General features: G+C 44.6%; 1 protein-coding gene across 1 annotated transcript; it reads right to left on the bottom strand.

Moving 5' to 3' along the window:
* Positions 1 to 11,709: 11,709 nt before the first annotated feature.
* ANXA13 (annexin A13) lies at positions 11,710 to 65,174 on the bottom strand (the record flags this gene model as incomplete). The annotated part of the gene is made up of 12 exons (XM_084229754.1): positions 11,710 to 11,829; positions 15,028 to 15,140; positions 18,125 to 18,200; positions 22,473 to 22,574; positions 22,961 to 23,029; positions 24,667 to 24,746; positions 24,851 to 24,884; positions 28,659 to 28,829; positions 31,274 to 31,368; positions 40,983 to 41,058; positions 62,690 to 62,812; positions 65,160 to 65,174. 12 exons carry the CDS (start codon positions 65,172 to 65,174, stop codon positions 11,710 to 11,712), a joined length of 1,074 nt encoding a protein of 357 aa, XP_084085880.1.
* Positions 65,175 to 72,089: the final 6,915 nt, after the last annotated feature.

The raw sequence follows: 72,089 nt of genomic DNA, 5'->3' as shown, positions 1-72,089 counted from the left end.
TCGTTCATCTAGTTCACTTTCTGGCTTAGCTTGATCTCTGTGGATTTATGCCTACTTTACAGAAGGGATGATGTTGAAGTTTTTGGGAAAAAATGTCTTCTGGACATCCTCTTGAGTCTTCAGAATGCTGTTCTCTTTCCCAGGGTGGCCAGCCAGCAGACTATATCACTTGCCCTTGGAACCGCTAACTGTCCCCTTGGGCGTTAGTTGAATTTCCTTCTCACATCTGCAGGTGGAGGAATGGCTGATTGTTCTCCCACTTTCTAGCTCTGTTCCCAGGGATTTAGTGACACCCATGTAGTTTGCACCTGCTGGATTGAAGTGATTTTCTTCTACCTCCAACACATGCGAAATTATTACCCCCAACTATTCAACAAATACCCCTAATAGGCTCTTCCCAACTCCCCACAACTTTGAAATTTTTATTTATGCCCCATTCCACCTTCAGGATGCAAAGAGTCCCTTGCAGGTACCCACCCCATAATCTTCCACGTCTTGTTCCATTGCTTGCTTCTAGTCATGGTCTCTGAAAGGAAATGGAGAGATTTTGTGTGTGTGTGTGTGTGTGTGTGTGTGTGTGTGTGTATCAAACTGTACTCTTGCTGCCTCTAAGTATCTCACAGTGTAGTAGAGGCTAGCTGGCCAGCTTGAAAATTGGCCTATTCTCTGGGTCTCTCAATCAAGGAGCAAGTGTGTGGAAAAATAAACTCTCTTCTTACTCCCTTTCAGAGAATTGGATCTCTCCTCTTCCAGGAGACAAAATATGAATAGTTTACTCACTATTTCTCTCAAGCCAACTGCATCTGGTTCTGATAACAGATTGATTCTGATATTGGATGGTAATTAATTCTACTTTTCTGAGGTGTGGTGAGAGTTCACCATTCCTCATCAACCATCTTTTGGTAGGACAAAGATACTGTTAGAGAGACACTATTTGGTACATGCTTTCCACATTATTTTTGAGATTCAGTCTTCAGAACCTGCCAGGGATTCAGGAGTCCCTTGGATAAAGGCTTCCCTTGTCACCTCTTTACTTTCTCCTACACCTGAATAAGCAAAGGTAGAAAAAAGAGTGGGCAAAGACAAACAGGGTAGATTTGGTAACCCTCATTGCTAAGAAAGCTTGCCCAGGTCCCCAGGGCTTTGGGTAAGGAAGTAGGAAGTATCTTCTTATGTTTTCCATTCCAATGGACAGGCCAGGGCAAGCCATCCAGTTTCAGACTGAACTGAGGTCGGGGAGTCTGCTATTTAAACTCCTTATCACACAGGGCATTGTCAGTTGCCTGAAGGCATTGCTCAATTTTGGTAGGAATAATAGCAACCAGAAATCTGTCATTCCATCTGGGAGATACACACATTATTCCTATTGTCTGCTCCAGATTTTTTTTTAACACAGTGCCTGAGGGGCACCTGTCCTGTTTGTGACACCCTCCAAAGCAGAACATTATATCAATACAATGGAGGTGCTGGGGGGAGGGGTAAGTGGCAGTGCGTCTGAGCTTCCCTGTGGGTTTTGCTCTCTGGAGAAATCCATTTCAGATGTCAGTGGGTGTTTCTTCTAAACAATTGTGTAGCAGCAGTAATAAGGATGACCTTGTCTGAAATAGGAACAGCACAGCAGAATGATGATTATTTCACTCTGACACAAATGCCAGAATATCGACTACACACTTGCTATAGTCCCTGCTCACAGAATGGATGTGGAGAGACACACAAAATCTCCTCTTTACTCTTCCCTCTCTTGCACCTGAAAAGCACCCTTCCCCAGTGAGAACAGCCAACCCAGTGAGGAAGAAAGTTCAGGGGAGAAGGGAAAAAAGTTTGTTTCAGAAGGTGTTAAGCTCATGTTAATTATCCTTAAAAAGAATGTTCCAGTCCTATGATGAGTTTGTCTGAGGGAAGGCACACTGGACAGGTAAGCAGAGTAGCACCATCCTGGCAGGTGCTGAGGTCTTTGGTTTTTTGTTTTTTGTTTTTTTTTTAGAACAATGTCTTTGAGACGTTGGGGGATTGCTAGGTGGGCAGCACCATGTGGAGTTACCCCTGCAGGCACAGAGGAAAAGGTGTCAAAGAAAAACATGTGTTTGCTTCCCAGCGGTGCCTGAGGTCATCCATGAACCTTTGGAAAACATCTCTCCCCCCAACCCCCTCCCCTTACCCATGGCTGAGTCAGGTGCCCAGATGCCCTGACTTGGGTGGACAGATCTTTCCACTGGATGTTTTCCTACAGCATTCTTCCTGGGATCTCTCTGTAGGCCCCATTCCCTCCTACATTCCCCACCCCCACCGCTATCTCCCCATCTTATTTTCTCCTCTCGCTCAGCCAAATTGTTTCTGTTTTCCCAACCACTATCCTGTGATCTCTTATTCCTCATGAGGAACTTTCCTGACTTGACTGTGTTGGTCACTAGACTCCATCCTTTCTCCCTTCTCTCCTTGGGGGCCAAGAGAGCCTCACAGACTGAGGGGAGCCTTGTTTTCTCCAGGCAAATGTTTTCATTAAACCATGAATCTATAACCACAATGGCCAGTTTTTTGGTTTTTTTTTTAAGATCTACACAAGCAGACTTTTCCATTGGTTCCACTGGTTCCATGGTTGCCCATTCCCAGCCATTTATATAATGAAAGAAAAGCAGTCTTTGAGTAGACCCAGCGCTGCCACTGACCAATCAGGTACTTGTGGCCACTTTACATTCCTGTGCTGCCTATTGCACATGATAATCCTGTGCTTGGATTTTCTGTGTAAGCATGTCCCAAGTATTGCACAGGACAGACTCATGCTAAAATATTGTCACATCATCTGAAATTCAAATGTCAGCATGCACTCTATATTCTCAGGTGCTCCATCTGGCAACTCTCCATGAAACGCATACTACAGATGGGTACTGTGGCTTGCTCAGAGTGGTTAAGATGAGTTAGCTCCCCTCCTGTCCTCTCCCATCTCCACCAGTCTCATGGTGGAGAAAGATGAAGGGGGGCAGTGGGAGGAGAGAGAGAGAGAGAGAGAGAGAGAGAGAGAGAGAGAGAGAGAGAGAGGGAGGAGAGAGAGAGATGCAGGAGGAGGAAGAGTAGAAGGTGGAAAAAAAAGAGAGAGAAGGAAAAATCAAAGGAAGGAGACGTTATTGTACGCTCTGGCCTTCTGCCCATTTGCCATTTCTTTAGACATTTTAATCTACTGTCTGGAGCTCCCTGGCAACACTTAAATTCAGTAGAGGGCACAGGGATGATTTGATACTTTAACTGAATCCCAACTAGAATTTCGACCTTTCTGGAAGGGACATGGCAAAGCAGAGAGGCCAGAGGGCTTGGCATCTATAGCCACAAATACCCACTCCCGCTTTGGCACCGACTCAATCTCTGAACTAGGTCTCCTCTATTAATTCTCTGAGATCTTTAGTTTCTTTATCGGAAAATTTAGAATGGGGTTAGTGATGCTCATCCTTCCCCGGACCGTGGCCTGCGCTGTGGCACAGCTTCTCGTACCACACAGACCTTGGTTCAAATCCCCATTCTGTCACTGACCAGTTGTGTGACCTGGGGCAAGTTACATAATCTCTCAGCATCTTGGTTTCCTCATCTGTAAAATGGAGAAGATGTTAGTGCAGAATAGAATGAAGGCAGTGTGTTTGGAGGCAAGAGTTACTAGTGAACTCTTTTATTCAAACAAGCACTTGGCTGATAGCCTCATCCGTTCCCCCTATAAACAGCTCTGGTCAGGGATGTGAATGAATGTCGCCTCTGTTCTAGAAGCAGCTGGTGATACCAAAGAAGAAGAAAACCTCACCTGTGCCCTGAAGGACCAGTGATTCATAGGTGGAGATGGGTTGTACACAGGTGACACACAAGGCAACAGAAGCAAGAGTGTGACCATTTTTTAAAAAGATTTATTTATTTATGCATACAAGAACTGGGGTACAGGCCAGAGGTGTGGAGGAAGGGTGAGAGGATTCACCAGAGACAGAGTGGGGAACAGAACAGCCAGACTAACGAAATATACTGCTGAGGGGAGCAGCAGGCGAGACAGGAGAGGTCTGCTGGCCATGTGGGTTGCTCCCTGGCCAGGGATCAAACTCGTGCTGCAGTGGCTGGGGAGAGCTTCATAGTGCGGTGCTTAACCCCTTGTGCCACCAGGGAGGCCTGGGTGTGACAATTTAATGCAAGTTCAGTCACAGTGCTGGGGAGGTTTGAAGAGTCACAATCAACCCTTATGCTTCTACCCCCTTTGCAGCTTACCAAGGCTATTCACAGACACTTGAGATGAACAGGGATCAGAATCAGGAGGGGCTGGCCATGGGCAGTTCCAACTAGTCAGTTCCAACTAGGAGGTTCTTGGAGAAGCAATAGATTTGGATGAAAAGATGGTGCTTGTGTTGGGACAAATCCAAAGTGCAAAGGCAGGGGAGATCTGGGTCCCACTGGGACAGCAGAGGGCAGAAGTGGGGCTCCAAGGGCACTGAACCTTCAACATTTGCACTTGCTGTTCCCTCGGCTGCAAAGCTTTTCCTTCAGATGTCCATACGCTGGCTCCTCAGTGTCAGGACTCAGCTCAAATATTACTTCACCCATCCTGCGTTTCTTCACCACCTAAGGTAGATCACGCACCCCGCCCCCCCGCCCCGTCCCTCAGGCTACATCACGCTCTTTTAGTTTTTATTACACTTTTATTTTATGGATTATTCTTTTATGGATTATTCTATTTGTAATGTTTCGTTGTTCATTCTGTCTTTTTGAATAGAATGAGAGCCTCACAACGACACTGGATCCTCTGCAGGGGCTCCACATGCGTCTGTTGGAGGGAGACAGAGGCGCCGAGGGCTACCTAGAGACTGGGGATTTTATGGAAAATGATGAGCGCTTTAGGAAAACCCATACAGGGGTCAACTGCATGTTCCCGGAAGGACTTTTTGTGACCAGGGTCCAAGTGCTCCTTCTCTCTGCTCTTTGCTCACAATGTGTCACAGTTGGTGGGAGTTCCTGGGCATGCCCTTGGGTGACAGCTGGACCCTCCTCCCCACCAGACACTGTTTGGGCAGCTGATCTCACCCTACTGCACCAGTCCCCCGGCTGTACCTGGCCTCAGTCACATAAAATCCCCATCTCCAGGGCCGGCACCCAGGTGTCAGCATTCTGTGAGTCAAGGTGTGGGAACCTCCTTGCTGGGTACCCTGTTGTGTCTTGCGGACATGCTTAGCTGCCTGTCCTCTGGTCCTCCTCGCCGACAACCTGCCGGTGTGAAGGGCAGCCAGCTGAGTTCCTGGGCACACGCCTATATTTGACGACCTGTTTGGAAGGAGACACACACATGCTCCATGGGGTGGGCCAGTTCAGCCAAGCCTGGCATGTCATTCTGACCAAGCGTTATTTAGGGGCTGGCTGCTGGCACCCTGAGCTGGCTTCTGTTCCGCTGGCCCTACCAGTTGGCTCGTCCCAGCCTCCACTTTCACTGCCCTTGTGGTTGCCACAGCGCTCAACTTCTATTTATCACGTCTTCAGCAATGTTGTGGACCGGAGTGACTGGCTGTGGTTGATATCATTTACGTGCCACTCAGGAGATGCCAAGCCATTGTCGCCAGCACTTCTCACGTCCCCGCTCCCTGCGGGCCGAGGTTGAGAGGCCAGGAGGAGGCAGGTGACCTGTGGTCTCCCTTTTGGAAACGGCTGCTGAGACGCCTTTCCTCTTCTTGGAGCTTGCACTTGAAATTTGCTTTTCTGCACGTCACCCTTCTTCCCCATCTTCTGTGTGGCAGTTTCTGCATTAATCTAGGGTGGCATATGCAATGTGAACTTTGATGAAACGGAACCTCTGGGTAATTATCTATAGACCTGTTGCTAATTGGAGTAATTGGAATAGAATCAGCACAACTGCAGAGACCGCTGCTCCCTTCTGGTTCCTAGCGCCAAACAAAAAGTAGCCAATCGGTAACGCAGAGGGAGAAACCCTGGAGCAGTTCAAGACCCTGGTTGCTCATCAGCCAAATTCCACTCGCCCTATGCCCTTCTGCCCCTACCCCCAACATTTGCTTCAGAATGCGATGCTCATGAATCAGTCTGTGTGCCTTGTTTTGGAAACTCTGAGTAAACTGCTGTTATCATAGCACAGAATCTCTCTGCTCGCTGGGTGCCCTGAGCTTGCTCGCGCTCATGGGGGCCCCTCAATTAATCATTCCTTCACTTAGCAAGTACATTGAATGAGTCACTTGTAAACACATCTTTATTGGCATCTACTAGGTGCCACTGTTCCAGGCCCGAGGGGGCCTTGGAGGGAGGCAGACCATGTGAATGGAGACATAAGATGAGACCGTGTGAGATGATGCTCAGGGCTATGGAGGGGGCACTGTGATAGAGCAGGGGGAGGGGGAGACCATTTCGGAGCTGGTGGTCAGGGAAGGCAAGACATCAGAGATGTAGAAAGTTGCTCTGAGCACCAGGACTGGAAGGCTGAGTGAGATGTGCTCCTTGGGCACACAAAGCGTCTGCTCCAGTTGGGAATATGGATAAAGAGAAAGCCGAGGAATGCACTGTTACATGCTCAGATGGAATTGTGTAAGAGGGACAGCAGAGAGAGGGTGGTTGAGTGCATGAGGCAAGGTCAGGCAAGGTAGGAGAGGGATGTCTGCACTACAACTGAACATAAAAGAGGCCAGGAAGGGATAAAGTTGACCAGAGAAGGGGAGGAAGAAACTGTGGTAGGTGTTCTTCTATTCAACCACATTTTATTGAGCATCTGCTATGTGCCAGGCATTGTTCTAGTTGCAAGGGTTAGGGTGGTGAACTATAGACACCTCCTAGAATTTCTCAAGTGGGCTTGACAACGAACAAGGAAACAAGATCATTTTGGTGGATGCAATACGAGATCATGTTAGAGGAAGAGTTTGGGTGTGTCATGAGGCAGTGTTGGGGTGGGATTTGATAGGAGAGGACTTGGTAACCACTGGAGGAGGTGCCATGTGTGCAAGATTGCTCTTGGGGTGGTCTGGGAGAAGGGGAGGTCTGGACAGAGGAAACCAGGAGTGCAGAAGACCTGAGGCATGACAAGTGTGGGGAACAGAAAAAAACCGGTATAGCCAGCGTCTGGTGAGCAAGGGGGGCGAGTGGGCATTTCAGACGGAGTCAGAACTGACACAAGTGGGGAAGCCGGACATGTGATCAGGAAGTCATCGCAGGTGCCCAAGAGGATGGGGCAGAGGCTTAACCTGGAGAGGTGGCTATGGGGGTGGTGGTGGATGGAATCTCTCTGTTCCTGGGTGCTTCGCCCAGGAGAGGAATATATTTCGAGGAACAGGACTAGGCACCTATGTCTATGAGAAGTGAGGGATGGGAGGACTCAAAGGTGACTGTGGCTTGAGTAACTGGGTAGTTGGAGGTGGTGGCTGTTCTAGGCAAGCTAGAGAAAGGAATTTGTTTTTTTGGGGAAAAAAATCTACATTTTTCTTTGCATGCATTTAGTATGGACTGCTAATTGGACATCCCAGTAGAAACAGGCCTTGTAAAGACTTGAGGTGTGAGTGGCATATACTTTCCTGGGGCCAGAAGCCTGGGGCGGGTGTGGGAGAGTGTAGTTAGGGGTGGGCCTGCTTGCTGGGGTTGGGAAATTGCCTGGAGGAAGGACATGACTAGGTGGGGCGAACACCTGTCTGTGGGTTACCCAGGTGAGAAAGGGTGGAGGGCATCAGCTCTCTCCACCTGGCACCTGCACCTTAGATTTCCTCCTTGTGTCATCAACTGTCTCATGATTCCATTTCTGGGGTGGCCACCCCAGCACAGACAGGGTGACTTGGTTAGATAGCAATACAGCCAACATGTTGAGGGCCCTTAGCTCGGCTCATCTCCATGCTAAAGACTTCAATACATATCTCATTTAAGCCACATCGATGCTTTATCCCATCTAATAATTCTCCATTTAATAGGTATGGCTCCCCTACTTATACACAAATGTAATTGTGCTGCTGTCATTTGGGGAAGCTCAAAATGATACCGAATCGGTGACCTCCAGAGATACCTCCGGTTAGCAGGCAGGGCTGCCTTGTTCATTCTGAAAGTAGCAGGGGTCTCATTTATGAAGCCTCTTTTGCTTTGGATTCCTAAGAAGGAGGTCTTCTGAACTGTTGTGAGCCTGTTTTACATATAAGGATGCAGAGTCTCAGGAGGGCAAAGTGGCTTTCCACAGTGACATACCCCAAGTGGAGCAGCCAGGGCTCCCCTGGTCTTTCTCTGACCTCAGATCCTGCTCTTCATCACTGACTCCACAGAGGGTTTTGTATTAGGAGGTCTCTGACCAGAAGATGAGCCTGTGCAATCGTTGTAGACACGTCAGTGTTTCAGAAGAAAGAAAAGTTGTGTGTACACGGAAACCCTCCTATCTGACACAGTTGAGAGCAATCGGCCATTTGTAGCTAAGCCAAAGCAGACGTCATTGCAATAAAACATACATAACTTAATTTTATGTTTCATATAAAGCCTTCAAAAGGACGTGGATTTACTGAGAATTGTTTCTTTGAGAATAAACCTCTGATGGGCATTTGATGTTGTTTATTCTTTAAAAAAAATTTTTTTTAAATGCAGTACACCTTTCTCTAGTTTTTCCAGAGCATTTTGTTTAGCTTTCCTGGAAACATGAAGTCTTTGTGTGCTCATGGTTGATCGGTTTATTTAATATTTACTTAAATGATGTAATTGCAGTAATGAATATGATAGGTATAAGCAGATTTGGGAGCAAATACAACCCACTCATGCCAAGCATGTGATCCATCAGAAGAGTGAGGACATCATACCCACTCACCTACCAGTCTCCCACACCAGAAGATCAAGGAAAAGCCCCAGTGGATTCTGCAGAGAGAGTGGGGCAGGCTGGCTAACCTGGCAAGAGCCCGAAGTGGGAGGCAGTTCAAAGAGCTCCTACTGATCAAAATACACGTACAGGGCATATATGTATATAGCAGACCCCAGACGTGAATGAAAACACTTGTGCAAAAATGATTTTGCTTCTTTGATTTTTTTCCTTCTGGCTTAACCTTTTCTAAAGACTGGTTCTAATTTGAACGGGTTCAGTAGGATTTTAAAAACAACAATTTTGATTTTGTTTTCAGTGCAGTAAAAACAAGATGAATAACTGGGTTGGGTTCAGAGTTCAGCCAATTAGTGTGTCCATTTTGGTTTATGACTCATATTCTGCTGGTCCACGTTATGCACAGTGAGGAAGAATTCAAAACCAGTGCTGTTTTGTTATTGCTGTGTGTGTGTGTTTTTTTTTTTTTTTTTTTTTTTTTTTTTACTCTAGCTAAGAATCTTAAAAAAGCTTCCAGCCTCTTTTGACCCAAGCTATCCTTGTTCAGCATGATCCTGAAGTGACACCAACTAGGGACTAACAGGGACCAAAAATCACCAACAGCAAGAAAGTGAGATAAAACCCCTACTGGCTCTTGAGTCTGATGCTGAAGATTCCACCTTCCTGCCCCCCTTGAATGGTACTGATGTTGGAACACATGTTAAGCTCACTGGGAGTTGGTTACCTTGGCAACAGAAGCCATCAGTATTTCTGGTTGAGTTGCAAAGAAGCCTTGGAGCAGTCTCTCAAAGCCTGAGAGGATTCCTGGGGTAGCTGGCCGTGGGCGTACCTGGCCCTTTCTCTCCAGTCCTTGGACACAAACTCCACCATGTGGAAAGGACAATGAGGGCACAGAAGGACACCATACAATTCTTGTGGCTCTTTACTTCAGAAATTGCCCCCTCTCCCCTCCCTCACCCCCCACATTTTCTTGTCTTCTTGTGCTGTTTTCAAGATGCCAAGGCCCCCCTTTTGGCCTAAACCATGTAGTACTGGGTGAAAGTTGAAGACAGTATAAGAAGTCATGTTTAATATAGATGCAGATGGATCTATATCCATGTCTACATAATTTATAACTACTTTTACATCTGCCTATATCCACGATCTACATGCATGCGTACATGAGGTTAATATTCCCTAACTCTGGGTGGGTTAGAAGCAATGACACCCCAGTAAGAAGACACAGAATGATATGTGTTCTTATGCAGAGGGTTTGGGCCATTTGCTCTATGTTTATTAGGCACATAAAGATCCCATCCTAGTTCTCAGTTACTCAACTATCTCCTGAGGCCACCATTGCCCAAAGGAGCAGGTCCATGCTTGACAGGCAAGGCCACTGCTAAGGTGATTCAAACTTCAGCAGCCTTATCACCTTCCAAACCCTCTCCTTCCTTTCACCATATCTATTCCCAGGACAATGGAGTACATCCGTGCTTCCAAACCCCTGCTGTGCCCTTCTTTTTTTTTTTTAAGATTTATTTATTTATGCATACAAGAGCTGGGGGCACAGGCCAGAGGTGTGGGGGGTGAGAGGATTCACCAGAGACAGAGTGGGGAACAGAACAGGCAGATGGACTGAGGTACACTGCTGAGGGGAGCAGCGGGCATGCCAGGAGAGGTCTGCTGTGCTATGTGGGTGGGTTGCTCCCTGGCTGGCTGGGAATTGAACTCGTGCTACAGTGCCTGCAGATAGCTTCATATGTTGCATCTTAACCCTTGCTTTCTTTGTTTCTCTGAAGAACTTCCATGCATTCTGTGAAACACACCAGAATGTCTCTCTGTGAAGTGTTCCCCAGTTCCCCCAGGACAGATCTGTCCTTCCAACTCACAGATAGTGCACGCATGCCCTACTTAATGCACAGCCTGCCTCCTGTTGCCTATTGGAAGCACCTGTCGACATTACTGACCTGGAAAAGAACTCTTACTCTCAGCATCTTCCACTGATAACAGGGAATGGTATTAATTCATAAGGCCTTGGGAGGATTAAATATGAATATATGTTACTTTGTAATGCCAGGAGCAAATAATCACCCAATGAATGATGACTATATTTATTGGACCAAGTTGTTCTATCCTATTCACAGACCCTGCTACCTCCAGGTGCACATGGTGATAAAACAAACATCCTGGAACAGAGAACCTATTGGAACCAATTCTCTTGACCTTGATCCTATTGGCACTGTGCTCAGCCTAATTGTATTTGAAGAAGACTCCAGTGGGTCAAATGCAAGAATAACCATTACACCAGGTAGCAGATTCATGAATTTTACCTTTAGTGACATTTTACACAGGCAAATCCATTGTTTCCATCTGTCCACTTCCATTACGACCCTTGGTGATTACTAGTAAATGTAACTGTTTGCATTTCCAGTATATGTCTGAATGTGATCAGTTATCTATTTCCAGGACAAGAGCCAAGACGAATCAAACCAGTCTTTGGAAAAGCAGCTGAGGGAGCCATAATCCACAACTTTAATTAATGAGGCTTTGAAATTGAACACACTGAAGGAAAATTCATTAATTGGTTAATTTTGTCTTCCCTGTTCCTTAACCATTCACTCTTTACCCAGAACATACACAATCGTGCGCAAAACATATTCTTCTAAATGTCTTATAAACGCATAGTTTCTTCATCAGCTGCTGATTTCACGTGTGCTTAGAAAGCAACCCGTTACCACATTAAGGAAAGTTTAAGCTGCCCAGACACTTGCTAAGCTGGTGCCCAAGCATCTAGAGGCTGATGCTCTTAACTTAAAGAGCTTAGCCTTGCTGCATTATTCAGGCTGCCAAGAAAATGAACTAGGACTCTTGGGGATTTTTGTGCTGGAGTTGCCTTTGCCAATCTGGTTTGGAAGGAGCTCTGTGTTCCACGGCTCTGGCCTCATTCAGCGCAAGAGGGCCACCAGTAGTTTCTGGAAGTCCCCAGACGTGTCCGAGCGAACCGTGTCAGCGAGAGACTTCTGATACTTCTCTTGGAACTTTTCTTTTATCCTCTGAAGGTCCACCTGTAGGAGAGATGACCACAGCAATGGGACAAGGATGTTTACAGCATATTTACCATAAACGCAGTGGGTACTGTTCTAAGCACATAATTCTCGCTTGCTCATTTACACCTCCAACAACCCTTAGAGGTAGGGGCTATTTCTATTGTATGCAAGAGAAAAAGAAAGCAGCATTCTGCTCCCCAAAGACTGCGGTGTTGTCTGTGTAGGTGTGTATATAGACATTCCAGGATACGTTTATTTATGGACACTAACACTCGAATTTCATATGATTTTTATGTGTTAGAAAATATTTTCTTTTGAGTGTTTAAATTGTTTTAAAATAAGTCATTCCTAGGGAGTAGGGGGTACAAAAACAGGTGGTGGGCCCAGGATGGCCTATAGACCATGGCTGGCTGACATAGGTATTGGATTAAGAAAACTGTCTCTTTGCGCCTCCCCTGGTGGCGCAGCAGTTGAGTGCTGGCCTGCAAAGCGGCCTGCAGACTCTGCAGCACGGGTTCGATTCCCGGCCGCCGGCAAGGGTCCCACATGGCACGCAGACCTCTCCTGCTGCCGCTGCTCCCCTCAGCAGTGTACTTCATCAGCCTGCCTCTTCTGCTCCCTGCTCTGGCTCTGGTGAATTCTCTCACCCTCCCGCGCTTCTGGCTGTGCCCAGTGCTTGTATAAATAAATAAATAAATCTTAAAAAACAAAAACAAAAACTTGTCTCTTTAACCAGAGATATGAAATGAAGCCTTTTTCTCCTTTTGTACTCCAGACAGCAAAGACATGAGGGCCAGCCAACAAAATTCACATCATTATTGTTCTGAAGATTTGGTTTGAAAATAACTTGTTGAAAACTTGAAAAACCTAGGAGTGGCATGTGGGGTGAGGACTCAGATGATAAACAGATAACAGGCCTTTGTGCCAGAAGAGATAAATCTCCAGGCAGAACGTAATGAGTATCATAAAGGAAGCACAGAGTTCTCTTTAACCAGGAAGGTATTTTTGGTATTGTCGTCGTTTTATTTCTTGTTTTTTGACTTACACTCTATTTTGCATTCTAGACCCACAAACTATCACCCAAGTTTCTGGTTCTTTTTATCTTCATCCAGTTAGAGAGCTGAGTAGGAGAAAGATAAGAGCAAGAGAAGGTGGGAGAGGGAGGAAGTTTTCCAAGTGGATGCTGAGCAGGAGAGACCCGAGGGCAGGCGCAGGGGGTGTGTGTCCTGGCCCCCTGGATTGTAGGCTGCTTGGCTGTGGGGGGTGGGGGGACAGGAGGATGGTGGGGAAGTCAATGCAGGGATGGGGTGGAGTACACCAGGGCGCTGATCCATAACCACGTGACTTTGGGGGTTAAGGGGGCCAATCAACTAATCTGACTAGGCCTGGAGCATCCTGAGAAAGTGGACCTCGAGTGGAGATGTCCCGGGAAAGGTGGGCAATGCTTAGATGGGCTGGAGCATCTGGGAATGAGCACTCCATGGCATATGTTGGCATGAACACGGAAGCCTCTGGGGGCATTTTAGAATCAAAGCCTCTGGGGGCATTTTAGAATCGAAGCCTCTGGGGGCATTTTAGAATTGTTGCCCTGTTGTGTTACCAACTTGCTCCTTTGGGTCCCTCCAGATCTGCCCAAGACTTGGGCTGGAAGTTGAGTTGCTACGTGACAAAGAAGGCAGAGACCTGGAGACTTAAGGAAAGAGTGATTTGTAGCAATGGAGAAGAGGGTGGAGAGAACTGTCGGACAGGAACAGGGACACTAGGAAGAGAAAGAGGGAGAGAACTGGACATTAAAAGAGAAAGCAAAATGTGAATCATGGAGGAGGAGAAAAAGGAGGGAGCGAGGGAGGAGAAATTCCAGGAATAAAAATAAAAATGAAAGAATGGTCTCGTTGCTAAGTTATATTTAAAAACAGAGTCAGATGTTAAGTGTTATTTGTCAAAAGGTTGTGGTCCAGCATTTGGGTTGGTATCTTTCCCCCTTCATTAAACAATTTTTTGAGGGGCGAGGTCTGTGGTTTTCAAGTGCTCGGTTCCACTTCAGTCCCCAAAGACTGCTCCTGCTTTTCCTGCTGCCGATGAAATGCCATTTCTCCGTTCTTTTGTAATTCCTTCTATCTATGGGCCTATATTCAGAAGTATTTGCTGCGAATCTTGACAGCGGCGCCCAAGATTTTGGCTACTCATCTCCCTGTCCCTTTCTTAGACTCCTGCCTTCTCAAAGAGGGGGTGGTACGGTTCCCGAGAGGGCAAAAATTGGCTCTTAGAGGGTGGAAAGAATTTAATCTTGGCATGTGAAAGTATCTGTACAAATACAGACCATAAGCAGATATACTGTTTATATATTATATCATAGATATTGTATAATGTAATATGTTATATGAACTATCATGGAGTATAGAGTATACACTGTAATTATATATAATATATAATATATTATATTATATATATTATATTATATATATTATATTATATATATTATATTATATTATATATAATTATATATATTATATATATAATATATATTATATTATATATATTATATAGAATATATACTTATTCTTATATATACTTATATATACTTATATATATAATTATATAGAATATATAATTATACTTATATATATATAATTATATAGAATATATACTGTGGTATATATACTATCTACTCTATGAAAGTTCTTGCAAGTGGACTAGAAAAAAAGTGGAATCTGAAAAGAATTCTCACGGAGGTGATGGATCATTTAAAAAGGTTAAGAAACATTGTCTTACACTGATGTGTTTCTTGCGCACAAGCGTGCACCTGAGAGGGCCGGTTAAATGCTTCGCCCCGGAAGCAGGAAATCGTCTGCGCACCATCTCTGGTGCTGGGTGACCTCATCTGTTGCTAACCTTTCACGGTCTCTGTTTTGTGCTCCTGCATATGGAGCCGGAGCATGGCTGTGCCGTGCAGAGTGGCTCCACGGGGCCCCCTCTGAGCTCTCCGGAGCCGCCAGTGACAAAAATAGAAGCAACGCTCACGCTCACGACTGTATTTTTATAAAAAGAAACAGATTGAAGCACAGCACACACAACGTCTTCCACAGAGTCTGAAAGGCCAAGGCTGTCCCCGCTGTGCTTTCCGTAAACAGGCCCTGGACGGAAGCTCTGTGTTGATGACATCAGTGGGGGCAGAAGGAGAAGAGGCAGCCCCCCATGGAGTCGAGGGCGTCTTACCTCCATGCGGGTCACAATGATGTGGATTAGTGTCTCCTCATCGGTCCCCACACCTTTCATGGACTTGTACAGACGGTCAGCAAAATAGCCCTCGCGGTCCTGGGCACACCTCACTGGGAGGGAGGAGGGAAGAGAGACGGGAGGTAGTCACACTGTGCCCAGTGGCACGGAGACCACCAAAGGGACGCACAGGCCAGAGTGTGACCTGCCTGCTCTGGGAGCCAACTCAGCTGGCAGGCAGCTTGAGGACTTCCTCTTGTTACCTAATGGGATCTGGAAGACCCCTCTGAGGCAGGCATCTGGGCTCCTCAACCTTTTCTATTCCCTGAAGGCCCCCTGGTAGGTGCAGGAAGGCTGCGGCCTTGCCCTGTGCAGGCTTCCCAGCAAATTCACATTCTCACCTGCAGGAACAGCCCAGCGAATCTGGGACGCCCCACTGGGCTTGGGCCCGAAGCAGATGGGCTGGAGACCTGGCTGTGACAAAGTTTTGTCATCGCGGGGGTTGGCTCAGTCACACGGGGCCTGCTTTCCCTGCTAGACCGCCTCCTTCCCTTGGTCTAGCCTTGCTGGCTTTGGAGGAGAGTTTCATCTCTGCCTCTTTCCCGGCTTCCCCCGGGTCTTCATGGTTGGCTGGGTGGTGGGCTTGCTGACATGCTCCTGCCTCCAGATCCCCTTCCCATTAGCTGCTAGCTGCTCCTAGCTTTAGTCTAAACCACCAAATAATGAAGCGTGACTTTGGCTTACCAACCAAGCAATGGGGTGTATCTCTACCACTGGGGGTAAGTCACCCTTCCCCCTCCAGGCTCCTAGGGGTCATTGTGACTAACTCTTTGGGGAATAAAACAACAACTCTTTAGGTTGTTGACATTTCTCTGGGACACTGATGCTCAGGAAGAGGGGAGAGGAACAGGATTAGGGGAGCAGAGTCTAGATTGGGGAGGGGGTCTGTCCCCTTCCTTTGCAGGGTACCTGTCACCACCAGAGTTTCAGTGGCGAAGAAATGTCCAGACCCAGACCTCTTTAGTCCAAGAATATCTCAAAAGCTGCTGGATGGGTGGCAGTGGGAGGGGGACCTGTTCATCGAAGGGGCGGCCTGTGGAGACTCACTGTAACCCCCAGACGTGCTGTGAGTGGCATTGCAAGGCCTCAGGAAGGTCCTTTCCTGGGCGGTTCTAACAGACGCTGAGGCGGCTGTGGCGCACCCACGGAGGGGCTTCTTCCCTGACATTCATTTTGCCTGAGGTTTTGAGGAGCAAATAGTTGACTTTTCTACTGTGCACAGTCTGTGTGTGATGTGCTGCGTCTCTGCTCAGCAGCCGCGGGACCCTGACCAGTGGGCCGGGGACGCTGGGAGCGCGTAGGGTAAGAACCCCGCTCTGGGGAGGACAGGCAGCAGCCCCTGCGCTCTGTCTCTCGCTCCTGGGGGTCCGCGGAGCCCACTTTGAGAAGTGCTGCTCCAGGAGCTAGCAGAGGGGGAATCCGTGGGCCCCACAGCCCCTTGTCCACGTTCTCTGCAAGCTGGCTTCCTGTGAGTGAGGGGCAGCTGGCTGGACTGTCCTGGACGTAGTCATGACAGTGTTTTCCGCTCTGCGTGGTTTCTTCTCACGGCCATTTATCCCACTCCCTCTGGGGTGCACCCAACTCCTGCATTTCATGGTCTCCGTCTCCTGGGATTGGGCTTTTCCTCCCTCTGAACTCCCCTGCTCTGGCTGTTTCTGTCTCGGTCATCCCTGTGGCCCAATCTGCTGATTTGTGTCACCTGCCAAGGACTCGAAGCTTCGGAGCAGGCCCTGCACTTACTGACTTCCTGTCCGCATACCTGGCCCCGCCCGCCGAGTCAGGTGCTGAGCTAGTGCCAGATAGTTGAGTGGTTTTATTACCATTAATACTCAAATCATGTTTTATTGCCATTATTACCATTAATAAAGGTTAATATTAATTTTCTAGATTCTCTGCACCGCAGACAGAGAGCACTGAGGGCCCCTGAGGCTGACCCGTAAGTAGATCTCGTCTTATATTGAAGAGTCTCTCCCTTTAAGCCCTGAGGACAGTTGTCCTTGTGCGTCCAGCACAGGTCAGGAGAGACACTAAGGGTGGTTCGACCTCAGTGTGTCACCAGAGAAATCCTGCTAACTTGAATGCAAAATGAGGATAGATCGAAAAAACATCAATTGCTGTCACTGGTCCAAACAAGAGAAAAAAAACATACAAACAAAACAAAACAGTCTGGCAGCCAGAGCACATTCTTGAACTTCCAGGACTGCTTTTCAGTTCTTTCTCTTCTTCAGGGGATCCGTCTCTCCATTTCTTCTGCCATTTGGGACGGTGCCCTGGCCTGCTCCGCACAGGAGTGTGGACAATGGACAATGCCTTCATTCCAGGCTTGGCGGAAAGGAAAAGGGAACCTGCCAGACACAGCCCATGCCCATCTCCTGCTATTTCCTGCCTCTGGGCAACACCTGGCAGGAAGGTCCTGATGCTTGCTTGGCGCAGTCCAGAGCTGGTCTGTCTCCTCCTTCTTAAGAGACTTCATTCAGTCCAAACGTTGAAGGGAACCAAGGATAAGGAAACTCTAAGCCACCAGGCGTGTGCAATAACTTATAGATCTGAAACCAGGGACCCTTAGTGTGCGACGTGCGAACCCCATGTCTGCCCTCTGATCCTGGACTATGGTCCAGGCTGTTGACAGATGCTCATGGGGACGGATGATCCTAGTGGAACTGTCATGGATACATTCCCCCAAAGCCCCCTTCAGGACCAAGTGTCTGCTAGTTGCTCACAGCTGAGCCCCACAGGAATGGCCCTCCAAGAAGGGAGTTGCCTTGCCCAAGACTGCAGATGCTCCGCTGGCTGCTGGATGTGGGGTGCCATGACCTGGCCTCTTACCTCTGCCCTGGACATCTGGGCTTCAGGGCTCCCTGGGAGATGGACATAGCCTTGTTGCAACTATGTCACGTTCACCCTCTCCCTTGCCCCCTCCTGCCAGGATGTGTTGCTCTAGTCCCTAAAACCTTCCTGCACACACACCTCCCTCTCTGAGTCTGGCACCAAGCAGCCCCAGCCCACCTAAGAGAGGGGTCCCCTTAGTCTGCCTTACCGAGAGTCAGATAGGTTTTCTGCAGATCTCCCGAGGTTTCATCTTCAATGACCTTTTCAATGTCTTTGCCCGTGAGCTGGAGAGACAAAATGCAGCCATCATCCCAGGTCTTGCTTTTGGCCTGGGTGTACTTGGGGTCATGCCTCAGCAAAAGCCCTAAACTATTTCAGCTTTGTTTGGTGTGACTTGGAGGAAATCCCTATACTTGTCTTGGAACTTGCAGGGCTGAAGGAGGCGGGGTTGCCTCCCCCATTCAAGTGTGGGCTCTGGGAAGTTAGTCTAGAAAGATTCTAATGGATTCCACCTGGTATGGGCTAGGACATTTCCCTCAGCCTCAGTTTCCCCATCTGTAAAATCAGGGAGTGGAAGAACAAAGGATGAGAATAATTCTTGGTGTAACTATAACAATAATTCTTCGTGTTTATATAGCACTTTAGTTTCTACTGTATGTGTGTGTGTATTTAAATTCCTTCCATCTCCAATTGTCTAGGAGGCTGTGGTTATAATCACCTCACCCACACCTCCCTCCCCCACCTTGTCCTGGGACTGAAGACTTAGTTGCCAAAATTTGGGGAGAAATAAGTAGAAGCTGTGAAGTTCACGGTAAGGACTTGGCCTAAATTCCCAGGTGGAGTGAGGCTTCCTGGACTGGGATTGGGGGGCCACCATGTCCAAATGCCACTTTTATCTGGGGTGATTCCACATAATGCTATATTCCCCGGCAGCTCTGCACAGCATTACACATTAGGTTTCTTTCCAAATATTTACAGAAGCTGAAGTTGAGAGTAAATTGTGACTATGTTTAACACAAGTACTGCCCTGGCCAGCCTCAGGGCAGGCAAATAACAAGAAAGAAGAGCTCTGTGTTGGATTTGGGAAATGCAGTCATGTATTAGAAATACCGAAACTTCTCTCTTAGAAATGATCTTTTCAGGCTATCACACCATTGTGAGTCTATAAAGAATCTGGGGGTGGGGGTATTTGTAGACACACCACCGACGTTAATGCAGTTTATTTTAAAAACATTCTTTGGGATGGATGCACAAGGATGTGTATTTCGGGGGTTGGGGGGGCAGATTTAGTGAAGCCCCTTGCGAGATCTCTGTCATGGTTTGTACATCCAGTGGCCTGGTATGGGGAATGGACCTCACTTTGAAGGGGGTTGGGTTGGGGGCTGTCAGTCCTGCCCACCCCTAGGTGCCCCCAGTTTTTAATGAGTTTGTGGGCGCTGGTGTTTTGGAGGGGACTGATATCTCCTGTTTGCCTGAACAGGGTTCTTTTTCTATAGACCGAGATTGCATGTCAGGAGGATGTTGTGCTCACACAGGTCTGCATTCACTTAGAAAAATTCCTCACAATCACTTTCTGTTTCTATTCTTTGTGCTGAGCCACACCAGGGTTTGTCGATTTTCTGTAGAAGCTCAGAATCCGTAACAGAGAAAAGCAGTTGTTGGGGAGGTGGGAGGTGGGCCCCTCACCCTAGCCTTGGGCAGGAACAGTTTCCACCCTCTGGGGTCTCTTGCGTTCGCCTCTCTGGGGCACTATTCACACAATTCGAGATGGCACTGCCCCTTCTCCCTCCCCCTCCTGGTAGTTCTAGGCACCTCCAGGGGCGCCCTGGAACACAAATGGAAAACAACAGACTGGCCAGGCTACTGCCTCTCCTTTGGGAATGGCCGGCTTTTCACTTCAAATATGGGGATGCTGCATTCTTAGGGAGCTCTGTGCAAACCAGGTTTTCTGATCTCAGTACAAAAGCACATTGTGAAGGGAGATTCCAGACAAGCTGCAAGGCCCTGGTAGTGTTGCCTCTAGGGAGACTGTTAGAGGAACAGGGCAGAAATTTCTTTCTTTTAAAATCAATTCCCCCCACCTGACAGCATGCCCACTTTATGCACTTGGCTTGGGCTATGGTAGTAAAGAGTTGAAGACTCGAGTGGGCTTAAAAGGGTGGTGGGGGGATGGCACAGAAATAGTGAGGGGTGTGAGGGGCTGGGGGTGTGTGTATGATTTATATTGAGCCCTGTTTGGGGAACTCATTTGGATGTTTTAACTACCTAAACCTCCCTGTTCCCCTTCCCTGGGACTAGAATCATCTTGCAGCAAGGCTGGGGAAGGGCTGTTGCTTGGACTTGCATTTCTGAGAGTGTCAGTCATTAAGACGCAGGCTTAGAAGACAAATAAAGGGCAAAAACTGGAGATTTTGTAACAAAAATTAAAATTCAACTCTGTGCCAGGAAATCCATGCCACACAATACACCCCAGTGACCTCAAGCTAGTTACTTAGTGCTTTAGTCATAGACCAAGAGAAACCTCATGGAAGCTGGGTCCAAAGTGAGGATAAGCTCTACAGATCAATGCTAGAGGTTCAGATGAATGATGTTCCAACAAGGCCATTGGAGTAGATGAACAGGTAGCATTTTAGAGTTTGGGTTTCCTGTAAAGAATACTAAAATCTATAGAATATCTTATTGTCCATTTTTGCTTTAGCTCTGAGTGTTGACTTTCTTGGTTCACACAGGGAGACACCTAACAATTGCTAGCGTTTATTGAGCATCTATTGCATGCCAGGTTCTAAGTGCTTTATTCTGTTAATTCATGGAAACCTTACTACCTCTAAGAAGTAGGTGTAACAATTATTCCTATTTTACAGCTGGGGAAACAGAGGCACAGAACTCAGTAGCCAGCCTAAGGTCAGACAGCTGGTAGCCTAGGGTAGGACTCTTAAACTTTAACATGCATCATTGTCATCTGGAAGTTTTTGGCAGAATTCCATGTGCCACAACCCAGACTTTAGGTCTGCAGCCCCAGAGATGTAGTCAGTTTAGGGTGGGGACTCATTTTTTAACATGTTCTCAAGTGATACTGATGCTGCTATTGGAGGATTAATTTTGAAAACTATTGGTCTGGAGAGTATCCTTCCAAGTTGTTGGTAGTAAACACACACACACACACACACACACACACGTTTCTATAGTGACCACCAATGAGAGCCAAACCCAGAAACTCCATGCATGGCCCTGGCCACGTGGGAAGAGGGTCTAGGTCATGGAAAAAGTCCTTCAACTCAGGGTCGACACAGCTCGAGGCACAGAGGCCAGGGGAGTGTGGGGGAAGCTGCCTTTGATCATGAATCTGGGCACGATTTGAAAGCACAGGACCCTAAAGGCTTATGTACAGTAATGATAAAATTCCAACGTTTTATTGTCTTTTCATCTGCTGGAAACACATAGAAAACAATATTTTGAGTGAGGAGTGGCCAGCTCTAGCCAAGGTAGGAGCTCAGGCTGGGGAATGTTGGAGTTCTCATCCACTCTCTGCTACTGACTTGCTGTGTGGTCCTGATAAGTTACAGATGGTTCCTTACTCGTAACAGACTTTCCTCGTCCAACAGTGGGTAACAATGGCTGTTCAGCCCACATTATAGTTACGGTATTATTGTGAAGTTGAAATGAGATACAGAGCACAGAATTGCTTTGAGCAGTTAAAAACCCTCTGCAAATATAAAATAAGGGGAAAAAATCTGATATTCCACAAAAGGTTTCTTGCAATTAAAGCCTGACTTTCAGGGAAGGACTTTTCAGGGAAGGACTTTCAGGGAAGTGCCTGAAAATAGTGAACTCACCATGTTGGCCTAAAATTGTCAATAGATTGAAAAACAACAATTACTTAAAGGTAATCAAAATGCATTTTTCCAGAACTGTATCTCTGAGGCATTTCACCTCTAACTTGGAAGTGGTGGACCCTTTAGTCCACCTGTAACCTGGGCTAATAATAGTGAACATTTGTATGTTTACCACATGCCAGATACTTCCCTGAGCCTCCTACACTAGCTGTATTTAACTTGTAAAATAACCCCAGGAGTGTGTGATGATGACAGTCAGGGCCCCTGTTTTGCAGATGAGGATGGCAACGTCAGGTCACTTAACAGGGGTAGAACCAGAATTTGACACTGGGCCCCTCTGGCCATAGGACTTAGCCCCTAGACTGGCCACTTCTGTTTTCCCAGCCTACGTTACAAAGCAGGTCTCCCCAAACTTGGCACTGCTTGGGACTGGGGAGCTCTTGCTGGTGGCAGGCTGCCTTGTGCCTTTAGACAGCAGCATCCCTGCCTCTGACCCACAAGATGCCAATAGCACTGTGCCCTCCAAACATACCCCGAAAGACAACCCCTAATGTTACCAGACATTATCAAATATTCCTGGGGGGCAAAATCACCCCTGACTGAGAACCACTATTGTAAAAGATCCTCTTAGTTCCACCTGCCAGATCTTGGCTTCTTTTGGAAATAACTTAAGACTCAATTGTTTCCGTGTGAACTTGGTTGCTCTAGTACTTGGTTACTTACAGTCTTATAGGCTTGGAAGGTGGCTTGTAACTGCTTGTAGCTCCTCTTGGCCAGGACTTCAGTGAAGGCAAGCTCATCAGTGCCCCAGCGGCCTTCCCCTGCCTTGAGGGTCAAAAGCAAACATTTTGAAAAGGACTGAACATGAGTGCCATGCCCAGGCCTCACTTACGGGAAATTAGAAAATGTGCCCTGGATAGAAGCCAAATTGATTGACTAAATACTTTAAGCTCTTAAACCACAAGTATACTTTACATATTTATTTATATCTTTCCTTGTTTCAAAATGGATCTGAAATGATTAACCCCAGAGTATAAGAATAGAAACAATTCTTTTAGATTCATGAAGATTGCATATACTGCACATTCTAGAGATCATACTCGTTTTCCAAGTAACTCCCATTCACATGATATAAAGAAACATTTGTCAAAAATAAGGCTAATAGATGAAAAAGAAAATGTTCGGAGACTGGCGCGTCTCTGCACACTTACGTCATACAGATCTTTGGCATCCTGGCCAGCTAGATCTTTGTCCACGACATCGCTTTCATCACGATTAGCCTAGAACATTTGACACATTGTTATTAGCTTGAGGTCCTGCTTGACCACAGAAAACGAAAAAGTCTTGGAAAATGGGGTGGGGGTGGGGGGGTGATGTGCTCCAGAGGGGTGGCCAGCAGTGAGATCCAGGCTGCAGAGCATTGGCAACGCTGCTCTTTGCTGCCATCTTTTGGCAAAACCGAGAAACTTCTAAGATGACACTTGCTTTTCCCTTTTTTTTTTTCCTTCCCTGTAGAAGCCAGGGTGACACACAAACCTCAGGAACCTCTAAGCAGGTTGAAAGCAAACTTATGCTGTCCCCAATGGCGAGTCCTTCGGAAAGTGAATCACTTTACTTCCAAAAGATTAAATTTCCCTTCTGAGAGTCCCAGTGCTGACAACCCTGATAGTTGGTGAAGGAAGTTCCTGGTTGCCTATTCATTGTTTTAGGCAGAATTCTAAGCTGACCCCCAGTAACCAACACTCATGGATACCCCTTCCCTGTAAATTTGATGAGATGTCATCCTGTGATTATGTTCTGTTCATACGACAAAGGTAATTAAGGTGCAGAATCAGCTGAATACATGAAAAGGGATATTATCCAGGGTTGGTCTGATCCAGTCAGGTGAGCTTTTGAAAGCGCAGAGATGGAAGAAGTCAGAGAGAAATAAACTCTTGCTGGTCTGGCTCCTGCTTTGTGCTGTGGAGCACGTATCAGGGAACTAAGAGCTGATACTGGTCTCCACTTGACAGAGAACAAGAAACAGGACATCAGTCCCTACAGCCACAAGAAACTGAAATCTGCCAATAACCAGCAAGCCCGAAGAGCACCCCAGGCCTCAGATGAAATCTTAGCCCCTGTCAGCCCCTTGATTTCAGCCTGGTGAGAGCCTAGCAAAAGATTCAGCTAACCTGTACCCAGACTCTTGACTTTTAGAAACTGTGGGATCATAGATCTTTGTTGCTTTGAGCTACTAAGTTTCTGACAATTTGTTATGACAGCAAGAGAAAACTATATGTCCTTCTTGCTATACTTGTTACTACTCTGTGTGTCCTCTGCTGATAGTCCTTCCTCACTGAGAGAAACAAAATGGAGGAAACGCTCAAAGCTCAGAAGGAGGGGCATGTCAGTGAGAGCATAGATGTGTTCAGGCTGGAGGCCCAGGGGCATGTCCTAGCAGGGGCGGTGCTGAAAGTGCCATGTCCTGGCCAGCTCCCTGCAGTGGCTCTTACAGACCTAAACTCAGAGGGAATCCTGGAAGGGAGTGAATTGTGAAAAGTTTCCTTCTGGGTTAAGACGATCAGGTTCTCTCGCTCCACGCTCCTGGGCTGTATGTATCTTACTGGCTGGGTAAATCTGGGCAGGTTACTCACCCTCCCTGGGCTCAAGCTTCCTCGCTAAGCAAAGGGGGGTGGTGCTTAATGAGATAATCCATTATCCCATTGTAATTGCAAATGACTAAGCAGGTTGCTATTATGGGAAAAATGCTGATTTAATAATTTCCTCATAGCTGGACTAATGAAGCACGTGTTGCCAATTCCTCATAAGATTCTTAATGATAAAAAAATGAAGGTTTATCTGCGTTGCCTTTTGCACGATTGGCATCATGTTGCTGAGGGTATTTCCTAAGATCATGGAGAGAACTTTAACCTCTTACCTGTAGCAGGAACACCAGAATTTTTTCCAGGCTCCCGCTTGTATCATCTTTGACATCTGATTCAAGGCTCTTGTCAAATACTTTTAAGGAAGAAAAAGGGAGAGGAGAAAGCAGACAATTTAGTTCCCTGAGGTATTCTGAAAGGAACATTCTTTACCCAAAGTCAGAACAAAAGGTCACTTACGCCTTTGGTAGGCCTCTTTAATGGCGATGATTTCCTAGGAAAGGTAATAAAAAAAAATCAGTAACTCCAGTTCAGGGTTAATTAATAAGAGATGCATGGAGGGAAGAGGCAGCAGCCTGTCTCTGGACACAGGGTGAGCCCCTGACCTCTGCAGAAAGCTACCCTGCAGGTTAGTCCTTCGGCTGTTCCCTAAGGCTGTGGAGCCCCTTGCTGTGCACACATCTCAAACCACACAAATAACACATGCACACTCTTCCGAGTTAAAAATGAAAATGTAACCGAAGTTAAATGGTTAAATTGCCTTCAGACCTTAAGACACAAAAGAAAACTTTTCTCTGACAATTGCTTTTGCAGACACAGCAGAGCTTGGAGGTTTATCAGCTAACCTTGACCTGAGTTCCAAGACCAGTTGGATGAGGGAGACACAAATGCATGGCTGGAGGTGGGGGGAGAGGTGGGGGGTCTCCCCAGAGGTACGGAGCCCACCAACAGAAATTCAAACCCCCCCACTTACGTGAAGAAAAGCCTCTTCATGTACAAACTAACCAACAAACCTCAACCAGGCCCACATTTCTTTGCCCAGTGTGCTTTTTAGCCAATAAACAGGACTGTGTTCTCAATCCTGGTCCTCCAAAACCTGTGTAATCTCATTCCCTTTCTTAACCAGGAGACAGATTTGAGTTTATCTCTTATTTCCTTAGCAACAAATTATGGGTGTGGGGGGGAATTTTTTTCCTTTTCTCAAAACGCTGGTGTCATCTTAATCCTGCTTCTATGCATGGAGGGAGCCCACTGATTGGGATCAAAAAGATTACAGCTAAGCCAACATCCTTACCCCATCTCCCCACTCCCAGCCCAGCCAGGTAGCCAGTATGAGAAGTTCAGAGCATGCCTTCCTGAGATACGTCTTTGCATTTGTGTACACATAAGCATGCTACTGAAAGTGTACAGAATTATTTTCTTTTGTGTTTAAGAAGTCGACTATGGGGCCTCCCCTGGTGGCGCGGGCAGTTGAGCGCCGCACTGTGAAGCTGTCCTCAGCCTCTGCAGCGCTGCCTAGCGAGGGTCCCACATGGCGAGGCAGACCTCTCCTGTCGCGCCCGCAGCTCCCCTCAGCAGTGTATTTCAGTCAGTCTGCCTGTTCTGTTCCCCGCTCTGTCTCTGGTGAATCCTCTCACCCTCTGCACATGTGGTTTGTACCCTGGTTCTTGTATAAATAAATAAGTAAATCTTAAAAAAATAATAAAAATAAAAAGTCAACTATGGTACATATCATTCTTTGACTTATTTTTTCAATTACTGGGTCCTGGAGATCCAGCAAGGCTTATTTATACAGTCACCTAATTTTTTCTCAATGGATCCAAAAGGTTTCATTCTACAATAAGCCACGGTTTATTGCCCTGTCTGCTAGTGATAGACTTTTAGGTTGGCTTCCAGTTTTTGTTTTTTTTTTCTATTTCAAATAAGGCTTCATACAGTAAACAATTTGCTGTTTGCAGGAGTGCAAATGTCTCTCTAGAGTATGTTCAGGGGAGAATTGCCTGATATTTCAGTGGTATCTGCTGAGTGCCCACTCAGGAGCTCCTCAATTTACACCTGAATCAGCTGGTTTAAAAGCAGGCATCTCCCACCGCTTCACCTGCCTGCTGTTGGAGTCAGTGGCTGTGAGGTGGAGAACTCACACAGGTGAGGAGCTGGCCTCTGTGCTTTGGTAGTTGGCAGGGAGGTAGAAGGTTAGGGAGAGCTGATATCCTGGGTTTGAGCAGCTTGGCCCCTGGCCCTGGTCTAGCCAAGTACCAGGATCTCCGTGAACCCTGGGCTTGCTTTGCTCTGGCTTTCTCTTTACTGTCAAATCCATTTTCTTTTATTACTGAAGTAGCATTGCATCGTGACATTATATAAGCCTCAGGTGTTCGTCATCGAGAATCAGCATGTGGACACGCGGCACTAAGTTCTCTGTAGAAGCCCAGTTCTTGCCTTCCGCAGCCATTGTCCCTTTGTCCTGATTTACCCACCTCCTTCCGCTCTAGTGACCACTAATTAATCTTAGAGTCTACAAGTTTATTTTTGTTTAGTCCATCTGTTTGTTTATTTTCTCTATATACTACATGTGAGTGAATTCATATGTGCTTGTCTTTCTCCGTCTGACTTATTTCATTAAGCATAATTTCCTCGAGGTCTCATGTTGTTACAAATGGCAGGTTTTCATCCTTTTTAAAGAAAATAGTTGAGTCATATTTCTAGTGTGTATATCTGTTCCTTACCTTCTTTATCTGTTCCTCAATCAATGGGCACTTAGGTTGTTTCCAGCTCTTGGCTATTGTAAATAATGCTGCAATAAACCTTTTCAGATTAGTGTTTTTACATTTTTTTACTGCTCTTTATAATGTCTGCACCAACTTACATTCCTGACCATAGTGTGAAGAGTTCCTTTCTCTCCAGCTCATCCTCCCACCACTTGTTTGTAAGATAGATCGATGTAATTGGGGGCAAAAATAGGTCTCACTTGTTGTTTGAGACTAGGGCTGGAAAGAAACTAGGCTGGGGGAGAATAGCATATGGTCAAAAAAGACTAGAAAAATCATGATCAAGTTAACCTTCTTGCCAAGGCAGCTGGAATCCCCATGGCTGGGACGCTGCTGTGTCTGGAGAGGGTGGGAATTCAGGTCAGGAGAATTGTGTGCCTGTTGAACTTGACAGATGTCTCCTCCCTGCTAGACCTTTACTAAGGCACAATCTTAATCTGCAAAGACCTTGAGTGGAGAGTTTTATTATCTTGTGGAGAGAAAAGAAGTTCATGGATGCTCAGGAAGGGGTTTTCAGCTGTGACGGGGAACAGGGGGGTGCTTGAGGAAGCACAGCGGCAGGCACAGGCCAAGCAGGAAGGACCAGTGCTAGGAGTCAGCACTCAAAGCCCAGGATGCATTTTAGTGTCTGAACGCTGCTGTCACTTGTCCTTGCTGTGGGCTCCAAACCCTGCTCCTACCCAGAGGTCTCAGGAATGTTGGGGTTTTCTGGCACCTCCTGGCCTCGTTCCATAGGCACACCTCAGAGACAGTGTGGCTTTGGCTCCAGACCACAGTAAAACAATTATGGAAATAAATGGAGCCACACGAATGTTTGGGTTTCCAGTGCATGTATGAGTTGTGTTTCTACTAAACTGCCGTCGAGTCAGTGTGCAATGGCGTTATATTGAGAAAACCCAAAGGTGCACTTTATTAAGAGCACCTCATTGCTAAACAATGCTACCTTCATCTGGACTGTGGGAACACGTGGCTGATAGACTTGCTGGATGCGGGGGTGCCCCATGCCTTCATTTTGCAAAGAGTCTGTTGTCTGCAGAATGCAATAAAGCAAAGCACAATAAAGGGAGGTGTGCCTGCAGACTCGCTTGCACTTTACACTCGAAGGCAGCCCAGAGGAGGTAGTTACATAAGTGTGCTTGGGAGACATCGGCTGCTTGGCTGCTTACTGCAGCGTTCAAACCAGCAGATCTGCACAGTCAGACTGGCAGGGGTAAAGCAGAATCTAGTCTCCCACACACACAACTGTACATCTGTTTAGATAAACAAAGACTGGATGACCCAATTATGCTGAAAAGTTCTAGTTTTCAAGCCAGGGACAGCAACACCAAGACTGATTGCTGGAAGACTGGAAGAGGTGTCTCTCCTGCCTGCACCAAATAGACATGATTCTGTCCAGACGCTGGCTGACACCGGGGTGGGAGTAGCTTCTCTTTGGACTGCTGCTACTGTCCCCAGCGGGGTGTGGATGTGCTCCTGGGTCTGAGCGCTCCACTGGGACCAACCTTGTTGGTTCTCGTGCATAGGACCTCGATGAGCACCGCCTCATCCGTGCCGATACCCTTCATGGCCTTCTGCAGCCGCCGTGCGTCATATTCGCTGGGTCTCTCCAGAAGGGCCAAGGCTGTCTTCTCGAAGTTTCCACTCAGCTCACTCTTGAGCACCTCCTCTAGATCCTGTATGGAGACAGCGAGAGCCCTGATGAGGGTTGGCCCGAGAGGAGAGAAGCAGGTGTCTGCTCCCCTAGCTCATGGCCTGAGAGTTGATAGGGGATGCATGGGGGAGGATGACAGGAAATTCTCACAGCGCCCTGTTGCTGGCAAGCATCTGTCTTCATAGATGCTTTTAGGAAGCACTGTCTTGTTATAAGTGAGCTTCCTGCTCCTACCCATCCTCCTGGACTACATGGTTTCACAAAGAAAGGTTCAAGAATGGTCATTCAGTCTAACCTGACTCAATGACGGGCTTCCAGGCGGGACTTGGATGCCAGGATAGCCCAGCATGGAGGCTCCTAGACTAGTCAGTGTTTCAGGAAACCCAACCCCAGCACAAGTGGGTCTGGCTTAGTTTCACTGACATTAATTTCCCTCTCTAGAAAATGGAAGAATGATAACAATTATCTCTTAGGGTTGTTGGGAATATTAAGTGAGACAATTCATACAAAGACTGAGCATGGTGCCTGGCATGTTTTAAATTTCAACAAAGGATTCTAATGAATACAATTTTATATATCATATGTATGATATAATATGCTTATGTTATATAATAATATTATTATTATTATTTTATGCTGAAAGAAGGCAAACCAACTATTTCTCTGAGCTGTGGGTCTGGGGGAAAAATCCCAGATTTTTGTCCTAAGCCCTGAGGTCTGCAGTCTTACAAGGTGGTGGTGATCCCAGCAACCCATGCCTTGGCAGCTGCTCCATCTAACATAATGCCTCACAAAGGCTGGCCTCTGGTGTGGATCCAGCCCCCAAAGTGGAAATACTTTTTCAGGTCAGATGGGCATGACATAGGACTGCAGAGAAGAGAACCCAGCTGCCTCCTCTTGTAAGCCACAAGCATGAAAACAAATCCTGCGTGTTTATGTTGTTCGGACACAGGAGCTGCATCAGGGATCTTTCAGTTCTAACTCAAGTTTTCCTTCTAACTAATTGTGGCCCTTGGGGTGGTTCATTCTCTCTAGGGCTCAGTTGACATGGGCTTTAGGTATGATGATCTCTAACACCTTCAAGCTTCATGCTTTGTGATTAGACTTCCTTGGCGGTGTCAGCTCTGTGAAACACGGCTGAGAACGGGAAAGAAAGCACATGATTGGCCAAGGCAGGTATTGTGAATTTTGGTGCTGGAGTACTGCAAACCCCCTTGCTCCTATTTTGCATTGAGGTTTAAGAAGCCTGGGTCTTTCTGTATCAGTGGGGTGGAAGTGGGCACAGGACTCCAGAAGCTGCGAAGGGCAGGCCCTGACAAAGATGAACCATTCAATGAAATACGTCTGAACAGAATACTCACTTATTTCATCAGTGTCTGCAATGAGTGACACTGACAAACGTGATCACGAGGAATAAGCAGGCAAACTCTAAGTACACAGGCACCTGGGCCAGTTAGTGTATAAACAAATAAGGAGGTTCTCCGGAGCAGTGGGTTTCCCACGAGCAGAGGCTGCCCTGGACTCAGAAGACTGGGATTTGGGTGCTGGTTCTTTCTTATTCAGTGTGTGATTTTGCTTAAGTCATTTAACCAAATGAGCTTTTCTTCTCTGGAAAGTGGAAACATCATCCTTATCCCTTCTCTTTAGTGGGATGTGCTGGCAGTTTCCTGCTTGAGTCTTTCCATAATCTGAGAAGGGGGCTATCATTTTCAACTTATTTGTGAGGAGACCAAGGCTTAAAGAAGTGTTGCCTGGGTAATGTCAAATAAGTGAGTAAATCCATCTCTATTTCTATTTATACATAGAGGGATTGGAATGGTGAAGGTTTTATAAATATGGACTAGACTACAGCATAATGATTTGATATTCCATTTGTGTAACAATAATATTTATGACACTGAGGAAAGGTTCAGTTGTGTTTGTTATATATCAATAAAGAAAAAATAGAAAGCCTAATGCAAACTTAAAGATTTCTACATATAACTGCATTATCAAAACCAAAAAGAATGAAAGAAAAAAATGTAGAGAAAGGAAAATATGTTAAATGAAATTTTGTTTTAGTTTTATATAAAAGTCACTTATAAAGAATATATCATCCTTGAAGACAACTGAACAAATGAAGAATTGTTCCAGAAAGACCTACCTCTGAAAATGGATTTGCAAATCACTGGCCTATCTATAAGTTTATTAGTGGAATGGATTCAAATGAATGCAAAAAATGAACTAAGGGATTAATAGAAAATTGAATTCAATTTTAAAAATAATGAGTTAAAGAATATAGACTTTATAGGCTAATTAAATTAACCAAGCAATTTCCATTTTTCTGAAGTCAATTAAAGTTTTAAATAGATGTTTCACTTTTTTTTTCTCTCGAGCTAACACAATGAAGCTCAAAAGTCATTCCTCTCTGTCTTGGGAATGGAGAAGAAGCAGAGACATCCCACTGTCCAAGACCTTTGGAATCACCTTGCCATATGCTGCCTTGTACTTCTGCTTTATTTGTTGCCTCTCATCTGATGTCCTGCTTGATAGGATTTCAATGATGGCTGCTTCATCTGTTCCTAAAGAGCAGAAGAAAGAAAAGAGTCAGCAGAGTACTATACAGCTGTGGAATGAAAAAGTGACATTTGGGACAAAATGGATGAGCCTCAAGGTGATTATGTTGAGTAAAATGAGTGAAAAAGTGGAACATAGATATCAGATGGTTGCACTCATCTGAGGATATAAATGAAAAAAAAAATAAACCACAGAAATAATAGAAGGAATAAATGTAGAATTCAGCAAAAAGAAGATAATGTTACCTGGAGAAGCAGGGAAAAGGTGGACAGGATGGAAGAGGGAGGCAGATAGGTTATGGGCACAGGTGATTGAAGGAGAGTAAAAACAAACAAACAAAAAAACAAAACAAAACAAAAAACAGAGTAGAAAAAACAAACCAAAAAGAGCAGGAGAAGGAAATAAAGTCACATTGAGCAAAGTGAAGTCCTTATCAGGAGCATGAAGGGTAGTTGCCCCTGGAAACTCTTCTCTTACATCTTTGAATTACACATTTTCTAATAAATTATTTCCTTTGATGCTTAAAATAATACATGCAAATTCTAGGCAATTTGAAAAGCGCCAAAAACTATCATGGGCTGCGTTTGTCCATCAGATCTGGTTTTTTCATAAGTACCATTACAAGGAGTAACACAGGGAGTAGTTCCTAGAGGGCAACCCCTCCCTAGCAGCCCCCACCCCCAGGTGTCAGAAGCAGCTGGTGTGGTTTGAGAAACAGCTTTGGGCATCAGCTGGCAGAGCTGGATGGATCTGGACTCACTCTCAGGCTGTGTTGTCTGACACTGGAGCAGATGTGGTCAGTAAGCCCTCGAAACAGGGCCAGTCTGAGTTGAAATGTGCTATTGGTATAAAATGCAAACAGATTTCAAAGACAGTTTTTTAAAAAGTGTAAAATATCTCAATAATTTTTATATTAATTACTATATTGGGTTAATAAAATATATTATTAAAATTACGTTCATATCTTGCTGCAGGAGGCCTTGTTGCTCCAGCCAGATAGGATACTGACAAGCAGCTAAGAGAAAAGGCCTCACACCATGGGGCTGAAGATCTGGCATCCCTTTGCTTTTTGTTCTTGGTCATAGAGAGAGAAAAATTTATCAAAAAGTATATTAGGCAATAAATTATATGTATCAGCATATTGTAAGTAAATAGGATGAAAAATTGTCTGTTTAGAAATTAGTTGTTGGGCAGTTTGGCCCACTTGACAATGGAAAATGGTTTGTGGTGCATGCCTGACAAGCAATTCAGCACAACAATTGTAGTAGGTCCTTCTATTTTGTTTTCTCTTGAAGTTTCTTGGGAAAGTTTTTAATATGAAGCTATTTGAGTTAAGGAGTTTCTAGGTAGAAAAAGTTCTGATAGCTGAACAGCAGCTGGTCTCCGGCTGAAGGTCATGTGAATAGAATAGTCCTTTGATGCTTAGGCTTTAGCTGATAGGGATGCCCTGGCGGTTATTCACTGTTTTAAATAATTGTCTAAATGAAAAAATAAGTAGCTTTAATGTTAGGTCTGGTTTATTATCTATTAACCTTGAAAGCTGCCGTCTAGCTGAGACCTGTAGGGGCCAGTAGTTTATGGGAAACATAATATACTAATTGTTTTTGCTTTACACATGATAATGTATTTCCTTATTATTATTACTAATAATGAATAAAAAAAGACCTGCTGAGTCTCTCGGCAGAAGATACTAGCACCTCACCAAGTGTCAGTGTCTCCTCATTCTACCTCATCCCCTTCCCCTCAGCCCCTAAGTTTCAGATCTTTCGTTTTCGCCGACACCGTCTCATCCTTTCAGTAACCCCTGACACGACGTTTTGCCGGAGGCTGGTCCCCGGCAATATCTTTCCTTTTTCTAAGTGTGGCTTCTAGAAAATTTGAGTTCATTTGGTGGCTTATGTTGTATTTTTATTGGATGGCACTGCCCAGAGTCTCATTTTTACCTCCTGTCGATGGAGGTGATGACAATCCTGACCTTACCAGACTGTGAGGAGTGAGCTATGAGATCCAAATTCAGATGCTAGGAAAGCTCTATTCTAATTTAGCACCGTGTCCACCTGACTCACAGCAGTGAGTATGCAGCCACAGAAGGGACACTGGCAGAACCTCCCATCACACTGTCCTCTGGCGTCCTGGCTCAGGGGACACCTCCTGTTTGGGTGGAATTGTGTTCCTCTGAAATGGCATGTTGAAATCCCAACCTCCAGTCCCTGTGACCTTATTTGGAATTGTCTTTATAGAAGTAATCAAGTTAAAATGAAGTCAGTAGGATGGGAACTAACCCAAAATGACTGATGTCCTTATGAAAAGGGGAAATTTGAACCCTGAGCCAGACTTGCACAGAGAGAGACAAAGTGAAAAGTCCCAGCAAGAGTGCCCTGTAAGGATGGGGGTTGGAGTGAGGTGTGCACAAGCCAAGGCTTGCCTGAGACTTCCAGAAGCTAGGAGAAAGGCCTGGAAAAGGGACTTTGCTAGCATCTTTGAGGCAGCATGGCCTACTGCCTCCTTGACTTCAGACTTCTGGCCTTCAGAGCTGCGAGACAGCAAAGTTCTGTAGTTTGTCAACTGGTTTGTGGTACTTTGTCATGGCAGTCCTGGGAAACGAATACACACCCTGCCACTCTGACACCTCCACTACCACTAACATATACCACTTCAAGAAAAGCCCTAGAGGTCTCTGGAGACCCCCGCTTTATTTAGTCTGTCCCTTGTCCTCTGTGCAGTATCTGCTGCCCTGAAGAGAAGGTGCTTGGTGATTTTTGTGGGCCCTAAAATTACCTGTACTTTGCACAATAGCTCTGACCCAGTTAAGAGATCAAGAGCCTGAAAGGACAGAAATGGGGCAGATGCATTTTGGTGCATTTTGATAGAAGGGTTGAGAGCAGGGGAAATCTGGGTGTTGAGTATGGGAGAAGCTGGAGGAGGACCTCGCTGGAGATGGGGAAGGAAAGAAACGGGGGGGGGGGCCTCCCTGGTGGCCAAGGCAGTTGAGTGCAGTGCTGTGAAGCTGTCTGTAGCCTCTGCAGCACCGGTTTGATCCCCGCCAGCCTTGGAGCAACCCATATGGCCAGCAGACCTCTCCTGTCTCTCCCGCTGCTCCCCTCAGCAGTGTATTTCGTTAGTCTGCCTGTTCTGTTCCCCACTCTGTCTCTGGTGAATCCTCTTACCCTCCCGCGCCTCTGGCCTATACCCTGGCTCTTGTATAAATAAATAAATCTTTAAAAAAAAAAAGAAAAAAAAAGAAAGAAACGGGGGTGCTGGCACCAACCCTCATGGCCAGGCTTGGAAAGACAGTGGAAGGACTCAGGAATGCAGCTCTGAGCTGGGTGAGAGGGCCAGGCCCTGGCTCAAGCTCAGCGCCAGCCATGTTGGACTGCTCACTTAGTCTCGAGGATTAGTTCCACCTTTACAGTTCTGGGAAGCTCTAGCTGTCCGATTCCAATTGGAGAAATGGAAAATGCTAAGATGAGCTCACTTGCAAAAATAGAAGTTAAGTGCTTGCCTCATTCTGGTTCCGTGCCAATACGGTCATTTACGTGGTTCTTCTGCATTTCCTCCTGCAGCTTCACCTACGTAATGTGTATCCAGTTACTTCCTTTGTGACATTATGTTTTAAAACCTGCGAATGCCAGAAATCTCACCTCAAAGGGATTTCCTTTTCTGGTAAATATCTCTTGAATCCACCTCTTTCCCATTGGGCTGCTCAAGCCCAGGTCTAGAACTTTCACATCTCAGGCCTGGAGCCTTAAGGTTGTCCTTCCACGTGCCTCCCAAGCAGCCCTTGCTCTGTATTGTGCCAGCCAGGAATCTGGAGTACATCTCTGCTCCCTCTTTTTTCCTCTCACCCCATGTCCAGTTAGTCGCCAAGCCCTCACTAATCCACCTCCTTAGTAGCTCTCCGAGCTCACCCCTCCATCCTCACCCCTGCCACGTTGCTCACAGCCCTGCCTCAATGGGGTCGTGTCTTACTCTCCCTGCGCCACTGTTTCGCTGTTCCCGGGATGGATTTTCTGGGCAGCATATCAGCCTGTCATACCTCTCACCCAAACCTTTCAATAAAAGTCTCTTCAAGACCAGAATAAAATCTCAACTCTTTAATGGAGCATATGAGGCCTTTTAGAGTAGCTCCTACCTGTCCTTCAAAGTTTTGACCCTCCCTAGCCACCCTTCTACAACTGTCCATGACTCCAAGAATCACTTGCAGCTCAGAAAATAAGCAAGACCTTCGTTTTCACCTCTGGGCCTTTGCATAGGCTATTCCCTCTGCCTGGAACACTTTTATCTTGGATCCCTACCTTTGCTCTCATTCCTGCATTAGGACTCAACACCCCCGATTTTCTGGGGAGAAACAGGTGGGACACTCCTCCCTCGGTGTCCCCCACATTGCCTGCTCCCCTCTGTGCCGACATTCTGTAAGTTCCATGGGAACAGGATGTCACTCACTCTTCTATGTACCCAAAAGGTTCTCAATATTTGTCAGCCTTGCTTAACAAATGAATGTTTAAATATGTGCATGTACATTATGATGGAACCTGGCCTTTGCACATTGGTACGGTCTGCAGGTGTCACACAGGTGGGCTATATGTAGCAGAAACCAATAGAAACCCCTCCACTCTGATGCCATCACCAACCCATACCTGGCTAATTCAGCAAAATCGGGTTAAAATTTTAAAAACATTATTTTTTTGACATTACAATTGGAAGCATTTTTGGAATGCTTCAAAATAAGAAATCCTCGAGCACAGGGGCCCGGGGGTAGCTTGGCAACACCTGGAGATGGGGGCAGAGTGTGGAAATGACTGGATTTCCCTCAAGCCCTTTGAGTCCAGGGCTCAGGTTTATACTGGGAGCTGTTCCCACTCCCCACCAAGAAGCAATTTCCCGAAGAGTGATCTCATTTCACATTTCACAATGCGCGTGTCATATAAGCAGTCTGTGCTGCCGACCAATTTCCCATAAACATTTACAATGGTCTGAGACAGCAGGGCCAGTCTCCAATCCCCAGCGATTGTGGGAAAGACTTTTTAAAAATGAGCAAAGGCAGCACCCTGGCCCTGTCTGTGCAAGGGACACTGCGAGTCACAGAGCAGGGCTCAGAGGCACCCCATGAGAGGCAGCCCCGGAGGGCCTCCTGCTGGCGTTTGTGTTCCCAGCAAATTCCTGGGAAGATACGGAGCCAATTTCAGCAGGATGCAGGCCTCTTAGTTTCATAGGATCTCCTCTTTATGAGAGCCCCCGTGCGGTGGGCTGTGTGGTGATAGTGGGGACTCAGCTTCCCCATTGGCTCCCGAATGCCAGTGACAGCTCATCTCACTGAGCCCAGGGGCTCCAGCCCCTTCTGAGTCCTCTGCTAAGCCAGCTGGACTTCCCACTCCCTCAGTTTCTCCTTTGGAGATGGGGATGCAGTAACAAATTGGAGAGAATTTTATTTGTCTGAAGGATCATAGGACTTTTGTTTTTTTTTCATTGCCCACTGTTCTGGAGGCTGGACCTCTAGCGTCATGGTGTTGGCAGGTCCACACTGCCCAAGAGGCCCTGGAGCCAGATCTCCTCCTTGGCTTTTCCAACTCTGGTGATGCTGGCAACCCTTAGCATTCCTTGGCTTGTGGCTGCACCCCTCCTCTCTCTGCATCTGTCTGCACGTGGCCTTCTCCCTGTGTGTCTTCCCTATTGTCCCTTTTCAGTGGCATTTGTCAATGGATGAAGGGCCCACAGATCATCCAACATGGTCTTTTCTCAAGATCCTTAACTAAATCATATCTGCAAAGACTTGTTTTCCAGATAAGGTCACATTCAGAGGTTCCGGGTGGACATATCTTTGGAGAGGTCACTATTCTACTTGCTGGGCCCTCAGTGGTGGAGAGGAAAAGCCACTCCCAGCTAGGCCTGCTCACTGCTCATGATGCTCTAATTGGGTCTGAGCCTACTGACCAGGAGATTAGCATAAAATGAGGGCAGTGAGGTGCTGAGCCTGAGCTTCCTCCTTTATCTTCATTACCTCTCTGGGAAGAGACATTACTGACCACCCATTTGGTGGATGAGAAAACTAAGGTCATGGCATTTGTAAGTGGCGGACCTGGGCCTAAACCCAGCTCCAAAGTTCATTCCCAGGCTCTTAGAGATTTGATGTTTGGGGCTCAAGTAGAAATGTTCAGTAAATGTCAGGAGGAAAATTGTGTAAAATGTTTCACGAGTAATTTTTATGTTGGGTGTTGAAATATTTTTGATATAATATTGAGTTAACTAAAACATTAGCAAATTTTTTTTTCCTTTCAAAATTTGATTTCTCAAAAGTTTTTATTACCTATATGGGTCACTTTTGTGGTTATTGAACAGCATGACCCTGGATATTTATATATATATATTGTTAAAGAAGGAATACTTTTTTCTTAAAGATTTATTTTTATTTATACAAGAACTGGGGTACAGGCCAGAGGCGTGGGAGGGTGAGAGGATTCACCAGAGACAGAGTGGGGAACAGAACAGGCAGATGGACTGGAGACACTGTTGAGGGGAGCAGCAGGCGAGGCAGGAGGTCTGCCATGCCATGTGGGTATCTCCCTGGCCAACTGGGAATTGAACCCATGCTGCAGAGGCTGCAGACAACTTCACTGCGCTGCACTCAACCCGCTGTGCCACTGGGGAGGCCCAGACCCTGGATATTTAAATCTACTGCTTGGACCGCTACGTAAATGGGATTGGCATATGGTCTTGCAGACAAATATTACCAGTGATAAGCACTTGCTTTGACTTGTACTTTTAAAAATTGATAACATTTTTTTGTTATTGAGGTAACATTCGCTTATAACACTATGTAGGTTCCAGATGTACAGTTTCTGTATATATCATACCACACGCACCCAATGTTCAGTCACCCACCCCAAGCTATTCTGTTTCCTCTCCTTCCCTATGGTAACAACCATTTTGTTGTTAGAGTCTAAATGTTTGTTTTTGTTGTGTTTGCTTGATTGCTTCTGCTTTTCTTTATATTCCACAAATGTGTGAAACACATTGTACTTATCTTTCTACTTTCAACTTATTTCACTTAGCATCAGCCCTTCAGCTCCATCAATGTTGTCACAAATGGCAAAATTTCATCTTTTTTTGGCTATTGAGTAATATTCCGTTTGCAAATATACCGCATTTTCTTATTCCATTCATCTGTCGTCAGGCACTTGGGTTGGATCCATATCATAGTTATTATGAAGAGAGCAGCAATGAACACAGGTGTGCATATATCTTTTCAAATTAGTGTTTTCGTGTTCTTTGGATGAGTACCAAGAAGTGGGATTACTGGATCATATGATAGTTCTACTTTTAAACCTTTGAGGAATCTCCGTATTGTTTTCCTTTACCACAATTTGGAATTCTGGACTTTCAACCAAATCATAGCTCTTCAAGATGGCCCTACTTTCCAGTCACTGCACCCTCATGTTAGGCAAGATATTTAACCCCAGTGCCTGGGCATGCTCATCTGTTAGTCATTATAATAATGCAACTTTACAGGTTGTTGGGAGGATTAAGCAGGATGACATGCTTGTGGTACCCAGCTTAGCACTTGGCATATCGGAGGCATCGACAACTAACCAGCATGGTAGTGGCCTCACTTTGTGGCCATATCCAAAGAGGGGGAGGGAGCACTGTGTGACTCTGGCACTTGGTAGGCGCTCCAACTGTGCTTGTTGAACTGAACTTGAATGGAGGCCAAAAATGAGAGCATTTATCATTAACTCCAACTGAATCACTCCCATATCCACTTGAGCTCCTGTCTCCAACCCACAGCCAGGTGTCAGGACCTCCCTCTGGGGCAGCAGGGAAGCACCTGTGAGGTCAGCTCAGCTACTCTGCACAACTCCGAGCTATAAACATCCTTCCACTCCTAGGCAAACATGTCTCCTGACAGCTGTCGTCCAAATACAAGCTTAACCAGATCAGGAAATGAGCCAGGAGCAGCTCCTCTCTGCTGTTAGAACTCCTGAGCTTTTCCTCTCAGGCCCCCAAAGAGAGCAACTTAGCTGTCATCTTTCATTCCTCTCTCTCTCTCTCTCTCTCTCTCTCTCTCTCTCTCTCTCTCTCTCTCTCTCTCTCTCTCTTGCATTCTCTCTCTCTGTGATTAACTCAAGATTACTTAATATGTCAAAATCCCTCTACCACTTCTTACCAGATCTTCCCCAGCCAACTCCTTTGGGACTTCTCTGACATTTCTGGGGCAAATTATTCTATGTTAGATGGTTCCTTATATTAAGGAAAATACTTCTTACAACTTTCACCATGAATTCCAGCTCTTTCCACTGGAGTTACATGAGGAATTTATGGCCATATTTTTTTCTACCCCAATACCTATTCTTATGAAAGTAAATCTCCACTAACTTACTTCTAAGTAAAAATCTAACATTTGTTTTTGTAAAACATCATTAAAAAAAGTCAGACATAAAAGTGCATGACTCCATTCATGTGAAATGTCCAGAATAGGCAAATCCACAGACTGATAGCAGAGAGCCGAGTACCTGAACCTGAAGGGAGGTGACAGGCAGTGGGGTGACTGCTAATGGCTGTGGGGTTTCTTTGAAGAGTGGTGAAATATTCTGGAATTAGAGGTGATGATTACACAATCTTGGGAATATACTCCCCACTGTTTTGTATGTTGCAATAGGGTGAGTTTTATGATATGTAAACTATATCACATAAGAAAAAGAATTACTCAGTGAAAGATCCGTGGGCTCAAATGGCTCCCAGAGTCATTAATGGCACTGAGCCATGCCTCCTTTGTCGCGCTCCACCCTTCAGTATCCCAGAGGACACGTTGCATTCATGGGTGGCTGAGGTGGCTTAGCTTGATGCCTTTACATTTTGGCATTTGGGGTGAGCAGGAGAGGGTATAGAGAGAGGTGAGATCAAGAAAACGAAGATAGTCATGGGTGCTGTAGGTGGAGAAAGAGGAAGATGCTTGTGCCTGGTAACCTGATGTTTCCCCATGAGAGGGAGGCCAGGTTATCTGTATATCTTGCCTTGGATGCCCATCTCTTCCAACTTCCTGGCACTAGACGCTTGCTTCAGAGGCCTGGGCTTGGTCCCAGGCACTCCCTCACCCCCCTTGTTACTGGTTTATCTTTCTACTCATATCTTAGTCTCTCATTCTTCACTGTGCACTTATCTCAGGCTTGAATGGAAACTGCCATTTCAGTTTAGGCCCTTGATCTTGACCTTGGTCATGATTTTAACGTCACTTAATCTACTTCTAGATTCAGTTCCCTGTTCCCTCAGCCAGTTCTCATCAAACCTGATTCTCCACCCCCACCCCCCCATGAAAGGAATTGGAGATGTTTAGAAGACTTTAAAGTTGTAAGAACTGTTTCTCATGAAATTTCCCCCACCCAGAGGTCAAGTGGATGTATATAATCACTAGAAATACCAAATTTCTGGTGATTGTATCGAATCCTAAAAAGTAATAGGGTCTGATTCTAACTTTGGGGAGTTTTGCAAAGAGAACCTGAGCTTGGAATAAACAAGAAAAGCGAGAGGTCCTTTTTCTAAGACCACAGGAAAGCTGGACATGACACATTAACTTCAAGTGTAATAAACATCAACAGTAAATGAACAAATAAAATATCTTTCATACCCACTCCTTTGCAGGCTTTGTTCAGTTTCTTGGCATCTCGATCCACATTAAAACCGTGATGACTTTTCTCTTTGGCCTGGAGAAAATAAATGAAGAGGTAAGTTGACAATAAAAGCATCATTAAATTGCCTCTGGTGGAAAATGGTAGCAGTCATCCAAATGAGGGACCAGCTGCCACTTTACACATGGGTATGTGTAGAAATCAGCTGGGCAAACTCTGGCCCCGGAGAGGTGGCTGGTACTCCTTGGGGCCAACTGGACTTGGATAACCACAGAGAAAGGGTCTCTCTGTTCTCAAGGACCATCTGTCTGGTCATCTGTACAATCAGCCCCACCTTTGTATGTCTGTCTCTGAAACAGAAATACAGGGGGCTAATGTCCCAGAGTGCTGCTTTTCCCCTTTCGCTGTAAGACATGAGTGTGTAGCTGAGTGTGTAGCCGAGGGCTCTAGGGTCTTATCACACATCCATTTGGTGAGCTAGGCTAATGCTTGACCATCTACAATGAGATACAGTATTGAGTCTGTTAGAGATAAAATAGGAAACAGCAGAAGCACAGTTACTAGTTTTTATTGTTGCTTGCTTTTACTCTTTCTACACTAACCTGGCGTTTCTCATACTTTAGCCACTGGCACAACATACCCACTTTGTTTGTCCCCAGCTACCTAAGTTTATATTGCTATTATTTGCCTTTTACTTTTTTTTTTTTAAACTTGCTTTTTTTTTTTTTTTTAACTTAAAGTTATTTTTATAAGGGCACTTTCCAAAATAGAACATTTTCTACATGAGGTAAAATGAGGTGCAAATCATTCATCCTTTAGTTGGCGAGACAGATTGTTCTGGAGAACAGAGGGTTCATTCTCTGTGGACATCCAAGACCAGCTGGTCCCAAGGAATATCACTTGCTCAAGCAAAAGGTAAACATAAAAGTAAAGACATTGCTTATAAATTTTAAAGATGTGAGATCAATTGCAGTTATGCAACTAGCAGTTTAAACACACCCTGCCTTTCTCAGTTCCTCATAGGGACTCTCTGCTGATGTGTCACTTATCTCCCCTTATTTATTTATTTTTTATTTATTTTTAAAGATTTATTTTATTTATACAAGCACTGGGTACAGCCAGAAGCATGAGGGGGTATGGGGGTGAGGGAATCCACTAGAGCCAGAGTGGGGAGCAGAACAGGCAGACTGATGAAACACACTGCTGAGGGGAGCAGTGGGCCAGACAGGAGAGGTCTGTGCACCATGTGGGATTCTCGGCCGTCGGCAGGGATTGAACCCATGCTGCAGAGGCTGTGAACAGCCTCACAGTGGCGCTCAACCACCTGCGCCACCAGGGAGTCCCTCCCCTCTTTTAAGGGAGGCTGGTTAAAGTGCTACTGTCTACAATAACCCAACCCCCCTCTCCCTCCCTTCATTTTCTTTGGAACCCCTGGGAATGAGCGGTCAACCACATAAGGCATGAGGACATGTTGCATTCATCTGCTTGGCATCCCATTTCGTTTGGGGATTTCCCCACCCCCAATTCATGTGGTATAGTTGGGGCTGTCAGTCATGAGGCTTGAGCTGTCAGGTAGGTGCATACCCTGTCACTCTGGCCATTTTGCCTGGCTCAGGCGTGGGGTGTCATCCAAGCGGGGTTAATTGGAATCTTTCTCTTGGTTGCTGTGTTGATGTATAGATAGTGAGAGAGATGTGCCTGTCCCTACTGGCCGTGCTGAGCAAGTGTGGGAGTCTTGGGCTGTTGGCGGCCATCTTATCCACTCTATGAAGGGAGAAGGAAGCAGACAAGGGTGAAAATGTGGAGAGAGAGAGAGAGAGAGAGAGAGAGAGAGAGAGAGAGAGAGAGAGATGGCATGAGTCCTAACATGCAGTGGTGCTGTATCCTTGTATTTCCCAGTTTCATTAACTGAGAAACTAGCACTTTCTCCTAAATCAATAAGTTGGGTTTCTGCCCTTGCAACCAAAAGTGTCCTCATTGATAGCCATGGACTGGAGAGGGGCTGGTTAATGAAGAATCATGTATTCTTAGAGTTAGAGGGTTCTTTCGGGCCACCGAGCACCCACTGCCTTTCCGAAAGTGACTGAGTGGCCCAGGTTGAAGCATCTATTCCTGAAACTAGTTGGAAGGGGCTTACATTTGCTGAGCACCTGCCACCGGCCAGCCAATTTCTTCATTTACAGTCCTTTCTTCATTATTGATGGGGAAGAAGTGGGATGAGGAGTCTGCTTTACAGAGAAGGAAACCTGGGTGCAGGCAGATTAGGGGGTCTGTGCAAGATCTCGCAGGACCCAGGAAGACACCCAGATCCATTCTCTTCCAAAAGCCATGATCCTAGGTCCGGGTTCCATCCTGCCTTACTCTGGAATGATGGGTGGGACCTTCACATCCAGCAGAGAGGTGACATAGTCCATTTTCCTTTCCAAATCTTTTGTGGGGTATGAGAAAGTTATCTGGTGCCCCAGAAGACTTGTTGGAAGGACCAGTGATGTTATTTGTGGGCTCAGTATAAAATGAAAATAAAAATGTAAGTTTACTTATTCAAAAACAATGAAGAAGTTCAGGTTGGTAACGTGGGAGCACGAAGCCATGGGACCCGGTGCGGCTGCACACTGACAGAGCTCACCCTGCTTTTTGATCACGTTCGGTGAGGGGGGATTTTCGGAGTGTGGGAGTGTGGGAAGCAGTTCCTCAAAGGAGTAAATAGCGTTTTTACTTTTCGTTAGAAATATCAGGGAGACCTTGGGATGTAAGACGGAGCTGAACCAGAGTAGCAAACATCTCTGATCAACAGGCTAATTTGTAAAGCTGCTCTGTTGATCACTTCAGTCTGGTCCATGCAGAGGATTTAGTAGGTCACGGATGATGTGCCCCACTCCACAACTCACCTTGAAAAGTGACACTGGGCTCAGTGGATGGCTGCTCAGGTTTGGCCCTGCCTGGGGGCCCTGGCAGAGGGGTGCTGGGGGCTGGAGTCCAGCTGGGGTCACACTTGCCAATCACTGCACCACGGATGGGCTGCTCGCCCCTGCCCTCCGCAGAGGGACCCTTTTCCTTCATTTGCACCAAGATGTGGCCAGGACTGGCGCAAGCCGTGTGGAGACTTGTTTAAGATCTCCTGGCCAGGCGGCCGCTGGGCCTGAGCCAAGGCGAGAACCAGGACTGCCAGGCTTTGTCAGGTAGGAAATGACATTCCTGTCTCCCTACCCCTTCTTCTTCAGCATGTTGCCTCCACTACCTCAACATCATGAGCACATGTCAGGGCGCCATGGGGGTGCAGGAACGGGAAAGCTCCTGCAGTCCAGTGGTTCATCCAGTGCCCAGAGATGAGGAAATAAGTGCCCTTTAGTCCTAACTAATAGTGGTGTTGGGTGGAGGGTGGGGGTTCAGTGGGAGAGAGCTAAGGATGTGGCAGGAATAAAGATGATACAGAGCCTCAAGGATTTTTCTTGTGCTGAACAAATACTGTGGTGTCAAAGTCAAGATCAGCTGTGGGGCCGCCACCGGCAGCCAGGCTGGTTGAAGGCACCATGCTAAGGCACCATGCCCTGATTCCTTCTAAAACCAGTCCGAGCCACGTTATCTTTTCTAATTTTCTCCTGAGTGAATTCAGTCCTGTCCCCTGCAACAGCAGGATATCTGATGACAGCACGAGGGAATCATGTGACATGATTTTTTTTTTTTAAGGGAAAAAAGAAAACATTCTGTTTGGAATTTTCTCCTCTGCCTGGCCAGGGCTGCCTCCACAATGGCCATATTCATCCATGACGCCCAGTGTTGATGCAGGGGGTGTCCTTGGCTTGTTCTGGTAGTGAACTTCCCCGGAGCTGACATTCCAGGTCCATTGTTCATTGTTAGCGGGGCCAGGGGGCTGACTTTGGAGCCTCCGGCCTCTTTGCCAATCAGGACAATTAGCTTTTTAAACCCGAGGCCACTGAGCAGAACGGCACATTAAGCTGGTCTGCAAAAATGTGAATCAGACACAGAATGAGGGTACAGGGGACTCCAAGATGGGGAGACATGAAGGTTTAGGAGGACAGATAGATATTCCCTTTGTTTTCAGCTAAGAGGTGAAGCAACATTCCTTTTTCCTTTGGTTTTATTTTTTTTTTAAGAGCATTGGCACAGACACTCAGGTATTAATGCTAATAAAATTGACTACAGGAGCTTGGTCTTCGAACCTACGTGAATGCAAGTTTGAATGTGGTTTTGTCCCTTACAGCGGTGTGAATGTGAATCTTTAAACTCCAAGACACCATTTCCCCATCTGTAAAATGGGGACAATGTCTGTCTTGTAAGAGTTGAGGCTTGGGCCTCCCCTGGTGGCGCAGCGGTTGAGCACTGGGCTGCGAGGCTGCCCGCAGCCTCTGCAGCTCCGGTTCGTTTGTTCCCTGGCTGCCGGCGAGGGTCCCACCAAAAAAAAAAAAAAGTTGAGGCTTATTTGGGCTTCTATTTCAAGTGCCAGATATAGAGAAGAGTCACAAAAATGCTAGTTCTTCCTATTTTGGGGTCATCTCTTGGCTTTTTGTCTGTAGTGATATTTAGATTTTCAACTGCATATTTTGATTTGACAATATATGTATACATGTATATCATATGTATATACATTTGATATTTATAATATAAATATATATATTTGATATTGTGAGATCAATTTCTCACAATGCCCCAAAACAACATCATGTTAATTATAGGTGAGCATTGAGAATATGATAAAAGTTAAGCTTAAGAACATGGCATTCTATTCAGAGTAAATTTGTATCTCAGTTCTACTACTTCTTACTTATGTGACCTTAGTAAGTTTTGGAACCTCTCTGGGTGATTTCTTCTTGCTAAAATGGGAATATTCATAGTGCTGACCTTGTAGGTCTCTTGGAATAATTCAAATGAAGTCACTCATGAAGAACCTCTAAAACAAAGCCTAGCAGAGAGCATGCGCCTAATAATGGTAAACAATTAGTATTTGTCCATGGCAGATCAGCAGTCAATTTTCTGTAATATTTCAAAACCATTGTCCTGTTTGAGGGCTTTTCACCATGTGAAAAAAATGACTCTTTCATAGGCACCTTTGGCTCAGATGTGGGGTTCCAGGCATGTTTTTCACACAGGGTGCAGAGTGGTTAAAATTGTAAGCTGTGAGCTTTTTTGCATAACAGAGAAAAACTGTATAGTATTCCCCACTTGCCCTCAACAGAGAAACTAAGCTGCTAGTGTTAATTCAGATTCAAGAAATTATCTGAATATTGATTTGGGTAGATTTGCTACTTACACACAGTGTTAGCTTTTATATATAGTTTCACAAGTGTGAAGAGGTTATCCCATCCTTTTCAACATCTGATAGTTATTGAACTTTGTAAAATGGCATTGAACTTTACAACAAGCCTATTGCACCACTTTTATATAGCTTTACAGGGTAATTAGTAATATTCTTTAGAAGTAAACCAAAGGTTAATTTCTGAAGGTCTTTGTTGCAACAATTGGAGGATCATCTCTATTCATTCTTAATAGGTGAAAAGTAAAACAGAGAGCATGTTCTTGATTTTCAAAAAACTTAAACCAGGTACCAAGTTTTTGATCCAAATTTGTAAGATAAGTTAAACTTAAACTACATTCTATTAACCAATTTGAGTGTATTTCTGTAAGCATAGTTACATTAAAATACAGTTTTAAAAATTAAGCTAAAAATTTCAAGCCATGGAGTCTCATGGCTTGGGATGACACCCCAACACCACATTTTGTTAACTGTCTCTTTTAACAAGTGTGATAATATGCCTCTCTTGGAGTGTGAGGCTGTCTTTGAGGAGATACAATCCTTGTAAAGAGCTTTGGGCTCATGTCAATGGAAGCAAATGCTATTGATATTATATATCTACTATATATTTACAATATATCTCTTATAACTCTACAAGAGGCACTGCAGTGCAGGCACAAGCTGGGAGATTTCAGTCTTGGAGTTTAATTCCATCTAGCATGTCTACATGTCAAGTCTCTTTATTTCTATATTTCTGCATCTAAAGAAAGGAAGTGAGTGACTCACTTTTCTGCGAGCCATAAAAAATAAACTGAGATGCTATGAGTCTAAGAAATGGTGTCATTTGGGCAAAAAGAATGTGGAAAACACCCACTTTGAAGTGTCTCAGAGCCAGGCCAGTGTCAGCAACCCCACTGCCAAGAGGGAAGTCTACTCTTGTGTCAAGTTCTGATTCCCGCAGCAGGAAGAGAACAGAATGCAGAAACAGACATCATACCATGGACTTCTGTCTCAGTGCTATCTCCTCCTTTAAGGAGGTCTTGACTTAGGATCCAAAAGAAAAAAATAAATCTCCTATAGGACCCAGCAATTCCACAACTAGGTATCTATACAAAGGATACGAAAACACCAGTCAAGGGGAAACTTGCACTCCCATGTTAATCATAGACTCATTTACAATAGCCAGGCTATGGAAACCACCTTAGCGCCCAAATAAATGAGACTCCATGGCTTGAAATTTTTAGCTTAATTTTTAAAACTGTATTTTAATGTAACTATATATATATATATATATATACTCACAATGCACTACTACTCAGCTATGAAAAAAGCTAAACTGACTATTTGCATCAATACAGATGGAACTGGAGGGGGTTATGCTAAGTGAAATAGCAGAAGGACAAAGACTAAAACTAATGCAGGATGGTGTCATTTAAATGTGGAATACAGAGAAACCAAGCAAAGAGCCAGATAAAGTCACTCAAAAACTAATCCTTGAAAGCTGACTATAGAACTGAAGCATCTAGATGGGGAACGGAGAGGGAGGTAACGCAGTGGACTGTGGTGGAGAACTATGTGTATTCTGGTGCTGGATTCCATGTGGTGACGCCACCTGAAAGGGGAGGTCCCATACTTCTGAAACAAGAACAACAGTGTAAACCAATGTTGCCTCAATAAAAGGGAAAATAAAATCTTGGTCCAGCTTGTAACAAACTCTGAAGGTGGAGTTTGTGAAAATGTTAGTTGAGGGATATGGTTTGCCAACTGGTTGCTCTCTGTGTAATAGAGTAACCAGGACTTCCCAGGACCCAGCCTTGAGATACTCATATTCAACTGCATTCCTAGTTGCATTAGGAGCTACATTCTTCTTCGGAAACTGATCTTCTATTTGGACAGCATCAAGAGTGGGAAATTATAAAAATACAGTCTCATGAGAGACGTGGATTAATTAAAAGCAATATGCAGAAGGCAAGTTATGCTCTTCTCTGAACGCCTCCCTCAGCGGGTGCTCTCTCCCTTTCTTTTTTCCCTCTTCCCTCTTCCCTTTTATTCTCTCCTCTTGGCCTTCCTTTGACAGACAAGTATTGAAGATCTGGTGTGTGGCAGTGAGGGGAACTCAATGATGTATGAAATGCAGTCTTTGTCTCCAGGGAATGAACATGGAGCTAGATCAATGACGACTGCATTATGATATGGTAAGCACATTACGTGCAAATAGCCAAGAGGAGAAAGAGCAATTTCTATAGAGGAGCTGATATTTGTGCTGAAAGGAGTGCTTGAAAGATGAATAGGAGTCAGGCTAGTAGAAACAGAATAAGAAGATAAGAGAAAAGTGGATTGAAGCGGGGAAAGACCACTCCAGGGAGTCACCCAGCTTGGTGCTTCCTGGGTCTGCACGTGAGCACCTGTGTATGCCTGACGCTCTATGACCCATCACCACACTGCTACAGAGCAAACATGATTGATCTAAACATGACAATGATTTGTCATAGCATTGGATGTCAGACATACTGAGCTCAAAATTGCTTTGCCCCTTGCTGGTTGCGCGATCCAGGCAAGCTGACCCATCTCTCTGAGACTTCATTGCCTCCTCTTTAAGGTGGAGATGCACCTGCTCAGGTTTAGTCTGAGGTTTTGATGCCATTGAGCTTGGGCCAGTAGCTGTGCTGGGTTACAATAAGCTTGATCAGTGGCACGTAGGAGGCAGGATGCTGGGTGACGTGAGGATGTAAGGGTCATTGGTAAACTCTAAAATATTATCAAAATGTAATGGGAGTGGTGTCTTGATTGTTTACTCTTTCTCTAATAGTTCCCCAGAACCTGGTTTCCTGCTGTCTGCTCAGTAAATATTTGAAAGTGGTTGCTTGGTATCCAGGTTCTGATAGGAGATTTTTGAGGAAATTCAGAGAGCAGAGGGCACAGGGCTGGTTGTACACTGACGTAATGAGGGCTGCCGTTTGAGCTGGCATGAAATCAGCAAGATGTCGAGATTAAGAATGAGGGCTGGGAATGGAACCAGGCAGTAAACTGGGCTTATGAAGCAGGAGCAGAATGGCAGGTGAAGGTTATGCTGGGAGAGTTGAGACCTGTGTGCCTGATTTTTCCTCGGCCACAGCTAGTTAATGGAAGCTTGAGCCAATGTTAGTGATTCGGGCTAAATTTGCCTTTAAAGATTTTAAGTTCATCATAGAGTTGGGAAAACCGAGTCCAGTTTGGGCAAGATACTTCTTTATGGTCACATAGAGACATCCCCTGCCTCCCACTTAGATAACTGTCTTTGATTCTGACATGATGCTATTTTTCTTGTATCCTTTCTAAATTTCTGCTTTCCACAATCTTCTATCAGGTCTGCCTAATATGCATCATCATATTTGCATTATTATACTTAATCACTAGTCTATCTCTCTCCCTAAACTATAAGCCTTTTGGGGCCAAGAACCATGTCATATTCATTGTCATATCCCCATCACCTAATCACAATGCCTGGCATGCTGGTAAATGCTGACATGTTCACAGAAGCTCATCTGAATTGATGCAGTGTAGGGTAAAGAAAATGTCAGGCTTTTCTGCCCTTCCGCCATCAGGATAGATGATGGATCCTTGTCCTGAATGCATGCCTGATGGCGGGCACGTGGAATAGGGTGTGGGCATAGGTAGATGGGATTCAGCTGAGTTAAGACTGTGCTTTTAAGGGCGGCGTCACGGGGGGACGCCAGCAGCAGCAGCAGCAGCAGCAGCAGCAGCAAGAGAAGCCGAAGCCGAAGCAGAAGCTGAGAAGCAGCAGAACGAATGCCAGAGAGTCCAGATAGAGTGAAGACTTGCTGGGGGCTGGGAGGCCTGCCAGCCTCCCAGCCCCCCAGCCAGCACCCCTGCCTGCCATACACCTGGTGAACCCCAATAAAAGACCTGCAAAAAACTACTGAGGACTCTGACTCCTCCTTTACCCGGTCTCCATGGGATCAGAAAACCTGCACTGTGCCCAGTCCTGCCTTTACAATTGGCGTAGTCGGCAGGATCCATGCAGACGGGTATTGGAGCCCTCCGAAGACCTGGAGGGACTAAGGAGAACAGACTGTTTGCCTGTGATGACGCTGGAGGCGCCATGGCGGCACAGAAGGTGGACAACGCCCACGAGCTGCAGGACGGGACCTGGCATGGAGGAGACGCCGGAAAGGACCAGCCAACGACACCGGAAAGGACCAGCCAATGACCCCTGAGGCAGCAGGCCGTTGCTGATGCAGGGAGAGGCTAACGGACTTGGACTGATGGACTGATGAACTGATGAACTTGGACTGACAATCCCGCCAGAAGGCGGAGGACCTTGCAGGTTGATATGTTTTGGGACCCTGGGGGTGGAACAGTTTTGTTTGTAAACCCCAGGAGATGGGAATCTGGGGGTGGCCAGTGGGCCTAGATGGCCAAAAGCAGCCTGTTATGCCCAGCAGCCAGGTGGAGGAGAAAAGCCAACTAAGAAGGCAAAAGCTGGTACTGATGCTAAGTTGAGAAGCCCTGAGTGGCTGTTAAGCAGCCTGGGTATGCTGAAGACTGTGAGTCTCGTAAAATCACCTGTGGGTGATGCCCTGCTCATTCTTGAGTGAGGGTGAGGAGCTGAGGAACCTGTCCTTGGGGGACGGGTGGGGAATGTGGCTTGGGGTGGAGCCCAAGCCGAATGCAGAGTTTGGATCCCCGACCCATGTGATTGTGCAGTGGGTTGGCTTGAGTGCAGGGGTCTGTGAGTCGCACTGGTGGCTGTGAAGGCCGAGTGTTGGAGCGACTGCAGACAGAAACCCTGAGGGTTGGTGATTACCCCCAACAGAATAAAATTGCCAATCCCAGAGCTAGTGCATCCTGGGGGTGGATGCTGTGTGTGCCTTGTAGCCTAGACTACAGCCAGAGAAGGCCAGGAAGCCTGACGGCTCCTGGTATGTTATAGTAGATGCCGTGAGTGATTCCCCTCCCTCGTATGAGCAGTGCCTTCGGCAGCAGATTTGGTGGCTCATCTGCTGGTACCAATAATTGTCTTTTGCACTTGGTTGGTGCCCTGCCTGGACTTATTTGTGTTCTGTTGTATTTTGTTATATTGTATTTTGTTATATTTGATGTATTTGCTTTTGTGGGCCATGGCTGCATTGTTTGCTTAGAAAATTGTATATATATGTATAGACTGTATGACAGAAAACCCTGAGGGGATGGACTGTAGGGTAAAGAAAATGTCAGGCTTTTCTGCCCTTCCGCCATCAGGATAGATGATGGATCCTTGTCCTGAATGCATGCCTGATGGCGGGCACGTGGAATAGGGTGTGGGCATAGGTAGATGGGATTCAGCTGAGTTAAGACTGTGCTTTTAAGGGCGGCGTCACGGGGGGACGCCAGCAGCAGCAGCAGCAGCAGCAGCAGCAGCAAGAGAAGCCAAAGCCGAAGCAGAAGCCGAGAAGCAGCAGAACGAACGCCAGAGAGTCCAGATAGAGTGAAGACTTGCTGGGGGCTGGGAGGCCTGCCAGCCTCCCAGCCCCCCAGCCCCCCAGCCAGCACCCCTGCCTGCCATACACCTGGTGAACCCCAATAAAAGACCTGCAAAAAACTACTGAGGACTCTGACTCCTCCTTTACCCGGTCTGCATGGGATCAGAAAACCTGCACTGTGCCCAGTCCTGCCTTTACATGCAGTAACTCCTCTCTGCAGACAGGAGGCATTTCTCTTGTAATAATAATAACACTCACATCTTGCCAGTTATTACCAGGCTATGCATCAAAAGCACTTGGCAGGGTGTTTGTCATGTAGTAAATGCTCAGTGTTATTACTTCCTTCCATCTGAACCTGATTCCTATTCAGTATGGATGAGCCCATGGGATATAGTGCTGTGTGTGGAGGCTTTACAATAACTGATTGTGTAAGATTTGTCTTAAATCAGAAACCATTTTGTACATGTAGATTAGCAGTAGCAGGAGCTAAAGGTTTGATAGAAAATTATGGAAGAAACATTTAGCATTGAGAATGACAGCAAAACATAAAGCACTTATTATGTGCCAGGCACTTGTCCTAATGCTTTCCATGTGATAACACAACTCATCCCCATTATACCTCTATGAAGTAGTGTAGGGTAAAGAAAATGTCAGGCTTTTCTGCCCTTCCGCCATCAGGATAGATGATGGATCCTTGTCCGGAATGCATGCCTGATGGCGGGCACCTGGAATAGGGTGTGGGAATAGGTAAATGGGATTCACCTGCGCTAAGACTGTGCTTTTAAGGGCGGCGTCACGGGGACGCCAGCAGAAGCCGAAGCAGAGGAGCAGCAGTAGAAGCTGAGAAAGAAGCCGATGAGAGAAGCAAAGAAGCAGAAGCAGAGAACGCCAGAGAGCCCAGATAGAGTGAGGATTTGCTGGGGGCTGGGAGGACTGCCAGCCTCCCGGCCCCCCAGCATCCCTGCCTGCCATATGCCTGGTGAACCCCAATAAAAGACCTGCAAAAACCCACTGAGGACTCTGACTCCTCCTTTACCCGGTCTGCATGGGATCAGAAAACCTGCACTGTGGCCAGTCCGGCCCTTACAAGTAGGTATTATGACTTCCTATTATGGAGATGAGAAAACCAAGACACAAAAGAGTTAATAACTTGCCTGAGGTCACACAGCTAGTAAGTGATGGAATTCAGCCTGCACTGGCCGAATCCAGAAGTTCTACTATTCCTCATTACTTTTTTTTTTGTCCTTGTAAAAATTACTTTTTAAAATGCAATTGTACAAAAGCTCAGTTCAGTTCTTAGAGTGCCAGTATTTTACAGAAACACAAGTTGAGACCTGCAAACACAAGTTGAGAACCTAGGGAAGCCAAGAATCCCTTGCATAGCTCTGTGACCAGTAAATGTGCCTGGTGGAATGAAGGAAGTGGAATGAAAAGTGAAGGACAGTCACCACTATTTGCAAGGCAAAATGGACAGCCATTTCCCTGTGGGCAATGTGCAGGAAAGGGATTATTATCAAATTTTGCTTCTAATATTCCTTCTGAGTCAAATGGTATCAAATGTCAAATATAAACTGGTATGAATACCTGCTCTACCCAGCAAAATCTCAGGAAGATGAAATAGGACAATGTGATTTATTGCAGACTTTATTCATAATAGCCTAGGTATGTTGGCTAGCCAGCAACCTAAGTGTCCATCAACAGATAAATGGGTAAAGAATAGGCAATGGAATATTATTCAGCCATGAAAAGGATGGAAATCCTGTCATTTGCAATGACATGGATGGAACTTGAGTACATTATGCAAAGTAAATTAAGTCAGACAGAGAAAGATGAATACTGTATGATCTCACTTACACATGAATCTTTAAAAGCTGAAATCATAGGAATAGAGATTGGAATGGTGGTTCCTAAGGGCAAGAGGATCAGGGGAAGAGGAGCTGTTGGGTATGACTTTCAGATAGGAGCTAAGTAAGTTCTGGGATGTAATATACAGCATAGTGATTACAATTAGTAATACTGTATTATGTTCCTGAGTACATTTTAAATAGTCTCACTACAAAAGAAAAAAGTTAATTATGTGCCATGATGCAGATGTTAGCTATGCTAACATGCTATGGTGAGATGTAATTGTTTTCCAATATATAAGTCAATCAACTCAGCATATTATATACCTTAAATGTACACAATGTTATTTATGAATTTTATCTCCATAGAGCTGGGATAAAAGGGATTTGGAAGCTATGAGGAAGAGGAAGCTTATCCAGTTGGACACCTCGAGCTGAGAACAATGCCAAGCTTTCTAGGGTTATGAAGCAGAGAGAATAAAAAGAGGTGCAGTAAACCTAACCAGGGTATCTGGACAAGCTCAACTAGGTTATACCAGGAGGAAAAACAGGACACAAATGAAAGACCTGAGAATTTCCAGTATGGAATAGTGGAGCTAAATTAAGTTTGGGTGTCTTAGAGTTAAGATCTGTGGAGGAAATAATGGACTCTGGGGAAGAGGTCCTAAAAAAAAATAAATAAATCAGAAGCCTTTCTTCCTGGAGTCACATCAGGATTACGTGAGATGTTTAAATACACACAAATAACTCAATTCCATCCTGGTCCTCTTGTTGTAGGACAGGAAGAGGGGCAGCCCAAACCCCGCAAACCTGTCTATTCTAAGTGGGTTCTGCCATCCGCCGCATCAACACAAAACATAGGAGACTTTAATGAAAAGGAACTTTAATAAAACTAGGAAACAATACAGGTAAGGCAAAGAGTCTAGTTTCTAAATGAAGCACCCAAAGTTACCCGTCCCCTCGTGGGTAAAAGTCCATCCATATGGGATCGGTCCAGAACAAGGCCCCAAAGCCTGCTACAAGTCTAAAGCATCTTCCAGTGGGGACCCACAGAAAAGGGTCACAAACAACCAGACAAGCCCGGAAGGAAAAGAGCAAAATCAACATCAAGATAAAAGCTGCCATGGTCACCTCTCCACGGGTCTCACCCACATCTGTGTCACCCAGTCCACGACCAAAAGACAAGCACAGTTTCTTTACGTGTCTCTAGGCTCCATGCGCCTCCTCCAGGTCTCCTGGCTCCATCCTGCTTCCTTCCTCAGTCTCTTCTTCAGCTTCTCTTCCTGCTCAGCTCCACCCTTCCTTGGGTGGGGCAGGGAACCTGGAACCTCCCCCTTTCCTGGGGACCACCCTGTTACACTCTCAACTCAGAACCTCTGAGATTCAGGTATCTACCAGGTGCACATATTTTTAAAACTCTCCAGATAATTCTAATGTGCAGCCAATGTCGAGAACCAATGGTCTGACAAAGATTAGAATCTTTCCCTTTGGTATAACAATACCTTGATTGGTGAATCAAGAGGAAAAATAACTTAAAATTGTACTGAGGGGTTATGTAGGTAAGAAATCCTAGATTTTATCCAAGCAGGAAAAAATAAAGGGAGATTTACTGTAGATTTTTACAATAGACATTCAATGCTGCACCTCCCCCTGCAGTGATCTTTAGAAATGGCTTTCGCCACAGTCCCTAGGTCCGGCTGGACAACCTGCGCGCAGGGGAAGAACAGCATAACACCCTGAAGCAGAGAAAGTTCAGCGGAAGTTCCCTGAAAAGACAGAAGCTTATCAAAAAATAACGACCACCAAGAACCACAAAAATGCTAAAAATCTTATCCCGTCTTTCCAGAACTACAAACTTTAATCCCTTATCTGTCTTTCTAAACTTCCTTCTTTCTTCTATAATGGTCATTGTTTGTTATGTAGATCACCTCCCTGATGGTGATAGACTGAGCCCATGAGCAAGCTAATTTCTTTGATATTCATTCCTGTGCTTTTGGAAAACATATATATACTGGTCACAAACTCAAAGAAAATTACACTCAGATTTTCACTCTTGAAGTGTGTCTGTTTGTCATTTCTTTCACCGACGCCCTGACCACCCTGCACGCTTCTCTCAACCCTGAGGTGGCCTCATCGTCTACTGCTGTGGTGGTCCGCGCAGCAATTCAACCTTGGATTTTTTTCAACATGAAAGAGTCACAGCGCATTGAAGGTATTAATGTCCATTGGACTTGCACCTGGAAAATGAATTCCTTTTTAAATTTTTGGAGTCAATTTATGGAGTCAGTCTTTGCTTGGTGAGAATATGTTTTTTACACTCTTCCAACCCAGGGTTGACAAACTACGAACTGCAGGCTAAATCTGGCCTGTCACCTATAAATATTTTATAAATAAAGTTTTATTAGAACTTGCCAATTCACCTATTTACATTTGGTTGATGGCTGATTCAGTCTATAGTGCCAGTTGCAACCAGGTTGTATGGCCCACCAAACTTCAACCCCTTCTTTAGTTCCCACTGTGGCTGTTACTTAATTGGCTAACGGCCTTTTGGGGAGGGCATATCCTACTCCCTCTCAGCTGCTGTTATTATCAATGGGAGAACAAGTGTTAATCTTTAAGATGAGTTAGCTTTTCCCCTGTTGCAAAAGAGACAATCAGAATGAGGGATGCCTGAGTAAGAATGCAGAGTTGCTGGTGGACATTCAGCCACTCAAAGATATTTGGAGGACATCTGCCCCATCCCTTGTTTTCTGTCTAAGGTCTATGGCTAATGAAATGATTCTCAATCAACCAGGAGTGAATTTGCCTCCCTAGGAAGAATTGGCAATGTGTAGGGATGTTTTTGTTGTCACAAATAGGGGAGTATTACTGGCATCTAGTCGTAGAGGCCAGGGATTTGGCTGAACACCCTACAAGGCAAAGAATATCCTCCTCCAACAAAGAATTAGCCACCCTCAAGTGTCAATAATGCCAAGATCTAATGAACTAAATGTCCACCACATTGGCCTGATGGTTGTCACACGTCAGTCAACATGCTATTTAAAAAGGAGTTGAGTTGAAAAGACTGAGCTTCTGGTGGCAAACTGGCACATAGCAAAGTCCCCAGAACAGAGAACAAAGGTTGGAAGTGAGCTTTGATCGCTTCTTTTAATTTTTTTTATAAGTAACATAGATGACAAATCTGAAAGGTGAGTACTGGGCTAAGGTGACTGGGAGGAAGAGTTTGAATTAAAGTTGGTCCAAAATGAGAAGCCTGTCATCACCTCCTGCTCCATTTTCTCTCTCTCTCTCTCTCTCTCTCTCTCTCTCTCTCTCTCTTTCATTTATTTATACATACAAGAACCGGGGTACAGGCCACAGGTGTGGGCACTGAGAGGATCCTCCAGAGACAGAGCAGGGAACAGAACAGGCAGATTGACTGAAATACACTGCTGAGGGGAGCAGTGGGCGCGGCAGGAGAGGTCTGCTGCACCATGTGGGTTGCTCCATGGCCAGTTGGGGGATCGAACTCATGCTACAGAGGCTACAGATAGCTTCATAGGTTGAGTCTTAACCCTTTGCACCACCAGGGAGACCATCCTGCTCCATTTTCTGTATCACAATTGTGGGCATTTTAGCCTTGATTGATTATTCTTAGGAGCCCTTTAGTAATATGTTGGGCTGGAGAACTCAGTTTCAGTTAGTGGCAGAAAAACATGCATTGTCTGGAAACAAGATTTTGTGATCTGGGGGAAATAACTGTCTGCTTTGAGACTGTACATAGATTGTTTTGGGAGTTAGAGACCTCTGAAGAGTGTTAAACTTCCAGATATCCAATTACTGCTGTATTGCCTCAACACAAGTGAACTTGGAGGATAGGGTGGCTGTGGGGTGATGATGGCTATTTCTCAAGCATGAAAGGAAACATGCCTTCAAGAGTTATGAAAAATGAAGCACTTTTCTCATTAGAAAAGAATTATCCATTTCCTTTTTCTATTGCCAAAGGCTGTTTCTTTGCCAACTCAATGAGAGTATGAACTTGGGATTCATTGCTTGCAGGAAAAAAAGAAGCTAGCTAGTGTACTCTGAGATCCTCAAGAGTCAGTGATAAGTGGGCAGATGGAATTGAGAAGAGAAAACAGTCGGGAATGAACTGGACTGTGACAGCATTGAATGGTGTGTGTAAGGCATAACCAAGAGTATGTGGACAAGTTCTGATTTGCTGAAAAGGAAACAGGGTGAAATAGCTAATTTTGCTTTGAGCAAATTTCTGTCTCAATCAGAATCAAAACAATGAATGCTATTCTTTCCTGCGTAATAGAGTTTAAATATATATTTGATCCAAACCTATTCATTATTTTCTTTAGAATTCCTATTCATTTTTTTCTTTAGAATTCCTTTTAACATTTTTGTCTTCCTTTTCATCCCCACCACAAACATTCAAACCTCCATCAGCAGAAAAGTGAATTCATGTACTGCCTTTCTGTCTGATTTTCAAGTTTTCGTTCTCATTGTATTTCAGTCCATCCAAGAATAGTAGTAGTAATACTTGTAGTCAAAGTACCATTAATAAAATAACAGCTAGAACAAAGGAATACTGGTAAAGCAATACCCCCCCCCCATCCCAAGGATATGTAAGGCCAACCCTGACCACCCCGTTGGTCCAGGGAGGAAGTCCATGACTCTCAAACTTACTTGAGAGAATAAATTTCCATTGTTTTTAGTCTTCCAGTTTGCAGTTCACGAAGAAGCCCCAGCAAACCAATACACTTTGCACAGCATTCGGGGCCTTTGGGTCTCACTCTTGAGAACCTGGCTAATCTTATCTCCTGTCACCACTTCCTGCTCATTGATCTTTCTATCAAAAATATGTATGGAGCTCAGGTTCTGTGTCAAATCCCAGGGATGCAGCAGTGTCTGCCCTGCAGAAGCTCACAGGCTGGGGGAGAGGGTAGGCCCCCACAGCCATCGCTGTGCAATGTGCCCAGTGCTTGGCAAGCTCTACGTGCCAGCACCACCAGCTTCTGTGCCTCATGGCACAAGCTTCTGCTCTGCAAAGAATGCCCCTTTGCATGTAGGAATCCTCCTCTGCTCATTTCTCCTGCCCAGAATCACTCCCCACTGTCCAACTTCTATGCTTTGTAGTGGTGGACATGCTTCCCTTAGTGCCTCCATCACATGTCATTGTAATTATTTATTTGTTGGCCTGCCTGCAGATGGTGAGCTACTTTGAGGGCATGGACTATGGTCTTTTATATTATTCCTCTTTGTGTCTGTAGAACATGCATGGTAGTTTCTCTAAAAGAGAATGTTGGACTCACTGAGGCTGGAGAGGGGCTCCCTACCTCTCTGCTGCTTGTTCAGGCTCTGTCCAGGGAGGGAGGTAGGAGAGGGCAGCCTGGGGCGGGTGGGAGGAACAGAAGGGGCACAGTTCTCGGGGTTGCATTCTGTGCAAGAGGCCTGGGGAGGGGGCATGTGGCTGTAGGCTTTAAACACTATCATCTGGCATCTCTGTAGGCTGAGCAGTGGGGGTGCTGCCTAGTAAAAGCTGGGGCACAGCTCTGGTTTGGGTCCATGCGAGGCTTTTGGCCCAATAGTGGCTCTCCCATTTAAATGAACTTCAGAATCACCTGGAGGAATAATGAAGGCAGTTTCTGGGTCCTACCCCCAGAGTTTCTGGTTCAGTAGATCTGGGGTGGAGTTGAATAATTTTCATTCCTAACAAAATTTTGGGTTATACCAATGATGCTGGTCTGAGGCCTATATCTGGGAACCACAATACAAGATTATCTGACATTAGACCCATGGTTCTCAACTTTGGAGACATTAGAACCACCTGGAGAGTTTTAAATTCAGATGCTAGGAACTTACCCACCCAATGTGACTGGTTATAGAGATTTAGAATGCAGCTGGGCAAAGCATTGGTTTAATTAAGACTCATTTAGGAGGGCCTCCCTGGTGGTGCAAGGGGTTAAGTCTCAGCACTATGAAGCTATCTGCAGCCACTGCAGCACAACATCGATCCCAGGCCAGGGAGCTAACCACATAGCGCAGCAGACCCCTCCTGTTTCGCCCGCTGCTCCCCTCAGCAGTGTATAGTCAGCCTGCCTGTTCTGCTCCACACTCTGTCTCTGGTGAAGCCTCTCACCCTCTCCACCCAGCATCTCTGGCCCACACCCCAGTTCTTATATGCATTAATACCCGCTTCTAGCAGGTGTGACACTTTATTGAACCAAAGTAAAAAAACTTCTAACTAAATCCAAATCCATGCTTCGTTTCTTATCAACCTTGGACAATTAGCTGACTCCTCTTTGCTTTATTTTCCCCATATTTAAAAGGGGGGATAATAATAGCATATCCCTCATAGAATTGTTGTGAGGATGAAATGTATTTGGGATTCTTAGTAGAATCCTGAGGCCCTCTTTAAACCTCTAGCTGTGCTGATGATGATCCCTGGGAGGAAGAGCAGAGCAGCCAAGATTCCATTGCCTGCAGGAAGTGGCCGCAGGCGCCTATGGATTTGGTTCTTGTGTCTTTTTTTTTTTCAGTTTACATGTTTTTCCTGTTAGTATATTTGTCCTTGGCAACCTTTCCCTCCACTTCCTTAAAAATGATTTATCTACTATAGATAAGAAACCCCCAAAGCCCAGACTGTATAATGTGTCTACAATGTAGCTAAACTTTGAATGGGAGACTTGTTTTTCAAAGTAGAAGGTAAGCTTTGCGCTAACCCTCTTTGTTCTCTCTTATGCTCCAGGGGTATTCTGAAGGGCTAGCTTTTTAGGAGGAAGGATTTCCTGATTAGAGACTGCATGGTCTAGCAGAAACAAGGGGTTTGGGGCTCACCAAGGTTCTTTGGGTTTGGGGATCATAGTTGAATGCACACTCCTGGTTCAAACCAGACTTAACGTTTATCCCAAATTCCCAGGCATTTTTTCTATCTGCCTCCACTGCTTCATTTTCTCAGGATTCTAGCCCTCTTCCTACCTGTCAAGTAGCTTCTAAATGGTCCCAATCCAACTCATCTGAGCTCACCTGCTACAGGTCTAAAACTGTGCTCCATTTTAGACAATTATTACATTGGCTAAATATTGGCACAAGCAAGTTGTAAACATGGGAGTTCACAAACACCATGGCTGGGCACTGAGCAGATGTCCTAACATTTATAGGTCAGTTTTCATTTATGGGCATTCACTTTGACAACTACTTCGATGAGCAATGCGCTGAACTGTCCTGTAAGGAGAGATGGGTTCCAGGTCACGTTTCTTAAACTGCTGTGCAGTCATGTCACCTGAGGAACATCTACAAATGCCAGTGCTCAGGTCAATCAATTCAGACTCTTTGAGAGCAAGGTTAGGGTATTGGTGGGTTTAGAACTCATCAGGTGCTTCCAATGTGGAGCCAAGCTGGAGGGCTTGTCCTCAGTTCAGCGATTCCTTAATTCAAAATCACTTGAGGATCTTGTTACAGTGCAGATCCTGGGTGGACCCAAGACTGTGCTTTTCTAATAAGCACTCAGGCAACTTGGATGCTTCTAGCAGCCCAGGTATCGTGTGCTGAGTAGCAAAGCTGTCTGGGCCCGTTTCATGTCTTGAAAGTGCCTTTCTACTCCATCAGTCTTGGAAATGATGTCCCAGAATTCACCAGTCCTCTTGAGTTTGTGATTGTTATTTCCCCCTATACCCACGGCTCTTCTAAATCTTGCTCCCTTCCTAGTGCCCTGCCCATACCTTACAGCCACCCTCTTATGGCAAAGTTATCTTAACATTTATCTCAATTCTCTATTTTCCTCTAGATAGTGATTCTCTTGAAAACACAATAGAAGAGTCACTAAGCTAAACTGTAAGCAGATATTTCTGTGATCTTATTTTTCTGTCTGCACAGAAAGTGCATTGTGCTCCACGGATGTGCCCTCCAGGCTAAGCAAACACTGAGTACTGTGTGATTTAGCAAATGATAATAATCCAGTATCTGAGTTATGCTCTACTTAGGCGACTCACAAACATGAGGCCTTCCATTCAAAAAAAAAAAAAAAAAAAGGTTAAGCAACGACATAAGGTTTGGGGAAAGCAAAAAAGTAATTTTCAGTTTTTAGAATTACTTAGGATTCCATATCATAGTACTTTGGAAAATGTAATTTCCTGGTCAATATTGACTTTAGAAGTGTTTGTCAAAGAGTTACTTGTGGACCCTGGTCAATGAACATGTTCTGGGAAATCCAAAACTCTTCTAGAAGAATTTTTAAATAGTATATTTGATGCTGTGAAAAACTTAAACATTAAGTTAAGGCAGTTTGTGGATCTTTAAATGATCAAGGACTAGCACATGATTTCAATGCCTTCATTTGTGTTGCTATTTATGGTTGTCTGCATACCTAGTAGATATGTTCTCCATTGTCCTGGACTAGTGCTAAAAGGACAGAGAACCAAGGCAAGTTTACTATAAAAATCATGCAGCTGAGGCCAGAGAAGATCCAACTGTATTACAGGGAGTCTTGGAAACAAAGCTTTCTCAGTAGATTAGACACATGACTGGAGGACTAAGTCACATACCACATCACAGTTTAGATATGCTGCAACTTGAAAGAAACTTCATTATGGCCAGCAGAGGCATCTTTACATTGAACACAGCCATTTAATCTCTGAAAAATAACATTGTCTGTGACACTCTATCAGTCACAAACCTTTGCACATCACCAACTTGTATTTTACTCCATTTAAGCTATAAATTTGTTTCGGTTGTGTTGTTTCAAACCTATGAATTCTGCAAATTCAAGTCACGATCTCATGCAAATAACTGAGATCCTGGGGAGACAATGTTTGCTCTTTAAAAAGAGTCTGCATTTCCTTATTTGGAATTGCACATGCACTTCTGTCGCTATTTTTGAAAATGTCATAGCATGGCATCAGGCTCAACATTCGAAGGCACTGTGAAGGGGACACTATTGGGGACATAAGATGAGTCCCCAGGCCAAATTTTATATCAGTTGTAAATAGCACAACAAACAAGTTTCCAGGGAATATTTTGCCTCTTTGGAAGCAATGCCCAGTGAGGACACTTTCAAAGGCAGGGTGGTCGAGGATGCAATATGACAAGCCATTGGTTAATAATGCAGGCCCACAGGAGAGCCTGCTGGTACCTATGATTTGGAGGGAAAATAAAGTGCTTACAGGCTGTTGGGTCCCTGGCTCTCCACTCCCTGCCAGGTGGTTGAGAGGCTGCACGGCTGCTGAGGGTTGGGTGTTCCCCTTGGGCAGCTGTTGACTGCCTTCTGAGAGGCAATAAGACTGGCTCTGAGGAGTCAAAACAGAAATACATAAAAGAGGAAATGCAAATGGCCAACAGGCATATGAAAAACTGTTCAACATCACTTGTCATCAGGGAAATGCAAATCAAAACTACCATGAGATACCATCTTACACCAGAGAATGGCACATATTAAAAAAACTAGCAACAACAATTGTTGGCGAGGATGAGGAGAAAAAGGAACTCCCCTGCACTGTTGGTGGGAGTGCAAACTGGTCCAACCACTATGGAGAGCTGTGTGGAGATTTCTGGACCCACTAAACATAGAGCTTCCATAGGATCCAGCAATTCCACTCCTAGGTATTTACCCAAAGGACACAGAAACATCAATTCCAAAGAGCACCTGCACCCCTATGTTTATAGCAGCACTGTTTACAATAGCTAAGCTATGGAAACAACCCAAATGCCCAAAAATAGATGACTGGATCAAGAAGATGTGGTACATATACACCATGGAATATTACTCAACATTCAAAAAAGATAAACACATGCAATTTGCAGCAACATGGATGGCGCTGGAAGGGATCATGCTCAGCGAAATAAGCCAGAAAGAAAAAGAAAAATACCGGATGGTCTCACTCATAGCAGGAATCTAGAAAACTTAAATAAGGGACCAGGAAAAAGAATAACTATAAGAAAGTGAAAATCAAAATCAACAAACGACTATGAACCAGAGACACTCTATGGGGGGTAGGGGCCAGAGAGGGGAGGGATTGGGGTCAAAATAAGGGGATTGCAATTGTATGGGGAATATAAAAATAAAATTTATTTTAAAATAAATAAATTAATTAATTTTAAAAAAAGAAGAGCATTAAGGAAATCTAACAACAACAAAAAAATGTGATACCATTCACAATGGCCAGCTGCTCGTGAACTTGACTTTCAAGGGATAAAAAAAAGCGTCCTTCCTTAGCAACTAGTGTGGGGGTCTGTAGAGGGCAGGAATGACCACTGAGTAGGTTTTCTATGATCCAGCAGACCCGGTAAAGGAGGAGTCAGAGTCCTCAGTGGTTTTTGCAGGTTTTTATTGGGATTTACCAGGTACACGGCAGGCAGGGGTGCTGGGGGGCCGGGAGGCTGGCAGGTCTCCCAGCCCCCAGCAAGTCTTTACTCTTTTTGGGCTCTCCGGCCTTCTCTCTGCTTCTCTGCTCTTGGCTTCTCTTTTAGCTTCTGCTGGCGTCCCCGAGACGCCACCCTTAAAAGCACAGTCTCAGCCCAGGTGAATCCCATCTACCTATGCCCACACCCTACTCCAGGTGCCGCCATCAGGCATGCATTCAGGACCGCAGGGATCCATCATCTATCCTGATGGTGGGAGGGCAGAAAAGCCTGACATTTTTCCTTACCCTACAGGGTCACTGGTTATTCCTGGGATCCTCTGCCTCTGTCAGAAGCATCTTAAAGCATCTTAAGTTTGTGTTTCTCTGAAAGATTTACTGAAGGGGAGTCTCTTCATCATGACTCACTTGTTATTCACAGGTCATTTTTAAAACCATGCTTCATAGGGAAGCTGTTTGTAGATTTGTGAATATCCGAGTGTGAGTTAAACTTATAGCAAAAGGGAAAAAGAAACCCGATCAACAAAGTTTACTGAAAATTTTGGAGTGTTACTCTCTTGGCTCCCGGTGTACACACCACGAATCACCCTTTCCTGGGAAACAACAGCAGGTGTAGCAAAACCTTCTTAAAATTCATATTGTCAAGCTGTACATACTCATCAAGGTAAAAACCAAGATTCAGCTGAGACCTGCCTTGTGCATGGCTCATTCTACCTGGTGGTGTTTTCGTCTGATTCAATCATGAATGGTTTATAGACACGCTATTCACGTGAGGCTAGCCATTTCAGAAGAAAGGCAAAATATCAACTCCATGGATATTTGCAAACACCTAGGTGTTCCATGGTGTTTAGAAATAACTAAAATATTTCCCCTTTCAATCCAAACTTCTTTTTTTAACCTTGATCTACTCATATATTTCAATGTGAACCTCTTTTCCAAACAAAACTCAGAAGTCTGTGAAGTTTTGTGCAACTTTGCTACAAACTAGCTGCCTTAGCCACATTCTGCAGATACATTCCAACCGTTTTCTCTCTACAAGGCACCATTTACCAAATTGTATAAAACATTTCTCTTTAGCCCTTCTTAAGAGATTTTTGACTAACAGACCAAAAATATATTCCAAATACATTTTAAAAGCCAGTTATAGCAAAACCAACCCTGAAGGGTAATCACGATAAAATTTAACAGTATCAGTCATGATTTCCTAGTTTAAATTTCTTTGCATGCTGGCCCAAATTAAGAATTTGTTGGATTCCAAAAGGCAATAGATACTTACATGGTGATTGCCCATTTTCGTTTTTCTGAGATAGCTGCTCGTACTTCATTAAGGGATCAGTTCTCTGACAGGGCAGTTTATAATGGTTTTCCCAGGACATAATATCTCTTGAGTTTAATAAGTAACTTTTGGCATTGAATTTGAATACATTGTTGGGATGGGTAGGGAGTGGCGATGGCTACAAATTAGCTTAAACTACCCCCAGCTGCCTGGGAAACCATCTTTTTAAAATACAATATTTATTAATAGATCAAGTGTAGACTTTTGAAGTTGAACAACTTACTTACAATGAAAGGGCTAACCTTGTCTCACCCCTGAATTATTGAGAGTTATTCTCATGGGTGTTTGTTTAACGTTTTATAGCTGGTAACAATAAAAACATGAATAAGAATGGAAAATTTACTGTTTTACTAACATCACTATTATTATCACAATCTCTTGAAGGCCACATTGAGTTATGCTAACATTATTCTTGATCTAGCTAGTTTTTAAATTATGAAATATGTGCAGATGATGCATTAAAAAAATATGAAAAGATACCATGAAAAGTAAGCCTACTAACCTCCTAGTTGTTCCCCCTGTAGATTTCTTGTAAGTTCTTCCAGAAATGGAAGACAAAATGGTAGCCATGAACAACTATGTCTGCCTGTCTATGTATGTATGTATGTATGTATGTACCATCTATCTATGTATCTATGTATCTATGTATCTATCTATCTATCTATCTATCTATCTATTGCTGGCCTTTATTATTATTATTATTTTCATGAACAAATGAATTTGTATAGTACATTCTGTTCCTGTACCTGTGTACTTCATATGCTAGAGAAATAGATGACCTTGGCACATGTTAATCAGTTGTGGGAATGAACTAAACCTTACTTTTGTCAGTCCACCTATTGATGGGGTTTTTTTTGCATAAATATCTTCACTTTATGTACCTTTGCATATATGTGTGTGTATTTATCTGTAGAGTAAAATTTTAGAATGGCATTTCTGGTCAAAGATTACATACATTTAAAATTCCAATACATGTTGCCAATTTGTCCTCTGCAGAGACATAAAACTGCTCAACTACTATCAAAGATCAGTTGAACCTATGAGCCAACCATGAGCCAAGGTAAAATATAGTTGACGCTCAAACAAGAGGGGACGTGGCGGGTGCTTAGAGGTGCTGACCCCTGTGCAGTAGAAAACTTGGGTAAAACTTCTGACTCTCCCAAAACTTAACTGCAGTCCTTGATGTCAATGGGGGTTTGGTTTCTGGACCACTAAGTGTACTGAAATCCATGGATGCTCGAGTCCCTTATAAACAGTCTTCTCACATTCATGGCTGGTTGAATCTGGAAAAGTCAAACCTGTGGGTTGAAAAAAAAGTCACATTTAAGTGGAGCCCCACATTCAAATCATGTTGTTCAAGGGTCAACCATATACAATCCCAATAAGATGATCTGCCAGTGTTCATTTCCCTACTTACTGGTCAATACTAAACCTTATTAAACTTTTTCATTTCTGTGAATTTCAAAGATGAAAAATAGTTATCTCACAGTTTAACTACACTACTTTCTTTTCATATTTGTCAAATCATGTCTCCCATTCTTTAAATGTCAATTGTATACATTTTCCTGTGGTCTTTTTTATGTTCTTTATTTTTAGTTTGAGTTATTATTTGTCTCTTGTTATTTATTTGTAGCAACGTAATATAATCTAGGTCTTTGTCAAGTATAATGATGACTTTCCTTTTTTAAAATATTTTATTTTATATTATTCTTACATCATTTTTCATTTTTGCACAATGTATGCATTTTCATTTTGGTTATATTCCCCATGCAATTGCACCCCCTTATTTTGACCCTAATCCTTCCTTTTTTTGTATTTTTACTATGATTTCGTCTTGAGTAAGTATATGAAGAGGTTTTTATTTTGTGACTTTGGATATATCAATCTTTTCTCCTTTGGCTTGCTTAGAAAAACACTTCTGTATTAAGATGGTTAAAACTTCTTTTACATTTTCTTCAAGTTCTTTTAATGGTGTCTTTTTTAAGGTCTACATCTTCGCCACATTCAGGATTGATTTTTATATAGAGAAAGGAAGGATGAATTTGGCTTTAATTTTGGTTTTTCAATTGACTCTAGGTAGTTACTACATAATTCACCTTTCCCTTCTCATCTGAGATGTGATCTTTTTTATGTTAAAATCTCACATAGCTTAGTGGTAAAATTCTGATAGGTTTATTAAATTCTGATTATCTATTTTCACTCTATTTTTCTTTTTCTTTTTATCTATTGAATGCTTTGTTGGGCTAGTTGCTTAGGCTACCACATTTCACAAGCTGAATATAAAATTTCTCCTCCAAGATGTTACCATCAAGTAAAGGAGCTATAAGAGAAATAATTACAAATAGTGTGTTGGCCATGAATAAAATAAGCAGGATGCTATAAGGGAGGCCAACATGGGGTGTGTGTGTGTGTGTGTGTAATTTACTTTATATAGATAAAGCTCTTCAAGGAGCTAAACATTAAGCTGTGAGCCAAAGGATAAGAAGGAACCCATCATTGGTGAGAACTTGTTCTAGACCAGATGTTCTTAGTTTATGATAAGATTCAAAAATAAGAAAGAGATTTGCAAACTAGAGGAGATGGTCAGAGACGGGAGTCTGTTGTGTGCCAGGCAAGCACTGGGCACTGGGGTTACAGTGGTGAGCAGATAAAACTCTACTCCAGGAGCTGACAGTGACAAATAGGGGCAAGACAGTTAGTTAATGACGAACACTTTGATCATTCACCATTACTTTTTAGTGCTCTAGAGGCCACTGCCTTTATTCTCAGGGCCAAATCCTCCCTGGCTCACCTCTGCTTTACAACAATTTCTGCGTCACTGACCATCCCCCACCCAGAGAGCTTCGTTTGTGATGTCTCTCTCTCTCCTCCGCCCTTTCCTGCCCCAGGTTGTTGAAGCTCAAAGTTCAAGAGGAACAGGACATTTTGATGGAGATATGTTCTGGCGAAGGTGCCATGTTACTGATATGCATCGTTTAAGATGAAATATAGTTTATGGCTCAGAATGTGAAAGATAGAAAGCTTGGCGACTAAGTAAGAAGCTGACACACCTTTTTATTTTTCTAGGTCACGACCACCATAGCCACCTCTTGACTATTTAATTTACTCGTAAGCAAGTTTGGATTTGGCCAAAACAAAACAATTCCCAGTGTCATTTCCCCCTTGTCTCCTTCTGCAACTGGATAGGTAGTGGAGAGTAGCTGGGATAATTCAAGTAAGAGTAGCTTGAGGACAGGAAAGGGAATTCCTGGGACCACGTGCCATTTCTGGGAGGAAATCTTGGTTGGAGACCCAGAGGGGTCTGAGAGGGGAGAAGAGGAACTTCCTGGCAAAGAAGAGAGGGAAGACATGATGTGGGGAAGTAGGCACAAGCAGAAAGATGGGAGGGTTTGTTTTTTTGTGTGTCATATACATGTCTAATGACTCTAAATTATTACAGTAGCTGCCTAGTATCTTCCTGTGCTTGACTGAACCTGTTCCTTTACATTCTTGCATGTTGGTGGTTCTCAAAGTCCTGATGCCAGGCAAGTCCAAACCTCCTTCTACCATTGTGAGTCTCAATAGCAAGTATATATGAATCTCACCCTTTTTATTGCCCACCATGGTTAAATTTTAACTCTTCTCCAAAAAAGTTATTTATACATCAGCTATGGGTTAGAGCGTACCCCCAAATACATGTTGAGGTCCTAATCCTTAGTACCTGTGACTGTGACTTTATTAGGAAATAGGACCTTTGCAGACATAGCCAAGTGAAGATGAGGCCATTAGGGTGGACCTGAACTTCTTAAAACTGGTGCCTTTGTTAGAAAAGGAAAATGCCATGTCAGGACAGACAAGCAAGGACAAGATCATATGGTGAGAAAAACAGAGATTCGAGTCATTCAGCTGCAAACCAAGCATCACCAAGGACTAATGTCCACCACTAAATCCAGCAAGATCCCAAGAAGAGTTCTCCCTTCCAGGTTTTAGAGGAAGAATGGTCCCACCAACACTTGATTTTGGGCTTAAAACTTCCAAAATTGTGAGACAATAAATTTCAATTGTATCCAATTTGTGGTACTTTGTTATAGCAGCTCTGGGATACTAATAGAACATCTAAAAAAAAAAAATCATCAGTTGCTATGAATCTCACAAAAATGCATTATGCTGTATAATTTGCATTTAATATAATTTTTACTTAGAAATGCTTTGGGAATGGGCCTCCCCTGATGGTGCAGCGGTTGAGCGCTGGGTTGCGAGGCTGCCCTCAGCCTCTGCAGCGCCGGTTCAATCCCCAGCCACCGGCGAGGGTCCCCCCCCCCCCCCGGCCAAAAAAAAAGAAAAGAAATGCTTTGGGATAATCTCCATGATCATCCTTGTAAGGTTCTTTCCATCTTAAGGCTACTTTGATTCTAAGATTCCACGTGGAACAGGTCATTTGGCCCTTTCTTATTAAAGCTCATTAACATTGATGAAATACATTTCATTGTTCCAAAAATTTGCCTAAGTTCAGCCTTGCCTGCGTTCATGTGCAAAAGAATCATTTTATTTCTGATGTTTTGTGTCGCGATGCTGGGTGGCACAGCATCCATAGCAAGATGCGAGTTTCCCATTTAAAGACTATTACTTTTACAGCCTCTTAAAGCCTGTACTTTGTTATGAATAAAATTTTACTTTACAAGGATACATGCTGACTAAGATGCCTGAGATAAGTGTCCCTGGTCTTTTGAACTCCCCCACATTTTGGCTCTATGTTACTGGCTGACTTTAAGACCTGAACTTTTATAAAGAAGGTACATGTTGAAAGTTATTTGTTCTGAGGTCCTTGGCTCTCCCCAGAACACAACATGTGTGGGCTCCCCCTCAGGAGTCTGATTAAGCTTTATTTGATGCTCTGCACCTGGTAAAGGTAGACCAGAGAATGCAGTTCCAGAAAAATCTTTTTACAGCCTGCCTTTCAGGTCTTATGAAAATTCTCAAACTATCTTTAAAGAGAGATAGAAAATTGCACTGTAAGTCATGCATAGTGATAAGCAATAAATAATTAACAGAACAGGAAGCTAATAAATTGCCTGGTGACCAATATGACTTAGAACATGGAACTGCCAAAAGGGTGAAGTGCTGAAAGTTACACATCACTTGCAAACAAGTGACTAAGCCTTCCTAACCGCTCCTGGCAGTGAAGACAACTTTTAGAGACAGAATTCTTTTTTTAAGGCTCACTGAATATATTTTATTATTATTTTCAAAGTATTATTTCATTTTAATGGCATCAAACATTACAAGGAATTTAAGTTGTAGTTTAGATACAATGGCTTCATTTATTGCTGGAGCTTCATTTTTAAATATCCTCCTTTTAATCATGCTTTTAAATTTATCATGTCCTTGAAAAGAGCAAGTTAAAAGTTTGGCACTTTGGGGACACATGTTAAGTGTCTAGAAAGCATGGAACCTTTTATTTTTTTGTTTTGTATTATGTTTACGGAGCTAAATGATCAGTGAGAGAGGATAATATCTAGCCGGGTGCTATGTTCCCAGCTGAGAGAACAAACACACAGACAAAAGGTAATGATGTTCGAAGTGGAGGCACAAATTGAACAGCAATAAGTAAAAAAGACACTTTTTGCCCCTAGAAGATATAAAAATCTCATGTGAATTCCATATAGAATATTTTCTATTTAAAAATATTCATTTATTGTTGATTCAGTGACATCAGGGAATTCTGGGGATCCACTTGGGGCAAGTGTGTAAAGCCAATTGGTCCATAAGGATCATTTAAAGGAACATTGTTTATGTGACTGGAGAGACACCCAGACACCCCCTTGCAGAAAAGTCCCTGCACGGTGCAGGCATGTGAGCCTCACTCAGCACCACACTATTACAATCCCAGCTGCCTAGCTGCAGCTATTACATGCAACGCAGAGTTTTTAATTGGGCGGATTTGCTTTGCAGCATCTGCACGGGGCGAGGCTGTCCTGGGGCACCTGAGAGAAGCAAGGCATCTGAGAGGCCAGAGGGGATGGGCACTTTGGATTGGCAGGTGTTGTGATGATTCATTGCATGGTCAGCTTGACTGGTTAAGGGGTGCCCAGACAGAGGTGAGGTGGCAGGTTTTGTGCCCACTCAGCAGCACAGCATCCTTTATTTCATATTAGCTATTTGTCTTTTCCTGCTCTTTTCCCCTCTCTCTTTTACTGCTATGGGATTGTATCCTCCTATATAACCTTTATCTGTCTGTTTTCTAGAGAATTGAGGCTACAACCTTGTACTATTAAATGTCTGGAATATTGTCCTTAGGTGCTAGAGGGTCCCTAACCTAAAGTGTATGGGGTGGGGAGGGAATCAGGAAGGCCTCCAGAAGGTGACCCTTGAATAGGAATTAGATGAAAAAATAGGGTATATAAAAAAATAAAAATGAAACAAAAAATAAAATTGATTTAAAAAACAACAACAACAAAAAAGAAGGTATAGCTGTGCAAACTGAGGTTGATAAAGGGAGATGAAACAACCTGAGTGAAAATACTGAGACATGAACTTGCTTATATTCCAGGAGTAAGACTTCTACTTGGAAGACTCATAGAGAAAATGGGAGCCTGGAAATCTTACCAATATTGTAGTTACTTATTATTACTTAATATTATTTTTTAAAGATTGATTGATTGATGCATATAAGTACTAGGGTACAGGCCAGAGGTGTGTGTGTGTGTGTGGGAGGAGGTGAGAGGATTCAATGTGATAATATTAAGTAAAGTTGTTATTAAGTATTCATGCTACTTATTAATATTAATTATATTATTGCTAACATTATTACCAATGAAATTAGTACTTAATAAATTTCAAAGTCTTATCAATATTACAGGGGTAAGAGAGGCTGTCTTAAGTTCTCCTTTC

The sequence above is a fragment of the Talpa europaea genome (genome assembly GCF_964194135.1).
Source record: "Talpa europaea genome assembly, chromosome: 3".
Classification (NCBI taxonomy): Eukaryota; Metazoa; Chordata; class Mammalia; order Eulipotyphla; family Talpidae; genus Talpa; species Talpa europaea.
The sequence above is the reverse complement of the archived record's forward strand: the minus strand, read 5'-3'. Positions and strand labels throughout refer to the sequence as shown.